The sequence below is a fragment of the Camellia sinensis genome, chromosome 10 (genome assembly GCF_055761805.1).
Source record: "Camellia sinensis isolate YWXY chromosome 10, ASM5576180v1, whole genome shotgun sequence".
NCBI classification, from domain to species: domain Eukaryota; kingdom Viridiplantae; phylum Streptophyta; class Magnoliopsida; order Ericales; family Theaceae; genus Camellia; species Camellia sinensis.
In genome coordinates, this window is record NC_138970.1 from 135,261,354 (window position 1) to 135,333,442 (window position 72,089).

Genomic DNA, 72,089 nt, shown 5'->3' on the forward strand with positions numbered 1-72,089 from the left:
TATTTGGTATTATTGTAACATTGATGCTATAATTGATGTTTGTTTTTGTAACTTGGATTTTTTTTTCAAAAATGGTATTTTTCCCAAAATTTTCTTAAAATTTCTAATAACGCCTATGGATTATGGAAATTGGAGTTGAAAAATAATATCTAACATGATGAAGGGGCAAAAGCCCTAATTTTACGAAAATCCTAATTTTTGGAATTTAGGAAGGATGGATTAAATGGAATTCATACTTTCATGGATTCTTTTGTTTTGATATAGCACGAAGGCTCATGGATGTATTATGTGGAAGTTTCGAGCATATGTGTTTTGGGACCACGTGTCTATTTTGTTGTAACAAGGCCTTGCCTAGCTTATTTGTAAGCCATTAGGGCATTTTTAATTTGTATCCTCTAATTTCTTCAACTATGAAAGTGGTGATGTAACTAATACCAGAACATGAAAGTTGTAATGTCTAAAGTGTAGTTCAATGGGAAAGAGGTCTTATGGGATTAATGTTATTATTGGTTATGGTAGGATTTTGGATTAATTATGTTATGAATAATGCTTTAATTTAAATAATTTAAGAATCAAAGTGAGAATATGGTCAAATATAGAAGGGGTAAAATATAATTTACCTAAAAAAAAACAAAAAAAGATTAACAATAAAACAAATAATTGGGATAGAAGATTTCATGGCAGTTAATAGTTACCAACCTAATTAATGGTCTCAAAGCAATTGTTGCATGTAACTATTTAAAGGAAGCCTATTTTTTTAGCTAATGGTCTAAATGACATCCAAAAAACTCACAAACTCCAACCTCCATTCCACCATACTAAAAAAACTAAACCATCAATCTTCAATTTATCCAAATTCATTTTGAATTTCCATCCATCAGAGTTCAAACCCAACTCAATTCTTTTAATTAATTTGTAGGAGAGAGAGAGAGAGAGAGGAAAAATTGGTTCTTCATTAGCTAAGACAATGTCATCAGACGACGATATAACAAAAATAGAGGCTGGTGTTCAGCAGGGCTCTTCGCCGACAGCTAATAAACATCCTAGTTTTTGTTCTTCAACTGAGGTGGTTTTCATCACGCAAAAGGTAACAAAAATTTGAAACATTATGCATAGGCTCTCTCTATCGTTTGAGTCAAAATGCCTCCATCTTGCAACATTTAAATAATGGTGTCAAGAGAGGAATCAGTATGGGTCAGGTCTTATAGTATGGAGCTATACGTATTAGAAATGAAATGATGTGGTCGTGATTTTTGTGGAATCATCAATTACAAAAAAAAAAAGAAGAAGTCTTTATAGTAGTTTGCACAACCGATACACCATTAAGGCCATTAAAGCCGCTGTTTAAGAATCATTTTTTTAAAAGGCTACAAAATTTGAGTTATTTGTCTAAACACTTGGCCACAATAAATGAAAAAAGAAAAAAAAAGACTCTAAAATTTAATGGAAAAAGAGTTTTGCCAAAGATACAATAAAAAGAAAACAAATTTTTGTCCAAAGGCCATAAAAAACCATGCATTGTCCAAAGGCTTTCTAAATGAACCTGAAAACTTCTTTGGCCTGCCACCCTTTCGTTTTTTTTTAATCATTATACCCTAAAGTACAATTACCAACAAAGACCAAAGAGTAAAATTTTTGACCTCTACTTTATCATCATCTATTGTTACCCCTTCTTTTCCTCTCTCTAGCTCCATATGCCCTTGCACCGCACCCTTGTTCTTCCTCATCCCCTCATCCAGTAAGTCCTATTACCTCCAACAAACCAACAACCATAATGAATCCCAACCTTCTACACTAACATCCCTCATGTCATTACCACATTGCTATGACCAACCTAGCCCTTCTTTATAAATAGAGAGATCAATTAGGGTTTCATTCAACAAAGAAGAAGCGCACACATTTGTACTCCATTTGGCAAAGAAAAATCGAACCTAGGTCACTAGTTCGACACTAATTGTCCGATGGAGAAGAATAAGAAAAATTAGGGGGACGCTAGGTCATGCTTAGAAGAGGGATAAGGGGTTGGATAATGATAGGCTTGGGGTTTTCGTTGAAGGTGAGGAGGGGCCGGTGGTGGTGTCAAAGGATAGGGGGACTAAGGGTGGTGGCCAAAGCAAGAGAGTGATGAGGAAGGGTGATTAGCGCAAGGGGTGTAGGTAGGGTTAAGGTTAGGGTTGGAGAGGGTGGTAGGTAATTTTGGTATTAAATGGGTTGTTCAAAGAATATTTGTAAAATTTGAAATTAGTTTGTGGTGCTACAAAGAAATGAGAGGATACAATGTCCAAGAAAATTATGTGGGAGCATTTAGAAGCTCCCATTGTTGAAAGGTCCTTGGTTGTAAAGGCTTAAAAAACATTTCTTGTTCAAAGGTCCACTAAAAAAAAAATTTATCCAAACATTCATTTGGAGAAAGAAAAAAAAAGAAAAAAGAAAAAAGAAAAAAGAAAAAGAAATATAATTGTTCAAAAGCCCCTAATAAAAATGCTATGAATAAACTTGGTTTTTAATTACAATGATGGAAGGAAAAAAAAAAGTTTACATTGCAGAGTTGCAATGTAAAAGATAAGACAAAATAAAAATTAATAATTAAATGTAAAAATTGGCATCTTATTGACATTTTGCTTTAGGCCTCACCAAAAGTTGAGCCACCTTTGGTGAATCGGGTTGTGAATAGCTTATAAATAAATATATATCACGAACGTGCTGATGCGTGAATTTTTTTCATTCCAATCTTCTTAATTACACACATGTTGAGCATTGATCACACCAATATACTGGAATGTAAGCCAAAACTCAAAACACTTCACTTGATATGTCATGTATCATCCAATATTTAAAACCTTCCATAGGACAATTGGTTATTTGTTTTTCTTTTCCCCCCCCCCCCCTTAACATTTGTTCTTGATTGAAAAAAAAAAAGAAAGAAAAACGATTACATAGTGAGAAATACAATGCTAATCATTATGTGTTTGTTTATATGATTTTTAGGTTATGGCCGAGGCCATGGGAACTTATTTCTTGGTATTTGCCGGATGCAGCGCAGTTGTTGTAAATAAAATTTATGGTTCCGTGACATTCCCAGGGGTATGTGTAGTATGGGGTCTAATAATCATGGTCATGGTGTACTCCGTTGGCCACATCTCTGGTGCCCATTTGAATCCTGCTGTTACCATCACTTTTGCAATCTTCAGACAATTCCCTTACAAACAGGTAGGTTATTAGATTGATTTGTCTCATATATGATATAATTTTGCTTTCATTTTGTGTAAAAGATGACCATAATGTATAGCTAGAGTTAAGTGTTTCTCAACCCATGTGATATAACTAAAATAAGTTTCGTCAAAAGAAGTTTATTTGTAGCCAATTTGTTACAATAAGACTGTCCTAGTAAGTTTAGGTGAATTCCATCCTACGAAATTTTAATCTAGAATACACCATAAGAATGATGTGACAGTATCAATTTTATAAATAAAAATAATTTTTTATGAGTGCTTTCCTTTAAATATTGAACTACATCATTCTATCCAAAATTTTTGTATGAGATTTTTTTATTTATATATAATTACTCATAAGTTGTGTTGATGTTTAATAAAACTAAAAAGTGAAATCAAAAATTAAATACTAATTAAAAACTTAATGCTAAATATGTTTGATTAAATTGAAGTACTAAACTAAAACAAGTTGTCTAATATGTACAAGATGAAATTTAAAACTTACTACTTTCAATGCGTATCTTTCAATTTTTATATTGTTATGGTGAGGTGGTAATGGTGGTGGGAGAGGTGGCGACAATGGTGATGGTGGTGGAGGTAAAGGTTTAGTGGGTGTGGTGATGGTGAAGGGATAATGTAGTAGGTAAAATGTGATTGCAATAGTGAAATAATAGTAGTGGTTATGGCAATGGTGGTGATGGTTGTGGAGGTGAATAGTTGTAGTAGCAGTTGTAGCAGTGGAAGAGAAATGGTGGTAATGGTAATGGCAACTATGGTGGTGGTAGTAAATTGATAGTAGTGCATATGGAAATGATGACAATGGCTGTGACACCCCAAAAATCAAGAATATCAGGGAATATATTAACAAATAAATACATTTTTTTCTTTTTCTTTTCTAAGATTATAAGTGTAGAAAACGTCACTAATGAGTCATTTGGTCAATAACCAAGTAAGATCCTAGGAAAGATCTGAAGAGTCAAAATAACTTCAATTCTAAGTCCAATCTCCTTCGATAGCAAAGTTACCTCTTTGACAAATCTTAACAAGGTATTAACACAAGGTTTACATGAGTTAACGGAATATAAAGTTAGGTTACAAAAGATATATATAGATATATAATAATTACAAGAGGTATGTCTTAATTACATCAAGAGTTTTAGCATTTACAATCCAAATATGGTTACAAAAGGGACTTAACAAAGCTAGTATCTAATTCTTCTAAGGTAGCCATATGTTCTCAAATGCTTTAGTTTTGCCTTTGACCAACTAATAGTCTTCAATACCTAGCACAAAACGCGGACTAGTAAACGCACAGACACCCCGTCTCTTTTTTCTAGTCCAATACACAATCGCAATTACAAAATGAAGCATGATATTCAAGTCAATAAACAAAGGGATCATAAAATTAGGTGTTAGTAAACTAGAAATTCCCCAAAGAGATTTCATCCTCCTAACCACAAGAATTTGACTCGAATTATTCGGTGTGTCTCCTCTTTTGCTGTTTTGTAGACCTTATCCCGGATGCCTACAATGGTTACATACCATGTGACACCAAAAAAGGATCTTAAAAGAGACGGTAAAAACGAGGGCCTTGTCTATAACCTCCTCCAACCTTATTATACCAAAACAACCTAGGGTCCGAATACAATTGATCCTTTCAAGGGTTCAAAAATAGCCACTTGCGCAAGACTTTACTTTCAATAGGAAACACATCCTGTCAACCAATTCTTGAAGTTGTCATAAGTATTATCTCATTAAATTACTCAAGTGATTGAAAACCATTTACTACCCTAATTAAGTTTCCAATTGAGTTACATGTTTTAAGTTTAGGTTAGCACAAGCTATTGAGACAAAAAATTATATACAAGTTATTAAGACAATTAATTCTACACAAGTATGAGCATCATCAAGCTCTATTGTAAGGAAATATAGCCGCAATATGTAATTACCGTATTAAAGCTCAAACAAGTGATAAGAAACATATCCAAGAAATTAAGAACAAGAAATCATCAACAAAAATAAATTTTTAGATTCTGTTTACTTTAAAGATCACAATGAAAGAGGTATTTTCAATTTCTCTCTCTCTCTTTCTCTATCTCTCTCTCTCTCTCGCTCTCTCCTGAACTCGACCTTCCTAGGATTCGTAGAGAATTTTATCTAGTTTCCAGATCATTCTTTGGAAGCGTGATAACTTTCCTAGATTTTTAATTATATAAGAAATACTCCAACGCTATCCAGATTCATCAACTATTATAAAAATTGAATTTTCTCTGAAACCACTCACTCTCTTTCAATAAAACCATTTTTTTTTTATTGAAAGCTAATACTATAAGAAAGGTTTTGATGTAAGAATGAGGACAAGGGGGTTTTTATACATTTTTCTAGAATTTTTGAAAGTGGACTGAAAATATTGGTCATATGTGAAAACTTAAAATAGAAAGAGTAGTAGAAAAAATGGAGCAACCATGGATAATTTTCCACTTCTCTTATAATGAAAATATGCTAAACACTATTTTAATAACTCAGATTTTTAGTTTGAATGTGTGTCTTTAAAATAATGTAAGATTTAGATTGAAAGTTGTGGGTTTGCTTCATTTGAGAGAGAATACATGCAAGGTGGCAATCAAGGTTCAACTTCTCTGATTCAAATACAAGAACACCATGCATACACATATTAAACTAATGCTCTAAGAGCATCTCCAACCCACTAGGTATATAATGTTTGTTAGTCAAAATGCCTAATATAACTCATTTTTTTCAACTCCAATGCACTAGGCATATGATTAGACATTTTAGCTCAACTCACATTCACTAGCTACATGTAGCTAGCCTTCAAGGCTAGGCAAAATGTATTTAATCATTGGGATCATTTCCCACCATCTTTGTTGCTGATGTGGCATTTTATAAAATTAATAATATTTAGATGAATAGCTAAAATAAAGAGCATGGTTGGAGTAAAAATATGAAATAGTTGATAGGCAAAATAAAATATATACTTTATAGTAATGTTTAGATATGAAAAATGCCTATTACCGTTGGAGATGCTCTAAGCCTCTAATATCATATATTTGAAAGAGAAAATAAAAGAATGGACTGTGTTCCGGCTTATTTGTTTGCCTAGGAATGAGGTTGTTCAAGTGTGCTATATTTTTCTTCCTTTCTCACACAAGCTCACACCTTCTTCCTTCTTTCCCCTCCCCAGTCGAAATGTGCATGTGTTTTGTGTTTGAGTGAGTAAAAATGTTAAGGGAAGTGGTCTATTTATAAAAAAAAATTGTGTTAAATTGTCTAAAATGTCCTTTGTTGGAATAGAATGGAATATGTTTGGATTTAGTCGAATGGTAATGGAATGGAGGTTGATTAGGATGCCCAATTATGTTCTAAACATGATTTAGTTATATATTAGTCAAGATAGAACTAGATTGATGCCAAGTACACAACAAGGTTCCATGAATTTTGCTCAAAGTCAAATATTCCTCCTTATTTCAAACTTATTTGCCTTCAAAAGTACACTATATATATATATATATATATGCATATATAGGTGGCTGGCCATTTGATAGGGATTTTGAGGGATTTTTTCAATTTATTTTGTGTACAAATTCATCTTAAAATAGTTTAGATATTTATGAAAAATATTATTATAATGAGGTGTACTTTAATATATATATAAAGTAAAGAATTTGAGGAAAATGTGCAATTTTAATAAAGTGTGAGGGCATGGTATGAATTTATAAATTAAAATACCTATTTGAAGTATATAATTAATTAAAATAGTGATAGGAAAAATAATTCAATTTGTGTTACGTTGCTTTGAATTGATAGGTGAATAATCGAACAAAAACAGTAAAAATCAGAAAGTAGGATTTAGAGTGATTAATCTATAGAGATTTGAATAATTAATATTAGATTTTTAGAAATGATTACTAAGCTACTTGGATCAATTAGGGTTTGTACAAGTTCGTCTACGATGCGTTTTAGTTCTAGGGTTAAATTTATGAGTAAACAAGGAACTAAGAGTTTTATTATAACAATGCAAAAATAAGGACCTTAGCAGGATTTACAAAAGTTAAGGATCTCACAATGGCAATGAAAGTGGTGGTAGTGGTGGTGGTGTTTGAGAAGGGTGGTCATGGTGGTAGCTATAGTAGTGGTGTAGTGGGGGTAACAGTAGTGGTGGGGGCGATAAATATCCAATTCAACATTTGTGGGCATTTATAAATTTAGTTAACATTAAGCAAGTTTCCTATTGCTTAATTTTTATTTTTTAATTTTTAACTTACATTTTAAGAATTATTTAAATTTTTAAATGATATTAATTGTGGTTATTAGGATAGTTCATGTGTTGGACTGGTTTGGATTTCATATACATCCGCCACTCAAACCGACCACTTTGGATTGGAGAATCCATCATCCGATTCTGTCCGACTAACTGCTTGAAATTAGCCACTTCAGGCCAGAGATTTAGCGGTCGAGTTTCGGTTGAAACTATAACAGATCTCCTCTTCAAGAACACACCTCCATTAAACAAATTTGAGTGGGATGAGGAAAAGAATGGTTTTAGGGAGAGAGAGAGAGAGAGAGAGAGAGAGAGAGAGATCAAAAATGAAGAGTGAGGAGATGAGGGCCACTAGCGAGAGAAGATCAAGGAACCACCATAGAAGATGATCAATGTTGAGAACGAGTCACAATTGGTGCAAGAGATCAGGAAGACGTCCCATTTATCTAAGAGAGAGAGGGCACAGAAGCCATAACATCCTTATTTAATAAGAATGCAAAGAGACATATGAGAGAGAGAGAGAGACCATATAAGAGTCATAATGACTTATTGGGACTATGAGAAGTAAGGTGTAATCTTTTAACACCCTATCATATGCTGCCAAGTGTACATGGAGGGCTTAAATAGAGAAGAGGATAAGTTTGAGAAGATAAAATGTATTTTTGACTACCAATTTTGAACTACCACGTATACTTCACGTTATAAATTCGAATGGTTCGGGTGTAGTGAATATTTTGCGTCCGGATCCTCTAGAGTGATCCTCTAGAGTGGTCCCTTAGGGTGCAACACGTGTCCCATTAATGCATCCAACAGCTGAGATGATCCCTCACCAAAACGGCGTCGTTTTGGTGAGCCAGACCAAAAAAAAAAAAAATTGCAGAGCTGCAGATCGAGTCGAGAGGGAGGAGGAAGAAAAAGAAAATGGATTTGAAAGGAGGAGGAAGAATAAAATGTAAGAAAACTGGAAGAAGAAAATGGATTTCAGAGAAATTGAAAGAAAATAGATTTGAGGAAGACGCAAATGGTCTAAATCTATTTCGGAGAAGAGGTAGAGAGTTCCCTCTGCGTACAATCGCTTCATCAAGTGAGTAATCATCAAGCACTACCTTCAATAAAACACACACACACACACACTCTCTCTCTCTCTCTCTCTACTGAATCAAAGTTGTATCAATCTACAGGGATGAAATTCAATGCATTAAAGCAAGAAATCTAGATATTAGCCACAGAGACGCCTTTAGTGCTGCTGCAAAGAATCTATACAAATTACAAATTTGCAACACTTATTTTGCCAATTAGGGTTTCATTTTTATTTTTATTTTTATTTTTTGGGTTTTGTTTATTTAAGAGAAATTGGAAGAAAATGGAATTGAGAGAAATTGAAAGAAAATAGATTTGAGGAAGAAAGAAAAATAGATTTTCTTCTTCCTCCTCCTCCCTCTCGACTCGATCTGCAACTTTGCAATTTTTTTTTTTTTTTTGGTCTGGCTCACAGAAGAAAATGGAAGTTCATCCATGGTGATGAACTTCTTGAGCGACCAAACCAAACCCATTAACCCAACACAGCAAAAAACTTTTCTTTCTTCCTCAAATCCATTTTCTTCTTCCAGTTTTCTTACATTTTCTTCTTCCTCCTCCTTTCAAATCCATTTTCTTCTTCTTCTTCCTCCCTTTCGACTCGATCTGCAGCTCTGCAATTTTTTTTTTTTTTGGTCTGGCTCACCAAAACGACGCCGTTTTGGTGAAGGATCATCTCAGCCATTGGATGCATTAATGGGACACGTGTTGCACCCTAAGGGACCACTCTAGAGGATCACTTCAGAGGATCACTCTAGAGGATCCGGACGCGAATATTTTTCCTAGGAAGACCGTATGACATTTGAAATTGACCGTGACTCATCAGCTCGAGTCAGTCCGGTTGGTTTATTTGGATCTTACAGGTTTGTGAACAACCGTAGTAGTTATCAAATATGCTTAATTGATTTTTACTTAATACATTCAGTTTTAAGTGTTAAATTAGATTATCAAACATGTTGTGTGATATCTGTCTGATATCCGTACTCAATTTAGACACTTGAATCCTATATATATATATTTTTTAAAAATATTTTATTTTGTTTTGTTTTTATGATATTTGAAGAAAAAACTCACATTTGTACATGATGTGTCCCTATACCGATATCTAACTTTTAGATACAGATCTTAATGTCTTAAATTCAAGGTTTATAAAGGTTAGACTTGAACACACACTTGCCCTCAATACTCATACTTTAATTCATGTAACATAGCTCATAAGTTTATTGTGGAAAAATTTGTCATGGTAACCGTAAAACTTATATTGCTGAACAAATTAATTTCAATGGAAGAGGTGCAACAATAGTGACAAAATATTTTGTTGTGATTAGGACTATTTCTGAAGCAAAGCATTATTTCCACACAACATAGAAAAATTGATGTGATGAAAACTCTCCTTAGAAAAGGGGAAAAAAAAAAAAAATCCACATTTTATCACAATAATGCTATTGTGAGAAAAATTTTGTTACCAGCTTGTTACAATAAGTTTGTTTTACTATCTTTATTATGACGAAAGCCCGATTTTCCATAGAAAAATGGATTTGTAAAAACAAAATTTTCATTACTATTGTAATAAATTTGTGGTGATTAGACCCACCTTTGTCACAATAGAATTGATCCAAACAATTAGTTTGTCAAACACATTGATAGAAAACTATCCAAAAAAGTATAAATTTAGCATGGAAAGAAAAATATTACCTTAACTATACATGCAGGTGCCTCTGTATATTCTTGGGCAGATGCTAGGATCAATTCTTGCTAGCGGCACGCTATATCTTATGTTCGATGTAGATGAGGATGCATATTTTGGAACAGTGCCAGTCGGAACCAAAGGTCAATCACTTATGATGGAGTTCATCACCTCCTTCATGTTGATGTTTGTCATATCTGGTGTTGCCACAGATAACAGATCAGTAAGTATTAATTTTTTTTAACGGATCAATTTTTTTGGGTCATTGAGGTGTCATTGCAATTCAATTACCCTAATTTTCCTTTGCTTTTCTTTTCCCTCAACTAATAAAATGAAATAAAAATAAGAGAATGAGTGCACAAAAACTTTTGCAATTGCTATTTAAATTCATTTGATCAATAACCACTAGGATTACAAAAAAATAAGAAAACAAGAGAAATATTTATTCGATATGTTCCTTCGTATAATGGAGAAGATCTATTATATAGGCAAGGGTGGAGTAGCCACGTGTGGACCGCATAGGCACGAGGGATTTGAAAAAAGCCTCCTGAAATGGCAAAATTCAAACAGTGAACCTACGAAGGTTGAGATAATTTACTACGACAAAGGCGAGTACGATGCTCATAGTGATAGAAAAAAGATAAAAAGATAAAAAAATGAATTATACAGTAGATGCCAAACAAGGCTTAAGAGCCAGTTTACTGTCTCGTCATCAGACGAGTAAGGGAATAGAGAGGTCTGAAGTTGACTTCTTCCATCGTGGGAGGACCAGACTAAATAGAGAGGTTGTTGAACATGATTTCTTCCATCGGCTGAAGATGATGATCAACAGAGAGGCCATGTCACACTTGAGATTTACAAAATCCGAATCCACGAGAATAACACAGATATATGACATAAATAAAAGGTATAAACTGTAAATCAGTTCTCCGTGTATGTATTTCATTCAATCAATGATAATATAATCCTTAATTACATATATCTTATATTTATTATTTACGTGGTATCAATACAAATAAAAAATAAATCCATATCTATTACAAAAGAAATTTCCCCGTGGACTTACAACATATAGAGGGTTCAACCCTTACATATAATAGTTCTTTGCTAACAAAATATAAAGGTCCTGGGCCAACAAATACAAAAGCTCAATAGCTCACTCTCACATTCTACGTCGACTCATAGCCATGGTACACCATCATCACTTGAAAAAGGATAAACAATAAGGGATGATCATAATGTTTAGTAGAGAATACTTCTACTCTAGTAATATGAACTCATCCATGCACATGATCATGATGCGATATAATATACATGAGATTAATCTCACTTTCCAATTCCCATTTCAAAACGACAATCTCAATTTCTAATATTAAATGTGGGCTGAAAAACTTATGTGATTCGTGATTCGAAATAGATTTAATTGCAACAATCCCCAAACAATCAAAACTAACAATCTAAATCATCTAACACGTACGAAAGTGATTTAGATTGTTGTTCCGCAATCTATAAATTGACATAACAATTTTTACGTGAAAAAAATCACAGTTGAAGCACTTCTAATTGTGATAAAAAATCACGAGCGAAACGCCACTAATCAATCCACTATGAAGAATGAAAATATACAAGATTATCAAACAATTTACCTAACACTTTGTAAAATTGTCTTCAATAACTTGTGCCTCTTTCACCAACGCCTTCATCTCGGAATTGATTAGTCTGATGTTGAACCCACAACACCCAACGAGCTGCTTCAAACTCCTTCAAAGCCTTCACGCTCGAATCTTCGAAATCCATCGAACAAGAACTCTTTGATATGAATGATCAAACAATCCTTTGTTGTAAACAATTTAGATCATTAGATAAACTCACCAAGACATCAACGGAAACAAGCAAAGAAACTCTAGAGAGAAACCCTAACCCTCAAGAATATGATCTGAAAGATGTAACACTAAAATTTGACTTCTGCACAGCTTTATAGAGAATAGGGTCGTGAAGGCCGCTCAAGCCATGGAATGGTCGCTCAAGCCGTGTGTCACATACACATGAAATCCATCAACGACTTTGCTCGAGCCACCAACAACTTCGCTCGAGCGAACATTGAACCGTCCCGGTATTTTTGCAGACATGTTAAACTTCTGGGAGCTGGGATTCTTTGCTCAAGCAACCACTCCATCGCTCAAGCGGTCCATGATAAAGCAAAACACAGATTACAATTGGAAAAAGTGTTTGTTCGTGAAATTGACAACATAAGGGACCTAACAATTTCCCCTTTTGTCAATTCCCTGACAAAACACGTCAAACATTTAAATCCTAACAAACTCACGCACTAGATAGGAAAAAAAAAAAAAAACCTCAACCATTCTGCACATCACCTTTTAACCATAGTGAGTAAACCATCTGCAAAGAAAACAATTTCATACGAACACTAGACATATATAAAAGAACAATTAGCATGATTGGCAGTGATAAATAAAACAAGTAGACCATCCAAAAACCAAAAGCAATATAATCCAAAATCCAAAAGTAATATAATCCCAACCATCCAAAATCCAAAAACAATATAATCCCGACCAGACCATCCAAAAATCAAAATAAAATCCAAAATACTCTCCCTTTTTGTCTGGGAGAGACAAATGATACAGTCATGTGGCCAGAAATAAGAATTACCAACATACTAGGAGAAAAAAATAATAAAAAATATATGTCCATCAAGTAAAAAATAAGAACTGTCCAAAATAGAGAAACAAGGATAAACAGTAAACCATCATGGATACAGTAGAGATGGAGGAGGCTGCTGCTATATCTGAAGTATGTAAAGTATCTATGCAAGCTGGAGAGATGACTGGTCCACAACATGCTCTATGCAACCAAAAGAAGCCTCCAAAGCAGTGAGATGAGCATAGGTGGATGTCTCTAAGTCAGTGAGATGTGCATCATATACAACCATCCGAGCGTCCAAGCGATTAAAATGTGCAAACAGGGCCTACTCTACCTAGCGAAGCTATCCCCAAATAGTACGAGCCTGAGGATGCTGCGGCTCTCCCTCACCAGCAACTGCAACATCTAGCATAGCTTCTTCATCCATTTGGTCCTCACTTGCACCATAACCACCCACCTTTGACGAAGCCCCCTTGACATGAGCCTGACTTTGGGACACTGTCTTTTTAGTGATAGTTTTGATTGAACATGCAAACTCATCATCAAAAGAAGTAGGAACAAAAATAGACGAGAGAATCCGATTGAGAAGACACCTATATAGAAGACCTAATGATATTTTCCCTTCAAAAACCGAAATCATCTTTTTAACAATCATTTCAAGAAAATCAATAGAAAGATGACGGTCTATATAGTAGAGCACATATCCTTGGTCTTGTGAGATATTGCAACTATAGGTTGTGACATGAATGTTGGCACACACAATGATGTTCAGAAGACGAAAACAAGGAAGGAGTTCGTTTTACTTAATAAGTGCCCCGGCAATCCAAGTCTGAGGTGTGCCACAAATTTCAGAAGCCACCATGTCAAAGTCAGCATTTCGGGAAGCAAGGAATGTAAAGTGACAATCATGCACAGAGGGAATATCAAGGCAAGACCGAATGAACTCCCTGTCAACATGGAGTTCCTTGGAACAAACCCAAGTTTTGAAAGAAGTAGAGACTGGATCAACTGAGTGAATGTTACAATAGAATTCCCGGACCTAACTTAGGTTTTGTTGGCCTGAGAAGAGTAGGATGTGGTCACCTCCTAATACATCAAAGATAGAGCGAATGGGAATGGACTCGATGGTGGAGGGTTGGACATTTTGCTCTAGATGAACGGTTCTAGACTCGTAGCAATCCCAAAACAAGGTAGCTTTTTCTTTAGATTGAAATTTATTAGTGTTAAAGGAGGGTTGAGATGTAGTAGCCTTTCGACGTTTAGATGATTTGGCCATAACTAAACCCCAACAACCCAAGTAAAACCACCAACAACCCCCCAAAGATAGCCCACCAAGAGACAAACCAGACATCCCCATACATGATACAATTAAACCAACACCCAAAGTTCAAACAAGAAGGACAAAGCCCCATTAGTAAGCAGTAGAGAATAATAAAATCCAGGGTCAACCACCAATAGGAAAATAGAAATAAACTAATCATGATTAATGATGTGCAAGGTCAATATCCAAAGTGACTTAGTCACGTAATTTAATCAAAGTACACTATAAAACCTTAGGAAAATAAATATAAAAAAAAAAAAACAAATAATGAACCTAGATGGCAAAACAATAACCAGAAAGAAAAAAAAAAAAAAAAAAACTATAGGGAAACACTAGCATGAGAAACCCTAGGCATGGAACAATCAGTAACTGTGGAAAGAAAAGGGAAAGGGAAAAAACAAAATAAAAGGGAAGGGGACTTACCAAATAGCAATGAAGATCACAAATCCAAGGGCTAAATCAAGTGAAATCAAGAGGCAAGCGATCGAGCACAGTGATGGCAGGAGTTTGCCCTAGGAGAGAGAAGAGCTCTAAAGGATTTGGGGGGAAATGGATTGAAAAGGACGGGTTCAACTATTTAAACTTGTGCAGACTGCTTGAGCGACCATTTTGTCACCCAACCGAAGACATTAAAACGCAGGTTCAACGCTCAAGCTAAGACTCCATTGCTCGAGCCTAAAAAACATGCTCTCAGTAGTTTGTGCCACCTGCAAAAATACTGAATTGAGGTATTTATCGCTTGAGCGCAAGAACCTTCGCTCGAGCGGTGTACAAAATTCTAGAAGGTATGCAAGAGTCTAAAATTCAACTTGTTGAGCATTCAAAATCACTCATACAACCAAGTATCACCTGAAACAAGGATGGATTAGTACAATGGCAATGATGGGACACTAAGATGAGATAATCCATATATCATGAAGCTCACAATCTTACAAACTACACAATATGAACATAATATCATGAGCAAGTCAGGTAAGCATATATCAATGAACATAGGTAGCATATGAATGCACATCTCATTGGCAAACATGAGAGCTCGCATATTGTGTGTGTGTGTGTGTGCAATCCTTGAGTGGCACAATTGCTAAAGTTAATCTTAGTAGTGATCGGATGACTAGACCTTAGGCAAGAGAATCTACACACGATTGAGGAAAGTCAAACCACTAGGAGACAAGGGGTATTTGTTGAGTAAAGGCGGAGGCTTCCCCTTAATCAAAGAGTCAATTTTTATTTATTATTTATTTTTTTATTTGACTTTTCTTTCTTTCTTTTGCGCATTCATTGGCGGCTTTCACGCTCAAGAGTATGGCAACCAAACAAGAGAAGCTTGGAGAAAAATAAGGAAGGCTTGGTTAGTGCCTTTGAGGTAGCCTTTTCCTTATGCCTTGACTACAAAGAATTGAGGGGAAAGCCGTGGAGATGCAAAAATATGGTAGGTGGTTAAGAGACTCAACATCACCCATGATATGCTAATATAGGTCAATTCCTCTAGTAATGTATAAGACACAAATGCTACTAGTCCATAGAGAAATTTGATCACTTATGCGGAAACCCCTGCAACAGTTTAACTCAAGGATGTGTACAAAATGAGATCATGAAAGCAATGAGCATGTATATTCAAAATGATCCAGAGACAATGACACATAAAACCTTGCAAGCAGCATGAGAGGTGTTCAAATAAGTCTACGTGCAAAGGTGACAAGTATCAATGATAATTAGATTATAACATCCAAGCACACAGAATGCCAATAACACATAATCACTCATGCAACAAGTCATACTCTAGTTTATGAGCACTACTCCCAAGATCTTTCTAAGGAACTCCAACCTAAGAAGATCAAGGGGTTTTGTAAAAATATCAGCTCTTTGACGCTTAGTGGATATATGTTTAAGAACAACAAGGCCCTCCCCAACTAACTCTCTAATGAAATGTTGATGAATGTCAATATGATTAGTGCGAGAGTGTTGGACTGGATTTTTGGAGATGTTGATGGCATTAGTGTTATCACAGAACAAAGTGAGTGTGTCTTGGTATATACCATAATCATGAAGAATTTGCTTCATCCAGATCATTTGAGCACAACAACTCCCTACAAGCTATATACTTAGTCTCAGCAGTCGAAAGAGATATGGCATTTTGCTTTCCTCTATGCTATGTAACCAAATTATTCCCAGGGTAAAAACTCCCTCCAGATGTGCTTTTGCGATAATTAACACACCTTGCCCAATCGGCATTAGAAAAGCCAGTGATATCGTGTCGGACATGAACCAAATCCTATACCCTAAAGTCCCACTAACATACTTGATAATTCGTTTGATAGCTAGAAGATGAGACTCTTTAAGACAAGCTTGATAACGGGCACAAACACCTACCCTAAATGCAATGTCAGGCCAACTGGTTGTGAGGTGCAGAAGACTCCCTATCATACTCCTATAAAGGGTAGGATCAACATCAATGCTAGAGGAGTCTTTAGAGAGGTGAAGACTCATGTTCATGGGGGTTCGTGCATGTATGGCCGACTCTAGACCGAACTTGGATACAAGGTTTTTTGCATACTTAGTATGGAAAGCAAACATACTCGACGACAACTACTTAATTTGAAGCCCCAAGAAAAATGATAATTTCCCCATCATGCTCATTTCAAACTCATGTGTCATGTAATCCGAGAAATATTTCACAAGAGATTTAGATGTGGATCCAAACACAATATCATCAACATAAATTTGAGCAACTAAGATATGAGACTTAGTATGTTTCACAAATAAGGTCTTGTCCACACTACTCCTTTGAAAGTCATTGTCAAGAAAAAAGGTTGTAAGCCTATTATAACATGCCCAAGGGGTTTGTTTCAACCCATATAAAGCCTTGTTTAACTTTTAGACATGATTTAGAAATTTAGGGTCTTCAAACCCCTTTGGTTGCTCAACATAAGCCTCTTCCTTCAGGTACCCATTCAGTAAAGCACTTTTCACATCCATTTGAAACAATTTAAATTCAAGAAAGCATGCAACAAGAAGTAAAATACAAATAGATTCAAGATGTGCAACATGGCCAAACGTCTCATCATAGACAATGCCTTCTACTTGTGTATAACCTTGAGCAACCAACCTAGCTTTCTTCCTAACCACTGTACCATTCTCACCAGATTTATTTTTAAATATCCATTTGGTACCTATTGCATTCATATCTCTAGGTTTAAGAACAAGAGTCCAAACTTTGTTATGTTCACATTAACGTAATTCTTCATGCATTGTATTAACCGAACTATCATCTAGTAAGGCTTCTTTAACATTCTTAGGTTTAATTAAAGAAACATAACACATATCAGTTACCTCCTCCCAAATTTTTTTTTCGGGTTTTCTTCGGTCTGAGACACTCCCAATCACTTGCTGTATCGAATGATTCAATTTCACCCTTGCCAATGGTTTTAAGATAAGACTGGTAATGACCTGAGTAGCAGTGGTGGTGTCTCTTTGTGCACTTTTTGGACTAGGGCTTGCCATGGGAGTTAGTGTTTGTTTACCTTCTTGATCTTTGCCTTGAGCTTCTCCTCGACTTTGTGGTGCCATATCTAGATTTTGAGGATCACCATCTTCTTCCTTATGTAAAGATGCTATTAGAGAACCTGTGTCTTCTACAACCACATTGATAAATTCTATTATAGATAAAGGATGAAGATTATAGACACGAAAGGCTCTACTTGTGGTTAGATACCCTAGAAAAATACTTTCACCACTACGGGAGTCAAATTTTCCCAAAGGCTCTCTATCTTTGAAAATATAACATTTACTCCCAAAAGTTTAGAAGTATTTTACATTAGGTTTTAACCCTTTCCACAATTCATATAGAGTGTGTAATGTGCCAGGCCTTAGATGCACACGATTGACCACATAAACAATGGTATTTAAGGCTTTAGCCCAAAATGTGGGAGAAACTTTCTTACTAAGGAGCATGACCCTAGCCATCTCTTGAACAACTCTATTTTTTCTCTCAATAACTCCACTTTGATGTGGGGTAATGGGTGTAGAGAATTCATGCTTAATGCCATGCATGTCACAAAAATCTGAAAAAGAGCTATTTTCAAATTCACGATTATGATCAGTTCAGATTCTTATGATATGCATGATAAAAACACCCTGTTCATTTTGGATTTTAAGGACTAAGGATTTGACAGCATCAAACGTATCAAATTTTTCTCTTAAAAAATTTACCCATGTAAAATGAGTATAATCATCAATAGTTAAAAAAAATATATCTTTTACCTCAAATACTTTCAATACGAGTGGGTCTCATAAGATCCATATGAACAAGCTCATGAGAACGCCTGGTTGTTAAGCTATTCACTTGTGAGGGGCTCGAGTTTGCTTCCCTAATTGACATGGCATGCACACTTGGTTCAAATACTTACCCATTTTAGGCACTCCTCTCACTATCTCTCTGTTGGCTATCTTAGTAAGGTCTTTGAAATTCATGTGACCTAATTGTTGATGCCATAGCTCAAGATTACTTATGATGTCTGAGTGACAAGTGAGATCATTAGTAGTAACAATCCCATAGTAGTTATCATATGTTCGAACTTCATGTATGAAAATATTTCCTTTTTTTTTAATCCAAAATGTCATATTTTTGTTTTGAAAATAATACCTCATGATGTGAATCACACATTTGACTAATGCTAAAAAGATTAGCTTTAAGGTCATCAACGAGCAAAACATTTTCCAGATTAGGAAGACCGGGGACACTTATAGAGCCCTTATCAATGACTCTAGAGGTGCCACCATCTCCGAAGGTAACAATTCATCCTTCATATTTTTCAAGGGGTGTGAAGTAGGATTTGTCACCTGACATGTGATGAGAGCACCTACTGTCAAGATACCACATGTGCGAGTCACGTGTTTTCAGTGCAGTGTGAACAACGAAACAAGTCAGGTCACTCTTTCTTACCCATATCTTTTTGGTCTTCAAAGAAGAGGAATTGGCATTCTTGGTAAATGTGTCAGCGTTGTGAACACCATTATAAATCCTAGTATGCTGCCTTGACATGTAAGGTTGTATCCTAACCTATGAAGTATTAGAATTTCTAACTTTTTGGGGGACTCTGCCAAATAACTCAAAATAATAAGGCCAAATTTAGCCATACCTACCACAATGATAACAAATAAAAATAGGTTTTACCTTCCTTTCTTTGGTCATACCATCTTTAGGTTGATGGAGAGGCTTGTTATCCAGTTGGATCTTCAACTTTCCCTTGGGTTGAGTTCTTTTTCCATGAGCGGTAGGAGCTTTTTCTTTTTGCTGTGTTGCATCACTATAGGCTATTCCACTTTTGTCACTGCCCATTTATTAAGATCCAATGATGTCTTCAAGTGTCTTTGATCCTTTGTTCTACATATCAATTGTGGCTCTAGCATTTTGGAGTTCTTCCTCTTTCTCACTGACCAGCTCTTCCAAGGTAACTTGAGACATTTCGAGGGGTTCAATCTTTTCTTCATATGTGGCATAGATTTTCAAAAGTTCATTCCTCTCGGTCTCATAGGTCAGAAGCTTTGCACAGAGAGCTTGTTTATCACTTGAAATCTTGATCACAACCATTTTAGCTGTAGAAATCTCCTTATTTAACTTGACATTCTCACTTCCACATGCTTTAAGTTTGATAGTGAGTTTGTCATTCAACTTGGATAAGTTTAGAGATTCACTGTATAGTTTTTCATAAGCTTGTTGAAGTTCTTCACCATCTATCTCATCACTATTCTCTAAGATTTCATTATCTTTTTTTTGCTTTTCTTTATCCTCGAGAGCATCCAATTGAGTGACTAAGGCATTGATGTGGGTATTACTGGATGGTTGTGAAGATGACTATGTTCTTTCATGGAATTGCATAAGAATAGTCCATGCATCTTTGGCATTCTTGCAATAAGAGATCTGATCTTGTTCTCCTTCAGAAAGTTCTTTTTGGATGGTGTTCAGAACTCTTTCACTGCTCTCCATGTTAGCCCTTTCAACATCACTCCATTTTTCAGTCGGCTTGGCAACCTTTTGATTGGTGTCCAGATCGATCACAAATGGTTCTTCAACATTCTCCTCAATTGTGTGCCAACCTTCAGGATCCCAAGCTCTGAAATAAACTCTCATTCTACACTTCCAGTACAGATAATTACTCCCATCAAAGGTAGGAGCACTATGCAGACTAGGCCCATGAGAAAACTCAACCGGCTTGGGAGTTGATTGAGTGAAGCTAGAGTAGAATGCCATGTAGGTACTATCTCCGTCTTCACCAGATTCGGCTTCTTTAGCTTCTTGCTCTGACCTGCTTTCATCATCCCAAGTTATTGTGTAGACTTTCTTTTGGTTCTTTTTCGAAGGACATTCAAGAGCAATATGCCCAAACCCTTGGCATTCATAGCATTTGACTCCCTTTGTCCTTTCAGTCTTTTTTTTAGTCTTCAGAGTAACTTTGGATTGAACAGTTTTAGGTTTATCATTACCCTTCTCTTTAGATCTAGTGTACTTCAAATTAGGCTTATTTTTCTTTAAAATGTTTTTAAATTGTTTAGTAAACATAGTCGTCATTTCGAACTCTAGATCAATTTCTACCTCAGGATTCTTAGTAGTCTCATGAGCACTAGTAAAGGACACACTATCTTTTTGTTTCTTCTTTGAAACTAGATGGGTTTCATAAGTCTGTAGGTTTCTACTCAACTGATCAAGTTTGAGGTTCTCAACATCTTGAGTCTCCTCTATAGCTGTCACTTTTGATTGGAACGTATCGGGTAAGGACCTCAAAAATTTTCCAACCAGTTTAGATTTAGGGATTTTTTTCACCGAGTGTGAAAAAAGAATTCATGATGTCACTAAGTTTTGCATAAAAATCATCAAACGTCTCATCCAGGAGGTGAGACGTTGGAGTTTTGACCTTTTCATAGCAGTAGTACGCTCGTGAATAGTTTCAAGAATGTCCCAAGCCTCTTTTGCTACCTCACACGTACAAATACGACGAAACTCTTCAGGTATGGTCGAGCAAAAGAGAGAATTTAGCGCTTTACTGTTCCAACTCGAATTCAAATAATCAATTGTATCTCATTTATCAATTGGTTTGGGAATATTAATACCATCGATAGTAACCATAGGTTCACTCCACGTATAAATAATAGAGTGCCAAACTTTTTTAAAAATGCCCTCATACGGGCTTTCCAATAAGAATAATTTGTCTCATCAAGTAAAGAAGGTCTATGGGTTGAGTTACCTTTGCGAATTGAATCCATTAACACAAATCACACAAAATCACACTCCTATAGTTCTTTTTTTATTTTTTATTTTTTTTAAAAGAGTGACTTGCTTTGGTACCAATTGAAAAACCTACGTGATTCGTAATTCAAAACAAATTTAATTGCAACAATCCCCAAACAATCAAAACTAACAATATAAATCATCTAGCACGTACGAAAATGATTTAAATTGTTGTTCTGCAATCAATAAATCAACATAAACAATTTTTATATGGAAAAAATCACAGTTAGAGGACCTCTAATTGTGATAAAAAATCACGGGTGAAATGCCACTGATCAATCTACTATGAAGAATGAAAATGCACAAGATTACCAAACAATTTACCCAACACTCAGTAAAATTTTCTTCAACAATTTGTGCCTCTTTTACCAACACTTTTATCTCAAAATTGATTAGTTTGATGTTGAATCCATAACATCCATGTCGAATCTGAGCTACTTCAAACTCCTTCAAAGCCTTCACAGTCGAATGTTCTAAATCCACCGACAAGAACTCTTTAATATGAATGATCAAACAATCCTTTGATGTAAGCAATTTATATCATGACATAAACTCATTAAGACATCAAAGGAAACAAGAAAAAAACCTCCAAAGAGAAACCCTAACCCTCAAGAATATGATTTAGAATATGTAACCTTAAAATCTGACTTCTACGCCGCTTTACAGATAATAGGGTTGCGCAGACCGCTCAAGTCACGGAATGGTCGCTCAAGCAATGTGTTACATATGCGTGAAATCCATCAGCGACTTCGCTCGCGCCACTAACAACTCGAGCCAACATTGAACCCTGCTAGTATTTTTGCAGACGAGTTAAACTTATGGGAGCTGGGATTCTTCGCTTGAGTGAACACTCCATCGCTTGAGTAGTCCATGATAAAACAGAACACACGTTACAACTGGAAAAAGTGTTTGTTCGCGGAATTGACAACATGGACCTAGCAAGGACAAAAAGTGAATTCAAAACACAACTAATTCAATTATTATTTGCAGTGAATCCCTAGGTTGTGTATCTGTCAATGGTCTATCACAAGAATCACTTAATTACCTCCACTTTATTGATTACTAGCCCGGAAAAAATTGATACCTACTCAGCGTAGGTTTTCATCTTTCACCGTGGAGTTTCAACCCAACTTAATCAATTTCTAACTGTACAGTGACCCCATATTCATCATTTACATTACAAAGGTTTACATTCTCAATTTCAAACATAATGTCCCAATTTCAATCTCAATATTCAATCAACAACATTTCAGTTCTCTATGGTTCAAGTACATGATCAATTTCTCAATCGCTACAAGATTTCCAAAGTTTCCAAGACTTAACCAACGGTTTCATCTCCATGGTATGAGAAAAATCATAGTGTGATACTCAACAATGTAAACAACTACTCAATAATTAATCATACTCAAATCACCAATTAAGGTTTTATCAACAATTTGGGGTTTTCAATTTAACATAATATATAATGAAATAGAAAAAAAATAATGATTTTGAGGGAGGACACATTTATTCTATGTCACCATTCAAAGACCCTAAAACCATGAATATATGAGAGAATCAACATTTTTTATTTACCCAAATACCACATATGCAACACATAAACCCATATTAGCCCAAAGAAAATAAAAATCCTATATCAATTAGAGAAAAGGAGAAGCCTTAAATGTTCAAAGTTGGATTGAAAATTGGAACTGGTAGATGTGTAGTACTTAACGAGCTCCATTGCCTTTATTCTTGGCCCAAGAAAGAAATCATACTCTAACTACCTCCAATCTCAAGTTTAATGGTGTATTAATAGTGGACACATAGAGAGAGAGAGAGAGAGAGAGTAGAGAGGAAATATATATATATATATATATATGTACCAGCACGAAATAATTCTTCTCGTATGATCCTGTTGATTAAGTTTGCGCTCCTCCAAACGTCGTCGCTTTACTTCTTGAAAACACAAACGTGAGCTAGCCAGCGGGTGTGTGCTGGAAACCCCTCTAATGCCTAAGTCAGCAAATAGACAATAGACAAAAGCTTTGTGTATTCTAGAGAAAGAATTGGGATACCTTTACATGAGTTCTATTGTGAGCTTTTATAGTTTTTGCTTGGCACAATCCTAGTAGGACTCTTATTCCTCAATATAGAGTCCTCCTAGGAATCACACTCTTGAAAGATAATGCTTATCCTTCAACACTCTCCTTACTGCTTAAACCAAGTGAGATGGTTTTACCACGGTTGAATAACAGTATGATTGAGCTAACACTAGGCCCTTTAACATACTCAATCTGGTGCTTTCATATGCAATGCCTAGCTCGGTCCCTATTCTCTTATACCCCGGTTTGTCTGTTTAGACCGAGCTAACCGCAGTAGCCCCAACCGAGCTAACAAGGGTGAGGTCCAATTTGTGAAGCCCAAACACCTCGACCCATAGCTCGGCCCAAACTTCTCCTGGCCCAAGCTCGTTAGTGTTTAGACCGACCTACAGTAGCTCATACCTCGGTCCGACGTGGGGCCCAACTTCTAAAGAAGCCTCTTCCTTAGCTCGGCCCAATTTATTTATAAATTACCCTCTCAATTGCCCCTTAATTCCATTTGCACAACATGATTTGGGATTACTTGTTACTCATCGAGCAAAAAGTTAGCCCTCAACCGAGCTAAAAAGTTAGCCCTTAACCGAGCTAAATTGTTACCGGGCTACCAATTTGTCCGGTCAAAAAACGTCTTTTCAGTCGCTACACATCTGAATCATTTACGATTCTCTTGGACACGTGACGAGCCCTTATTGGTTGAATACAGCTGCCATAGCCGCCTTCGTACCTCGCAAAATTTGAATAGTCCCGTCCAAATTCACACTTTATACAAAAAAACCCTATTCTTCTAAATCAAACACCCCACTATTCATCTTCTCCTTCTCTTCGTGTTTCTGAGCTTCCATTTTCACGCTCAAAACACCTACAAAGCTTGTGTTCCTGCTGGAGCCCGTTCAATCTTGACTTTCGTCCCTCCACATCGAAGCTGTACGTAACTCAATCCTTTTGTTTTCTTCGTTTATGCTTTGTGAATATATATAGTATAGAAACACATTCACATGTTTTTCGAAACACATTACTATAGTTTTCACACGAATGGGCAAGAACCTCTTTAGACCATAATCACACTCACTGGGTTCACAAACAATCTGTAATGGGGCGCTTTTGATCCAGAATCACACCATGACCGGGATAGGAACTTGTTTACCATAGGTGTATATTAGACCGAACTGGAAACCATACCCAATGACCGAACTAGGACTGGAGCCAGACCTTTTAACCGGGCTAGAGGTCCTGAGTAAGCCATTCTGTTCGACCGAACTGAAAATACCACGTTCCCCGAATGTGGCCGAGCTAGGTTTTTCCATTTTCTTTTTTGTTTATAAATTGACTCTTCACTTAGTCCGGTCCAGTTATCTGGGCATAACACTTCTTATCTTCACTTTGCAGACTCTGACTAGGTTGGCCAGGCATACCTTTGCATGCTCAACCGAGATACTCAACGTCATTTCAACACCGAGCTAGAACTTCAGGCTAAATTATACATAATTTTAAGTTATAAATGGGCAAATACCGATTCTTAGTAAACTCACCAGGGGCCATTGCCGAATTCCGCAAGGACTACAACATCCCTGATGACATCCACCTTTCACTAGCCGAGCTAGATACAACCCCATGGGGAAAATCGGGCTTCGTTCCCTTCACCGTCATATCCATTGTAGAGGCCACACTCTGATTCCTTGTTCAGCCACTATTATGCGAATTCCTAAGGCAGAATAGAATATGCCCAACCCAACTTAGCACCAATTCTTACAGAATAATAAACGGCATCGCCGATCTAAATCGCCGGCTTGGCCTCAACCTCGGTTTAGCCGAGCTATTTCACCAATATTCACTTGGCCAGAATGAAGACGGCTGGGTATACTATTTAAGAATAAGAAGACGCAGAGAGAAAATAATTAAAAACACACCGGACAAAGATGTAGATGACGACGACTTTTTCTGGGTTTCTGGCAATTTTGAAGACCAAGAAGCCCAGATACCGGGCTACCGTATTAACTGGAATAAGGGAACAGCCGGTATGAAAACCTCGGCTTAGTTTGTTCATTTTTTGCTCTTGTTGTTTACAAGTTTTACACCGCGATAACCGTTGTCTTTCTCCTTATGCAGATTTGAACCAGTTAAAGTTACAATACCAATACCCCAATTAAGACGCACTCCGCGCCATGCTTCGGTACCGCGATCGAGGTTGGGCGAGCTACTCAATTTTGAACCAATGTACAGATATAGTGGAAGGAGGAAGACTAGGGTAACTGACTTCCTTCTAGAGCCTTCACTAGAACCAGATCCAACTCTTTTCCAAATCAACCTTATTCCCCTAACCGAAGAACAAGAGATGGCAAAGCACCGAGCTGTGTGAGCCCTAATCACCAAGACAACTTCAATTCCAGACAGCAGGGTTCAAACCGAGACAACTCCAGCTGGTCAAACAGTTGATGCAGTGGTGGCCCTCCCAACAGCCCAGGCCTCGTCATCCTGATTGAGGAAATGCGCTCGCACTCCCTCAACCGAGCCACAACACCTTGTGGATGATGACGACACCTTGCTTCCCCAATCTACGCAACCGAGCCCTGAGCCTGTGCGTTCTGACCGAGCTAGCCCATCGGCGTAGTCACCGAAAATAACTTTCAAGAACCGGGCCGTAACAAACACAGGCTCGGGGGTTGCAGAAAAAGACTACTCTCTTGCCTTCAACCTCGCCAAGAGCGTGTGCCTGCCAACCAATATGGAGCATCATGAACATCTGACCGAGCTGAAGGCCATCCGCCCAGCAACAAAGTCGATGGTTCTGGTAATTTCTCATTTTGCTTGTCTTTCCAGTTCACACATCTGTTTGCACGGTTTTAATCATAATTGTTATCCCTCCTTTTGCAGGCCTTGCAGAAGAATCACGTTGCTCATAAGCGCGTGTTGGAGCTGCGAAAAATAACTCGGTTGGCTGTGGCAGAGGCCAACGCTAGGACGACCGAACTAGAAGAAACGAAACAAAAAACCACTGAGCTACAGGCTGAAGTCACCCGTCTTACCGGCCTGGTCAGCACGGAGAAGGCGAAAAAGCAAAAGTCTTTGGCCGGGCTCAAAGACCGTTACTTGCGCGAGCTGGAAAAGCTTGAGAAAAAGAAAGATCCCGAAATCGCCGAGCTGAAAAAGAGCGCAGATGACGCTGAGGACCGCAGTTATAAAGAAGGCGAGGCCTCGTATGTCAAGCAGTGCGAAGCTGCGAAAAATATCTTCTTTAAATCCGGCTGGAAAGCAACTATTCCGCAGCTCGGCCTAGGCCCAGAGACCGACGTCTTTGAAAACCCTCATCCTCATTTTATCCCAAGTTATATGGCAGACTATGCCAACGCCATCCAGCAAAAGTTTCTCCAAGAGGGGGGAGGAGGAAGAAGGATTGCCTGAACTTGACAATGCTCCGACTATCAACAAAGATCGTGGTCAAACCGGACAGATAACCCAGGTGGAGCCACTGGTACCAAGCACGGTTGACGACGCGCCTCTGACTGACATACCTCCTGAAACCGGGCTACAGAGTGGTGAAACTTAGGTTGTTCTGGATGCAGATTTGGATGACCTCTTTGTTTGATCATTTTTCATCAATTTTTTTTTTGTAAGAATTTGTTGCCGGGCTAAGACACTTCCTTTTGTAGTATACACTTTTCCTCTCGAATGAAATCCATTGTTTTGTTATTCTTTTTGTTCAGTTTGGATACTATTACTTGTAATTGCCTTACTACATTTTGCTCGGTTGCCATTCCTCAATTTTTACGGCCGAGATACCCATCATACCTGCCCACCTTCTCCAGCCGAGGTCCTTATCTCAGTTGAAGACAACTAATCGTTGGTTATTCCTGCCAACCTCTTCAGCTTGGATCCTTGTTACGGTTGAAGAGAGCAAAATGTTGGTTATTCCTGCCAACCTCTTCAGCCTGGATCCTTATCTCGGCTGAAGAGAAATAAGTGTTGGTTATTCCTGCCAACCTTTTCAGCCTAAATCCTGATCTCGGTTGAAGAGAGAGAACTGTTGGTTATTCCTGCCAACCTCTTCAGCCTAGATCCTGATCTCGGCTGAAGAGAAATAAGTGTTGGTTATTCCGGCCAACGTTCTTCAGTCTAGATCCTGATCTGGGTTGAAGAGAGCTCAATGTTTGGTTATTCCTGCCAAACTTTCCGATTGCCCCTTGCTGGTAGTGACTGAGAACAACTTTTACAATAGAAAGACTTTATACTGAGAAAGTAAACTACTTGTATTTATTTGGAAAAAGGAAAAATTACATTTATTCTAAGGAAAAAAGCCAAAAATAAAATAACTTGAGATTGGCAGTATTCCATGGCCTGGGAACAGCCTTGCTGTCTCTATCTTCCAAGTGATATGCCCATTTTCCTGCTAAACCAACCACTTTGTATGGTCCTTCTCAGTTAGGTCCTAGCTTGCCATCTCCGGGTACCAAAGTGTTGCCCATTACTTTGCGTAAAATCCAATCCCCAACCTTGAATTGCCTCGGATGAACTGCTTTGTTGTACTTTCTAGATAACTCCTGCTGATATGAGGCAATGTGAACCAATGCTCTTTCCCTTCTTTCTTCTGAGAGGTCAAGTTCTAAGGTTATAGCTTCTCCATTTAAGTCTGGGTAAAAGTTTTCATTTCTTATGGTAGGGAGACCTACTTCCAGTGGGATTACAACCTTCATGCCATAGGCCAAAGAAAAAGGCGTTTCACCAGTTGACCGCCGGGGTGTGGTGCGATAAGCCCATAAAACATGAGGAATCTCCTCAGCCCACTTGCCTTTTGCTTTTTCTAACCTTTTCTTCAAACCATCCAGGACAACTTTGTTTGATGCTTCTGCCTGGCCATTTGCTTGAGGGTATGCTGGTGTAGAGTTGTAGAATTCTATCTTGTACTCCTCACAAAAGCCTCTGAAGATTTTTCCATCGAACTAAGTGCCATTGTCAGATATCAGTGCTTTGGGTATGCCAAATCTGGTTATGATATTTTTCCAAACAAACTTCTTCACATCTTTCTCTTTTATTGATGCGAGCGGTTTGGCCTCCACCCACTTTGTGAAGTAGTCAGTTGCAGCGAGAAAGAACTTTCTGTTGCCGGGTGCTGTTGGAAGTGGTCCCATTATGTCCAAGCCCCACATTGCAAAGGGCCATGGGCTAGTTAATGGTAGAAGTTCTCTGGCTGGTTGGTGTATCTGGTGTGCGAACTTCTGACATTTCTCGCACTTCTTGACGTACTTCTCAGAGTCTGCTTGCATGTATGGCCACCAATATCCTTGTGAGATTGCTATGTAAGCTAGTGATCTTCCCCTTTGGTGGCTTCTGCATACACCTTCGTGTATCTCGAACAAAAATGCCTCAACCTTGCTAGGATGGACACATTTCAAGTAAAGTCCAGTGAAGGATTTTTTGTATAACGCTAATGATGGAGAAAGCTAAAATCGCTGTGATTTTACTCTTATTTGTTGGCCTCTTTCTTATTTTCGGGTAGGATCCCGTCTTTTAAGAACACAATAATGGGATCCATCCATGAGGGGCCTAGTTCGGTGCAACATACCTCAGTTACTTCGGGTTATTCTATACTTGGTCTGGGTAGGAAGTCGATCAATAATGGATGTGGGATAGATGTATTTGCCATTGAGGCAAAGCCTGCTAGTTCGTCTGCTCTAATGTTTCCTTCTCGGCCGATTTGCTCTATCCGTACTACTTCGAACTTCATGATCTCCTTTCTGACTAACTCTTGGTACTTAGCCATCCTCTCATCTTTTTCCTCATAGTCGCCTGAAATCTAGTTTACTACCAGCGAGGAATCACTATAAAACCATTAGCTTGGTGGCCTTCATGAAGAGTGCTGCTTTTATGCTTGCTAAAAGTGCTTCATACTCCGCCTCATTGTTGGATGCTGGGAAGCCAAGGTTGATTGCTTGCTTCATTATTAGGCCATCTAGTGAGATGAGGACTATACCAAGTCCTGCACCATGCCTATTGGATGCTTCATCCACCAAGAGCTTCCACATCTCTCCAACAAATAGTTTCCAACAAGTAGAGGGGTCAGATGATGTCTTGGGGTCATGAGTGTTGCTGATATTTTCTTACAAGTCCATGCCTACTGTCGGGGTTTGCTCTTCACTGTCTGACTACCTTAAGTCTTTACTTGTTGATAAGTCCCTGCTGGATATAGCATGGTTTGCCCCTTCCTTCCTGTCTTCAATCCTGTATGGCTTGGGAAGTAGCTAGGCAACTTGTTTGGGGGCTGCGCAGTTTCTGTGGTACTTTCCATCCCCACTTCGGTTGTATCAGTCAAGTCAACTGGGCAGATATGATGACTTTCTGGTGTGAACTCAGCCACAAAGTCTGCCAAAGCTTAAGCTTTTATTGCGATTCTAGGTTAAAACTTGATATCAAATTGTCCCAGCTCTACTGCCCATTTTCAGAATTCGTCCCGAGAAGTCCGCCCTCTTAAACAAGGCTTTTAATGGGAAAGCTATTAGGACAATTATGGTGTGGGCATGAAAGTAATGCGACAGCTTCCGTGAGGCCATCATCAAAGCCAAGGCCAACTTTTCCAATGGTAGGTACCTTGTTTCAGCATCCAGCAAGGTTTTGCTAGCATAAAATATGGGCAGGTGTTAGATTCCTTCCGCTTTGACCAACACTGCGCTGACTGCATGCTGTGAGACTGCCAAGTACAAAAAGAGTTCTTCTCCAGGTATTGGGGTTACTAGTAATAGAGGAGAGGTCATGTACTCCTTCAAGCTCTCTAGGGCGCGGTCACATTCTTCATCCCACTCAAACTTGGCCTTCTATGCTTGGAAGAATGGTTGACATCTGTCTGATGACCGACTTATGAACCAATTGAGTGCGGCTGCTAGGCCAGTGAGATGCTGTACCTCTTTAACTATGTCGGGCCTCTCCAGATCCTGGATTGCTTTGATTTGAGAGGGGTCTACCTCTATACCTCGGTTGGTCACCAGGAAGCCTAGGAATTTGCCTGATCCCACGCCGAATGCGCACTTGGATGCGTTCAGGCGTAACTTGTTCTTTTTCAAGATTTGGAACATGTCATCTAGGTCCCTGAGGTGGTCCTTTTCATCCTTACTTTTGACCACCATGTCATCTATCTAGGCTTCTATTGTTCTGCCTAACAATGGCGCGGACATTTTGGTGATCATCCGTTGGAATGTTACCCCTGCGTTCTTTAGGCCAAAGGGCATGACCTTGTAGCAGTATAATCCCCTAGGTGTTGTAAATGAAGTGACCTCTTGGTCTGGTTCGTACATAGCGATCTGCTGGTAACCTCTATACGCATCAAGGAAGCTAAGTCGATTATGCCCTGCTGTTAAGTCCACCAGTTGGTTTATCCGTGGTAAGGGAAAGCTGTCCTTCGGGCATGCCTTGTTGACTGTTTTGTAGTCCACGCAAACATGCCACTTTCCATTCTTCTTTGGTACTACCACAATATTGGAGATCCACCTAAGATAGTGCACTTCTCTGATGGCTCCTGTTTCCAGCAAGTTTCCTACTTCTTCCGCCACTATCTCCGCATGGTGAAGCATCGATCTGCGAGTGTGTTGTATGATTGGTCCGGCATTTGGTGGACATTAAGTTGGTGGCAAATGAACTTAGGGTCTATGCCAGGCATGTCATATGGTGTCCAGGCGAACACTTCGATATTTGAGATTAAGAATTCCATTATCTCAGTTCTCTCAGTGCTGGACAACGACGAGCCTAGCAAAAAGAATTTTTCTGGGTCCTTTTCATCTACCCTTACCTCAACCAAGTCCTCTACTGCCTTCTGCTCTGCTACTTTGCCCACATCCGCAAACTGTTCATTGTTTTCTGGCTCTTCTACCATTTGTACATACCCTTTTGCAGCTCGACTGCCATTTACCGTGACGAAGCACTGTTTTGACATAATTTGGTCTCCTAAGACTTCTTTAATTACTCTGGCTTCGTTGGGGAACCGCAATGCTTGATGGTAGGTTAACGCTACTGAGCGCATGGCATGCAGCCATGTCCTTCCCAAGATGATGTTGTAGGTGGAAGGGACCTTCAGTACCCAGAATTCCACCTGTTTTGTTACGGTTCCTGCTCTTACTGGGAGGATTATCTTGCCTACTGGCCATTCTGGCATTGAGCTGAAACTAACAAGGGGAGATGTTGCAGGTGCTAGGTCTTTGTCCTCTAATTTCAGTTGTTTGAAGGTTTCGTAGTACATTATCTCGCATGAGCTTCCTTGGTCAATCAAAATCCGCTTGATATCGAAATTCTTGACTCGCAAAGTCACCACCAGTGCGATTGTGAGGGAAATGCAACCTTGCTAGATCTTTTTCTGGGAAGGATATGACATTTGTAGCCTCTGTTCTGCCCCTTTTGATGGTAGGTTGCGCGCTTCGTAACTCTCTTAAGTGCTCATCCTTTTTGATCATCCCCCTGAGTTCGCATACTCGTTCCGGTTCGATGATCCCATGAATCACATTGATTACGCCTTGGGGTGGACCGTCGACCAGTATCCTGTTTGGTCTGTTGAGGTCCTGGGGGGCTGGCTGTGTTCCCTCTTCTATGTACTGGTCCAGGTGACCAGCAGCTACCAATTCTTCCAGATGTTGCCTCAAGGGTGTGCAATTTTTAGTTTGGTGCCCCTTCTCATCATAGAAGGTGCAACGGGACCTCTCGTCATAGCCGCTTTGTGCTTCTTCTAACTTAGTTGGCCACCGAATAAAGGTTCATTATGTATCTCGCTGAGAATTCGGTAGATGGGTTTATTGAACACGGTGGTGATGGCGCTGCGGACTCTTAAGTTCCTTTTTTCTGGGTCTTCTCTATTGGCTCGCTTGCCTCGCCCATTCCTTCATGGCTGTTCCACCGTGTTGACTTTCATTGTAGCCTTTTTGTCTGGCATTGCTGCTGTGCCAGATTTTATTTTAGCGTGGGCTCTGTCTTCCTCTACACGGATATGTTGATGCACCCTCTCTATTGGGGCTTCCATCGTGAGGGGTGGCGTCTTAGTGATTAAGTCTCTCAATTTATTTTCGACTAGTAAACCCCGTTTGTATTGCGCGATGGCGAGATTTGTAGTGCAATCACCAATCTGGTTGAAGGTCTCCCAATAGCGACTATTGTAAGACCTCAATGTTTCCTTTTCGCCCATGTCAATGGAGAGTAGTTGATCGATCTCCATCGGTGTCTTGGTGTTCGTTCTGAATCTAGTCACGAACGCCTCTGCTAGTTGTGCCCATGAAGCAATGCTGCCTTCTGGTAGCCTTTCGAACCAGGTTAGACCTAGATCACTAAGGCTAGGTGGGAACAAGATGCACATTAGGGCCTCGTTTCACCAGTATACTGCCATAACCTGGTGAAAGTGGCTTAAGTGCATGTATGGGTCCGTCTTCCTCTCATAAGCAGTGAATTTGGACTGGTAGAAGCTTGAAGGTAGTGGCGTGTTCTCTATTGCCGGAACGAACGGTGAGCTCTATAACCTTGCTAGTACCTTATCAGCTGGTTCGTAAGCAAGGCGCAACATTGGCATCCCTACCTCGACACTCCCGTGTATCCTAGGGGCCAATCGCTGTAGGGCTGAAACTCTGCGAGGGTCGCGAGCCCTAGTGTCTTCCTTCCATCGGGCCCTCTCCTCCAGCACTGTTCGTAGGTCCGTAGATCTAGGCAACTCCGAGTGCCTTGATGTCATCTGATGCGTGTGCAAAGGCCGATAAGTGCTTCCCGACGTATATGACTTCTCAATCCTCGTTCTCTCAGACCTGGAGTAATAAGTCCTGGAAGTCCTTGATTGAGTATCGCCTATTTTAAGGCTCTTGCTTTCTGCTTGTGATGGCGTGGTATGCCTGTTACGACCATCCGAGTGGCGAGGGGGTGTGTTGCCTTTGCGCCCCTCTCCTGTCGCCACCTCTTTTCCTTTTATCTGGCGCTTCATTGTCTCTATGTCTGCCGCCATCTTCCTTATTAGTTTGTCTTGTTCCTTCACGCGGTCCTCCAGAACTTGAGGGTCCAGCCTCCGCCTCTGTCTTTCAGGACTTTGAGAGCGATAGGGGCTAGTGCCCCGTCTCTCCCTTGTGTCCCTCCGGGAGTTCCTTTGCTGGGGTTCTAAATCCGCCATGGATGGGATAGAAGGTAAACCTTCGCGCCTCTCACCCTCTTCTGGGGTTTGTCCGTCGATAGCAGATTGCGGCAAATCCTCATTTGTGCGCCATTGGTTTCAGCTGGAGAGGAAAACTAGATCAAGAGGTTTTGTTCTTTCTGGTCTTTCCACAGACGACGCCAATTGTACGAGCACGAAATAATTCTTATCGTATGATCCTGTTGATTAAGTTTGCGCTCCTCCAAACGTCGTCGCTCTACTTCTTGAAAACACAAACGTGAGCTAGCCGGCGGGTGTGTGCCGGAAACCCCTCCGATGCCTAAATCAGCAAATAGACAATAGACAAAAGCTCTGTGTATTCTAGAGTAAGAATTGAGATACCTCTACATAAGTTATGTTGTGAGTTTTTATAGTTTTTGCCTGGCACAATCCTAGTAGGACTCTTATTCCTCAATATAGTGTCCTCCTAGGAATCACATTCCTGAAAGATAATGCTTATCCTTCAACACCCTCCTCACTGCTTAAACCAAGTGAGATGGTTTTACTACGGTTGAATAACAGTATGACTAAGCTAATACTAGGCCCTTTAACATACTCAATCTGGTGCTTTCATATGCAATGCCTAGCTCGGTCCCTATTCTCTTATACCCCGGTTTGGCTGTTTAGACCAAGCTAACCGCAGCAGCCCCAACCGAGCTAACAAGGTTGAGGTCCAATTTGTGAAGCGCAAACACCTCGACCCATAGCTCGGCCCAAACTTCTCCTGGCCCAAGCTCGTTAGTGTTTAGACCGAGCTACAACAGCTCATATCTCGGTCCGACGTGCGGCCCAACTTCTAAAGAAGCCTTTTCCTTAGCTCGGCCGAATTTATTTATAAATTACCCTCTTAATATATATATATATATATATATATAAAGAGAAAGTGCAAATGGGACATGAATGAGGGAAAGAGGAATCTGTAGAGAAAGAAAGAGAAGGAAAGAAAAGAGGTGATCTAGGCATTGCCACGTTACAGCTCAACCTAGACACACCGTATGTGCCCATCAACTCACTTTTTGCTACACTAATCCACACGTGTGGACTACTACTGCTGCACATGAGAGCACCGTGGTAGGGTGTCCCTCTTTCAAGAATGGTTCTAAGCTTGAATTTTGAATTTTTAAGTTCAAATATCAATTACAAAATTATTCAAACAATAAATAAGATTCAGCACAATGCTAGCCATCTCGAGAATGAAAATCAACAATAAACACACACCCAAAAAGGATCCAAAAAAAAAAAAAAAATGAATAGTACATGACAATTACCAAATAAAATACAAGTTAAAAACCTGAGTCGCTATGGGCCACCAAATAGGATTTCTTAGGCCACCAAATAGGATTTCTTCCTCCAATTGAAGACCTAACAAAACATTAAGGTTCAAATATGACTTCTTTCACTAATTAGAGACGAGGATGGACATAAAGGATTGAACTAGTCTTCTTCCACCGATAAGGGAATCTAAAAATGCATTAGAGCGAGACCATGTGAAAAGAGGCTAGAAAAATAGATGGATCTGACTGGCTGTGATAAGATGCAAGTGATAGTGACGGTTAAGACTATGAAAATTGGTAGGCTATTGGTGAATCATAAAAAGAGAGTGATTACCTAAACTAGGAGTCATGATTTGAAGTTTCGATGGGTTGTGGTACAAAGGGGTCAACCAGTGAAGTGGAAGCTTAATTGATAATTCAGGATATATGTATCAGTGGCTCTGATACCATGTAGATTATAAGAAAATATGATAAAGATATATTTGATATGTTCCTTTGTATAATGGAGAAGATCTATTATATAGACAAGGGTAGAGTGGCCACCAAAATACGAAAATATGAAAATGATCTAAAATAGAGCTAATTACATAAACTAGAGCTAATCACATCTATTCATAATATAGATGGTTCAATATTCCCAACATATGTTAACAAGGATGAAACTAGATAATTTTCTAGATATATCTATTATATGTTTTAAGTTTTTTATTTTCAAATATTTGTAACATTTTCACCTAATTTAGCATTTTTATGTGAACTAGAAACCGAGCCTATTTGGTTGTCTTTTAGTTATCATTTTTTGTTTTTTGTATTTTCAAAAAATAAAAAAAAAAATTCAAAAACATATAATGTTTTTATTTTTGTGTGCCAAAAGTTTTTGTAAACAATTTTTTGGTGTTTCTTAAAAGTGAGTTATTTTCCAAAAAATAGTTTCAAAAACAATTTTCCAAACAAGTTTTATGTGTTTTCTAATACAGAAGGAAAAATTTCAGACAAAAGTTTATGTTTTTATCATATAAGCTTATATTTGCTTCAGTTTCTCATAATTGAGGAATGCAACATATTCTTTTAGACAATATTGGTCCATATGCAAGAAAGCATTTGATTTTGTTTCTTGTAGATTGGAGAATTAGCTGGAATTGCCATTGGAATGACAATACTTCTCAATGTTTTCATAGCTGGGTAATTAATTACAACCTTACCACGATTCTCTAAACTTGTCAAATGCATTTGTAAATACTTACGCTCCGCTTGTTTTGACATAAAAATATTTTAAAAAACAAAACACTTTCAGTATTTTCTAGTATTTGATATTATGAAAAACAAATGTTAATCGAAAAGATTTTTCATAATTAGCGGAAAACAAGTTTATTTAGATGGAAAATATTTTTCACATTTCAAAACATTTTTTGATGTAAAATTTTGCCAATGCCACTGCACCTACCATGCCCACCATCACCACTCCTCATCACCACTACCATCACCTCTAATACAACTACTTGCATGATATAGTTTCAAGATTGCAAACATAGGAAACGCAGGTTTTCTACATAAATTTTTTCAATTTGTTTTCATAGGAAAACGTTTTCAACCAAAACAAACGGAGCATTAATTTTCTTTTTATTTTCTTATAATATGATTTTGTGTTGGTTGCAGCCCAGTATCCGGGGGGTCAATGAATCCTGCAAGAAGCATAGGACCAGCTCTTATCATGCAAAAATACACTGGACTATGGATATATGTAGTTGGACCTCTCTTGGGAACCATTGTAGGAGGTTTTGCATATAATTTGATTCGATTGACAGACAAACCACTCCGCGAGATAACAAAGAGTGGATCTTTCCTCGGCAACATCGCCAAAAAATAATCATTAGGCTTTTTTTATCATCACTTTCATCAATCACTTCCCTTAGCCCGGTGCTTACAAACATTTGATGCTGCATGTGGCTTATATTGAATGGGAAAATGTAAAAATTAAAAAAGAAAAGAGAAGAAGAAGAAGAAGAAGAAGAAGAAGATAAACACCGACAGAAAAATATTAATAGTTGTTTAAGTTGACCATATGAACTAAATATTGTGGACGTCATGTATAAGGTGCCTTTTCACACTATTGTTATACTAACTTGTTTTCCCACACCGATAGAGTTACCATTTAATTTTAAGAGGAATTAAGAAATCTTCAACAATGAAAACTGAGCAGAAGACCTAATTCATCATAACCAAAGAATTCAAGGTTTGGGAACTAAGGTACAAAAGGAGAAGGTCATTGAATGATGCACCCATTTTGCCTAATCTGAAAATTGGCTTCTACTAATATTCTATTTTATGATTTTAATGATTAATTATTTCATATAAAATCTATTATTAACTCTAAAACCTTTACTAATCCTAAAACTAGGTGGTTTGAATAAAATAAACACCATTTATTTTAGATACGATGAATAAAGCCATGTTTTCCATTAAAATGATATTTTTCAATAAAAAGAGAGTTTTATTTTATCGTGGCCATAAACATAAACTAAGATAAAACAATATTTATAACAACACTCAAAACATCCAATTTTGCGTGGAAAAGCTCTTAACTTGATTTATTAAAAAACAATGCAACCAAGAACATGTGTATGAAGAACAATGAACTTACTCGAATTCCCTCGCAAGTGTCTTACATGCATTGCATAAAATAAATATGAACCATAATATACAACAAATCATTCAAACATTAGCCTAAGCCCAATTTGAGGCTACTAATATGATGTAAATGCACAAAGAGCAACTAACAAATAAAAAATATACTGAATATTCACTACAACATATAAGAGTTTTAGAGACAAATTTTTTTGGTCTATAAAAGTGAAAATTTTATTGCAAAAGACATTTAGGGACCAATTTCTATCGTCGTGAAGATAGCTACTAAAAGGTCATCCCAAAAAGTCAAAAATAAGGCCTTTAGTGACAAAATTTTGAAAATGTCACCAATAAATACACTTTTAGGGACAAACAAATTTGGTCTCAAAAAGATAATAATTCATCACTAATGTCCAATTTTCGTTGCTAAAAATATAATAATGACACTTTTCGCAACAAAAATATTTGGTCCCTAAAAAATAATTTTGTCCCTAAAGTTTAGTTTCTAAAACCTTAATACATGATGATCAAACCGGGCTACATGCATGAATATTACATGATTAATCTAGCCTAAATATGTTGTTTAAATAAAATAAACAAAATAGGCAAAAATAGGCAAAAAATACTTAACAAAATAGATAAACTACAAGATGATCATGCCATGCTAACAATCCTACATGATTACATACTAAAAATACGCTAAAAGTGGTACTAAAATAATTAAAATAAAGAGTGTTTACCTGCTGGTTTGAGAAAATTGAAGAACTCGAGAAGAAACGTTGTGTTTTCCTTGCTTGCAAGCCTCCCTCAGGCTTAGGTACTGATTAAGTCCAAGTTATTCAAGCCTTAGATGATATTTAGTTATTAAAAGTTGTTGCGGGTGTGTTAATTTTCGAAGCTAGAGTTTAAGGCGAGAAGATGCAATGGTTTTTCACTCAAAAAGCTCACAAATTTCCTCAAAAGTTTGACCTTTGCAATAGGGGGTAGGGGCAATATTTATAGGCCTAGAGGACTTGGGAAACAAACTAAAAGGGGCATACTTGGGTTGAGCATCGCTTCCTCTATGCGCCTCCCTACAAAATCGCACTTATAACCTTGCTGGAAATAGAATTTTGTATGTCCGAGGAAGGTGCAACCATACCTAGCTTGTGTGACTGCGCGAGGAAGTTGCAGACGCACAACGCACGTACGGGTGCACATGCCACTAGAAGGTCCAAGTGTCAACTTGCATGCCTAGGTGCGAGGTTTCATGCCTTTGGCTTACTTGTGGCCCAAGTTCGGATTGCATCTTAATCGATGTTTTTGATATAACAATTCACAAATTTCAGAAAATATAATCAATTAAAGTGCAATCGGGCTTCCCTTTCTCCCTCATGACCAAGGAGTTGAGTTTTGGTTGAAAATAGGTTCAAGAGTAAAGTGGTCATTTTTACAAAAAATATGATTTTTGGCTAAAATAGGATAATACAGCAACTTTAAACAACCTCAAATACTTCTAAGAATGAAGTAAATACCATTTCATAATTGAGAAGCTTACAAGCCCCCAAAATCTTTTTTTTTTTTTTTTTTTTTATCAGCAAAGAAAAAAAACTTTATTGATGAAAAGAAAGACAAATACAACAATAAAGGAAAAGAGGATAGGTGCAAAAAGTATCATAGCAAGCCAAATCAATCCCAACCAAGTTGGCACCGATAAGACCGCCCAATCATTTACTAGCACACCATCAAAGTTGGTGAGGAGCCAACCAGAAAACACCCCAAACAAATCAAGAATAGAAAACAAAATACAACACCAAAAGAGTCAACCTCACAAAACCCATCTTCACCACTACTACACCTCCGAGCTGAATAGCAGCAAGCATGCTTAACCACCAACTCCCAAATCCTCACAAAACAAAAATTCACCATTATCACAAACACAAAATATCAGTTCAACAATTAGCATATTAGTACGAGACCATTGTTGACAGCAACAACTCCATATTTAACTCCCCCGAGCACCATTTCATCACCCTGAGCCCCATTTAGCATACCTGAGCACCACCAAATGCCATACTAGTAGCTGAAAACATTAAACAATGAAGGGAGTTACAACCTAATTCAGCAACACCACCCCAGAAAATAAGCTTTCACTTCCAGCATCAGCAAAGTAAATAACAACCAAATCTGAGTAGGAGCACCACAACAACCCACCTTGACACAATAACAGCAGAGCCTCCTCTGAACTTAAGACATATGTCTCACCCATTTTATATTTGACACTATCTCTTGGATGGAGAAGCAACACCCCGAATCATAAATTTTGAACCACATGGCCACTCTAATTTTAATAAGGTCAGACAAAGCATCAGCATCAGGATTAACATTATTAAAAACACAATCATTCTTATATATCCACAAGGACCAAGCGACCGAAATAAAAACAACCCACCAAACCTCCTTTACCTTTTTCTTGAGCCTCCATCCCAACCACCAGTACATCAAGCCTTCGAAAGAACCTGGTGACACCCATTGGATTTCCCACCATGCCATGATGTTAGACCACACACGCCACACAAAGTTACAAGACAAAAGAAGATGATTGCAAGTCTCCTCCTCAGCTTTACACAGCACGCAACATAAAATCCTCGAACCTCTCAAAACTCCCACTCTACTTAGAAAATCAGATGTTTTCAACCTACCCCGCCAAGCAAGCCAAGAAATGAATTTGGCCTTAGGAGGAGCAAAATTATTCCAGACCAGCTCAGAATTACCTAAGGCAGGCCCAACTTTGTTTTGGCACCAATTATACACAAAGCCAACTTTAAAGGTTCCTGACTGCTCAGCCTTCCACCGAATTAAATCCCTTTGATTAACATCAAGGCTGGGACCTACACCTAGCAAACTTTGCAACCTAATCATCTCTTCTTCTTCCCATCCGAAAAGGGGCCTTCTGAAATTGAAACACCAATAATTATTACTAATTCTGCGATATATCAGATCCTTCAAACTCATCTCCTTGTCTACATTCAGTTGATATAACCTTGGAAATTGGGCTTTTAGACTTAATGATCCCAACCAAGTAACTTCCCAAAAATTTACCCTACATCCATCACCAATCCTAATCTCCCCATTTTCCAAAAAAATTTAAACAAATATGGGTTTAAAAATGGCACATCAAGAACATCTTTCCAAATAGAAGAAACTGAACCCAAATCCTGCACTGGAGGAAACCATCAGCCTCCTGATATCCCATATTTAGCACAAATCACAGATTTCCAAATCAAAATGGGGAGTTTACAAATACATTAAAAATTGTAATTTAATCTTTAGTTTTATTTTTATTTTTATTTTTTTACATTTTTTTCTGTTGTATATATGTTTGAATAAAACTTTTAGATACAGACATTCCCGATTTTAGAAGCAATTTATGGAAGATGTATGTAAATGTGAACTTCTAAAGCTGGGTGGTATGCATTTCCTTGTTTTTTTATTTTTATTTTATCGTGTCAATAACAAACATAACAAATATAAAATAGTGCAACATAAATCATGCATTTTACCAATCAAACTATGGCAATAATTCTCAACTCAATCCTCTTACCAATATTCATATTTGAGGCATCCATATTCACTATGCAAATCTTGAATTTCATATTTATTTACTTATTTAGATCTGGATGAAGTTTTAAGTCACTTTGGTTCTTTTGTAACCATTTTTAGAGTCAAAATCAGTTCAAAATAATTCCAAAATCAAATTCTATGCCTTGAAAATCAAACTCTTTCCTTATAATCAAGCCCCCCCCCCCCTTTTTTTCTTTTTCTATATTTAAGTTTGTTATTAGGTGAATTCTATGCCTTGAAAATCAAACTCTATTTGATTTTGGTTCAAATTCTATGATAATTGTTGTTATCAGGTGAACTGATTTGATTTTCAAAATCAATTCAAATCAAAATAAGTTATCTAAAGAACTTCGTTTGTTTTGAAGTTGTTATCAGTTTGATTTTCGCAACCAGATCATTATTCTTTTTCCCCAATTTTTGGCAATTTTCTTCAAACTCTCTTGAAAGAGAATATATAGTGCAATGTGGATTATTCACCGAGTTGTGCAGCAAGATCGCTTATCTCCACCTCCCATTTCCTGTGATCCCTCTTCATAAGCATTTATTGTTTGCTTCAATTTTTTTCAACGCTTTCTATTTTTTTCCCTCCCAACATTTTCTGGTATTCTTTTCAAAGCATTGTACTACTATCTTCTATCCGTACTTCTTTATTCACTCTCTTATTAAGTTTGATTAGTTTTGGTTTTCAAAACACTTCTAGAAAACATATTTATTATATCCATGTTCTACAATTCTTTGTTTCTTCCAAAATTGGATCATTCTCCTTCTGAACCCTCTCATATGTTATGCCTTGAGGTTTCAAAGTAGGCATGTTGTAATATAAAAAGGCAAGTCTCACATTGGTTGTGGAGAGAAACTTTCACTAGTTTATTAATAAGTGACCCACTTGGATTATTGTCACTAGAACAAGGCAATAGAGAGAATCCCATGTGCCCCAATGCTCGTGAGCAGTGGTACTATTAGAGGCACACTTGACTTGGATTCATATAGTTGGAGTCGAGGCATTCTCAACTAGACTTTTGTTTATCCCTTGTTGATGGTTGATGGCCTACAACCTTATTTTATATGGCTAAGTGCCTTATCTGTAAGGACTATGCCCTATTTTGTTGATGTAGTCCATGGGGAATTTATTAATGTTGGATGATTAGTGCATACGCCCCCAAATAGAATTAGATGATCAGACTAAGAAAGATTTTTAAGACCAAATGGATAAGGTATTACAGGAGATACTCGTAGGAGAGAACCTTGTCATAGGTGGAGATTTCAACGACCATGTATGAATAAATAAACTAGGTTGTGAGAGGGTGCATGGTAGGTATGGTTTTGGTGATAGAAATAAGGTTGGATTTTAGATTTTGTGTTGGCTTTTGACCTGGTCGTGGCCAATACTATGTATAAGAAGAGAGATGAGCATTTGATTACCTTTAAGAGCAGGTCAATTAGGAGCCAAATAGATTAATTTCTAGTGAGAAAAGTAGATCGTCTAAATGCAACGACTGTAAGGTGATTCCTGAAGAGAGCTTGACATCTATGTTAGATTTATGCTTTAAAGGGAAACACCAAGCTAGGAAGGATAGTGGGCGTTGTAGGACGAGATGGTGGAACCTAAAAGGAGATAAACTAGAAATATTTAAGAATATAATCGATGAAGAAGGTACTTGGGACTTGAAAGATGATGCTAACACTATGTGGAACTTGATGGCTAATTGTATGGGGAGAATCTGAAGGGAAGTCCTTGGAGAGTTGAAAGGGAAGGGACCCAACTCTAAGAAAAACTTGGTGGTGGATGGATGAGGTTCAAGTGGTAGTAAAGATGAAAAAAAAAAGTGTTTAAAAGGTGACAAAACGATACAACTCAAGAAAATCATAAGAGCTATAGATTGGCTAATAAGGAGGTCAAAAAAGTAGTAAGAGAGGCTAAGTTGAAAGCCTATGATAATCTATACAATAGACTAGATAGTAAGGAAGGGGAGCAAAAAATATACAAACTTGCTAAAATGAGAAAGAGGAAAACAAGAGATTTTAATCAAGTTAAGTGCATCAACAGTGAGGACTCTAAAGTGTTGGTGAAGGATGAAGAGATTAATGAGGATGTAGAAGAACTATTTTGAGAAGTTATTAAATGAGGAACATGGAAGAAGGTAAAAAATCGAGGAAGTTGCCAGTAATAAGAAATACCAAGATTACAGGTTCTATTGCAGGATTAAGAACTTTAAAGTGAAGATTGTACTTACAAAGATGAAATCGAACAAGGCTTTAGGGCCCGATGATATCCTTATTGAAGCTTGGAAATGTTTGAGTAAGAAAGGAGTTGCTTGGTTGACTAGGTTATTTAGTAAAATTTTGTTAGCTAGGAAAATGCCAGAGAAGTGGAGGAAGAGTATTTTAGTGCCAATCTATAAGAATAAAGAAGATGTCCAAAATTGCAACAACTATAGAGGAATCAAGTTAATGTGTCATATAATGAAAGTGTGAGAGAGTGATGGAATGTTGATTGCAAGACATAACAGAGGTATTAGATAATCAATTTGGATTTGTGCTTGGTAGGTCAACAATGGAAGTGAGATCTTTTGAGGAGAGTAATAGAAAAATATAGAGAGAAGAAAAAAGATATTTATATGGTTTTTATCGATCTTAAGAAAGCATATGATAGAGTGCCTCGGGATATAATTTGGTGGGTGTTAGAGAAGAAAAGGGTAACAAAAGGCTACATTGATGTGATTAGGGACATGTATGAAGGTGTGGTGACCACTATTAGATCGGCGGCTGGAGAGACGAGTGAATTTCCAATTACTTTGGGGTTACACCAATGATCAACTTTAAGTCCTTATCGTTTTGTTTTAGTTATGGATGAGTTGATAAGAAATATTCAGGATGATGTGTCATGGTGTATGCTTTCTGCAGTTGATATCGTGTTAATGGATGAGACTAGAGAAGGAGTTAGCACTAAGTTGGAGACTTGAAGAGAAACACTTGAATCTAAAGGATTTAGGATAAGTAGAACTAAGACAAAGTACATGGTGTGTAAATTTAGTAATAGTCACAATGGAAACAAAAGAGAAGTGAATATTGAGAACCAGGAACTACTTAAGAGTGAACATTTTTGTTTTTTAGGATCGACTGTCACAACGATTTGGGATATTGAAGCAAATGTGGTCCATAGACTTAAAGCTGGGTGGTTTAAGTGGAGGAGTGTGTCTGAGATACTGTACGATAAACGAGTACCCATTAGATTACAAGGAAAGTTCTATAGAATGGCTATTAGACCATCGATGTTGTATGGGACAAAATGTTAGGCAACTAAAAAACAACATATAGATAAGATGAGTATTGCTGAGATGAGAATGCTATGGTGGATGTGTAGCAAGACTAGAAAATACAAAGTTAGGAACGAGTATATTCATGAATGGATAAGAGTAGCACCGATAGAAGATAAGCTGAGAGAGAATAGATTGAGATGGTTTGGTAATATACAATAAAGATCAACAGAGGCAGTAGTGAAAAGGCGCGATATAATGACGGTAGATGGAAGTGTTTGGGGAAAGGGAAGACCTAGATTGATGTGGGCTAGTGTAGTAAATAGAGATATGAATCTCCTTAATTTAAGTAACCAAATGGCCTTAGATAGAGTCAAGTAGAGAAGAAGGATTTATGTAGCTGATCCTATTTAATGGGACTTGAGGCTTGGTTTGGTTTGGTTTGGTTTGGCTTGGAGGATTATCATTCATGTAGATATTGAATATAAAATGTATGTTAGATTGTTGGAGCACAAAATCTATGTAATACAACGACGTGGCAAAAAAAAAAAAAAGGGCAAAAAAGAAATTTTGCCTGTGAATGATTGATATGTAAATTGATATGATTTTTAACACAAAATTACCCTAAATATTTCCAAACATAAAAAATAAAACAAGGGCGAAATTGACTTTTTATGGAGGACAATATGGAAAATCGAACTTGTATCAAGGCTCATCAATTCACTGTATTCTCATTTTTTAGGATAATAATGAAAACTAAGACGTGAGGAAAACGAAGAGGCGTTATGCCTCATGCGTTACATCTAGAGAGCATATCTTTTCATTTCTTTTTGTCTCCTTTGTTTCTCTTGCACCACATTATCTATGAAAGCACCAAAACTCCTTTCCTATGAAACTCTTTCCCTAAATCTACAAAAAGTCCTATTCCTCATTTCTCCTCTCTGAAAACCCATTTAAAACCTCACCACTGAAAACCCCTTTGTCACAAGAGCAAAGACAATTATGCCCCTTCACCAATGCCCTCGTTCCATTCTCTTCAAACAATATATTTTGGACGTTGTGTGTCTCATTGTAGACACCCATTTTTTATCACTCTTAAGACTTGGGCACCACTGATTGCTTACTTGATGGTGCAGGCTATCTTATTGCAAAGGTTCGATTTCTTCGGCAAGGAGAACGTCAAATCCCAACCTCACACCCCATTTTTGGACCAAAACGATTTTGACCAAAATGATTTTAGACCTTAAAACCCTTTATTTCAAAACATTTTTGAAAAAAGTTTCTATGATGTTCTGAGGCTCGCATTTCGTTAAATGTTGCGCTTTTCGGTAAACCGAGCAAGGACAAAGTGGAAATGAATGAAAAAGATGTAAACTCTTTGGAAAAAATCTTTCAAACATCTTTTTTAGAGGTTTTGGAGTTGAAGAAAATTGGGGGAAAGGGAAGAAACCAAGTTGGGGGAGAAGATGGGCATGAATCGTTAAGAGAAAGTCGAGCAGCCCTCGCTAAATCAGGCATATCCTTTTGTACACTTGGATTTTAGATATGAGGCCACTACCAATGGAAATTGGACTTCCGGGGATTCATTTTACACTCAAGAATCTTCTCAAGCCGAGGCCAGATGAGGGAGATATGGCTGGTTGAAGTTGGGCATCAATCCAGTTATGACCGAAACTGAGCAGTCTTCACTAAAATGAGCATAACTTCTTGCACACTTGGAATTTTGATGTAAGGCTTCCACCATTGGAAAGAAGACTTCTAGGGATTCAATTTAGTCTCAAGAATGACTTGCAAAGGAGTCCAGATGAAGGAGATATGTCTGCTTAAAGTAAGGGCCAGAAACCAGTTTTTGCTTTCCAGCCACTAGTGAAGCTTGTCAGCCATGTGTCGGCCATAAATGGAGTTTTCCGGCCATAGGTCGGCCATGAGTGATCCTTGTCGGCCACCAATGGTGGCCGGTCAGCCACAAGTGTCCAGAAAACTCATATTTTGTAGATATTTTTATCCAGTTGTATCACACTGCTCCAACTGTCTCTAATTTAGATATTTTCGACCAAGGCTCTTGTATTTCTATATATAGAGGGCCTTCTCTATTGTTTTTAAGGTTGGAAATATTTGAGAGCCTCTCTCTCTATAATCCACTCTCTCTACAATTCTCTCTCTCTAGATTTCTCTCTCTCTTGAACCTTCGTGCATACAAGTAGAGATACACTTCTAGTTTGCTTGTCAACCCTTAACCAAAGTTGCTTACCTTTGGGCTGAGATTACTTAGAGCCTTGTTTGAGCTCTAGAAGGAGGATTGAGCTTGGTTTGCTGCCTATTTTGCGCCTAAGTGGTGCTTTGCTTCAAAGGTATAACACTTACCTTATTTAAGCTTGCTTTGAACACTTGTTTTGCTATCTTCTTCTACTGTTTTTGGCCTAGTTTTCAACTGAAAAAACTCTATTTTTGAGACCTAAAAGTGGTAGTTTGAGGCTATTTTGAGTTAAGGGCTTGTCCACCCTTGTTGTCTCTTTGCTTGTTAAGCTTTTGTGCCATCTTGTCATCACTTTCAATCAAAATTTTTGGGCATTTAAACTACTGAAATTTAGAGTTATTTTAGTGGTGGAAAATATGTTTTGAAGTCCAAAATTAGAGGGGTTAGCCTCCCCTTCTTGTGTCTTGCTTACATGCCTAGATAGCTTCACATGTAAGCATGTTTTTCTAGCTTAACTTAGCTTAATCTCAGCATGTTTTTGCCTCTATTTTGACCTGTTTTGGCTCTGTTTTGGGCTGGTTAATTCAATTGAGGCTTGTATTATATGGTTGTAGTGCAATTTCCTTCACTAGTTTGTTGTTTCAATGCTTTGATCATCTTTCTCTTGAGTTAATAGCATATTTTAGTGTTGTTTTGCACTCTATTCCAGCACTTAACATATCTGTAACCTCCATCATTTCTTTACCTTTTCATTTGCTTTGAGGGTTGTTTAGCCTTAGAGTTGTGTTTAAGCATGAGATTGAGGTTCGTGCTTGATGATTTTAATCCTCTTTTGAGGGTTTCTACTAACCAACGGCATGACCTCTCTCTTGCCTTAAATCATCCATTGGTTGACACCTCTTCCGTTAGAGGACACTCACTTTTGGACTAATCAATTAAAGAATGGATTGGTAAGCTAAAATGGGCAAACCAAAATGGGTAAACCAAAATGAACAAGTAAAAGATGCAAGATAAGACATCTTTTGTGTTGCATTGCATGTGTTTAGATCGGACGTTAATTCGAACACGAGGTAAATGGGGCATTTCATACTCAAAAGTGATGAAATGTGCCATTTTTCTTGGTTACCATTACCCTTGATCATGCATGATAGGGAGGTAGTTTTATTGAGTCGTGTTCTGTACTCATTAAGCTTGTACAAGCTTGGTTTTTTGGCCATCATGCATGAAAATTGCTTGGTTGATGGTTTGAGAGCCAAGAGTTACACTCCTTTAAGCTTGTGTGATGCTAAGGAGGGTAGCAGTACATACACTCCTTGAGAATACATTGCTTTGACTCTGTTTGCTTTCTGTTGCAGCAAAAAAGAGAAGTTCAGGGAATGAGTGGCCGACCGGCCACCAGTAGTGGCTGACCGGCCACATGTAGTAGCCGACCAGCCAGAAATGAAATTTTACATAAGTGTGTTCCTGAGTTGGAGCAGAGGTGTTCTGGAAGTTGGTAGCGCTGTTAGTATTCAAGAATGTGCAAACAGAGGCTGCAAAGGCAAGGCGGTGGCGTTTTCGGGAGGAAAATTCGAGCATGCATGCATCCCTCATCCCTCGAGGCCATTTAATTGCTTAATTAGTTAGTGTAATTAGTTATTCAATTCCGATTTGTAATATTTAATTAGCTTAGAATAGTTAGTTAAATTCGTTTCAATTGTTATAATTAATTAGCTTAGAATAAGTTAGTTAATTCATTTCAATTGTTGTAATAATTAGTGTAGCTAGTTGCTTAACTTATTCATTCAGACCCTCCTTCGCAAGGGCATAATGTTGTAATAAGCTGCATGTGTGTGTGTATGTTTTCCAACCCCACGTCTTTCTCCCTTTTATTTAATCGCTTTCGATGATTAGATTAGGGACATGTTTTGATTAGCATACCTTATGCTCGCATGTTTGCATCATTCATTTGTCTTGCATGCACCTAGGCTCGGCGCATCATTCAAACTGCATTGTCAATTCAATACTTCTTTGAATACATGTTTCAAAGCATGCTATCAAAGTGTTGCAAATACCATGATTAGGTAGCCGAGCATATTAATTGCATTATTGTATGTGTTGCATTAGGCATTTTGTATAGTTAGGATCATGCATATTTCTAATTAGTTTTTGTTTTGGCTTGGAGTACTCGATAAGTTTTATGCTTTAGCATACTTACATGAGTATGAGTGCTGTCATGTTTCGCATGCTTGCCATGCGGCTATGTGCTTACTTGTTAAACTGCATGAATGCCTGTGGATGAAGGCTTTGTTGCTTGAATTGGAACAATTCAACGAGTGTGAGTTTTAGGCCCACTTTGCGAAGTGGCAAAAACATGTTTTAGGCCCACTTGAGGTGGCAAATCCGCATTTTTAAACCCACTTGAGGGTGGCAACTTCAAACCATTTTTTAAAACAAACATGACTTGGTTTGTTCCAATTCTTGCAATTTTAGTCTATACTTGCTTTGTGTGCGTCACATAGTAAATTTAAGTTAATAACCAGAATAAGAAACACATAATGTTTATAAAATGACATATCATGATTAGTAGAGGTCGATCTTTGATCGGGGGAGCGGGGATGCTCATTTCATGACCTTCCCCCTTCGTACCTAAGTTCCCGAGCCAATGCAACTTTGGTGATAACGGACACGTGGCCTTTGGCACGAGTCACGATTTTCGAAATTTTTTCCAAAAAATAAAATATTTAGGTGGCGACTCTGTAATCTGGCAAAGTAGTCCAGTTTTGGCATTATTTGATCTAAAATCAATTTTCCAAAATGATTTGCCGAATTGGACTCTTTGGTGTTTATCAGTTTCACATTGCACTTGTGAGACTAGATTCAAAACCACAGGTAGAGTCCGAACTGTGAGGCCTTCTTTTCAAACCCTTTCTGAAAGGCGGGGACGTGAGAAAAAGGCGAGCCCACACTCATGTATGAAACTCGTCTCCTCTTCCCCTTGCACCACCATGTTTACAAAATCATCTTTTCCCCTTTTTCTCTCTATGCAAACTCCCTTAAAACCCCACTGCCAAAAATCCCTTTGTCATAAAACCCACAAGTATATCAAATGGAATAAAATCCACAAGTAAATCAAATAAGCTTTACATTACATATAAGGCAAAAGATTTATGTCAAATATAAGCTAAATAATGCAAACACTATAAGGAAGTGTCTTATATCTTTTATGCATCATTGCTTTGGTGGTGTTTTGCAAAACTAGTATCACTTGATGACACCATTGCATGTTCATTATTTCCTTTATTTATAAAAATAAATGCTTTTTTGGTAGTGTGTGAATCAACCTTTGGTTCTAGAATTGAAAATAGATTTGAAAATCTGAATGCCATGCCAATGGTTGTGTAGGGATGGCATCAGACTTAATGTTTTGATGTCATTCACTCACTTGTCATTTCATTTATGGAATGATTTGTAAAGGAACGACTGAAATTATATTAAAAGAGAATGATTACTTTTACATGACTCAAATTTTCATTTTGTATTTATTTAATAAAGTGTCGATTAGGTCATTATCATTTTGATCTAAAATTTATGTTATATTCCCTTATTCTCATTTTGCAATTTCTTTTTTTGGTACAAATATTCCTTTGTTTGTTTGCTCCACAAAAGTGATTGATTTGAGTTGAGGCCTTTTAACTTGTAGGGTGTTTTTCGTTGTTGGTGTATGGAGCATGATAGGTCATTTTTCCCAGCAAAATAAAGAACTAAACTATACCTCAATTCTGTAGAATAATAGTAAGTTCAAGTATCGATCTGTAAAAGTTAAAAATGAGAATATTTTATGAGTTTAATTAAATTAACAAATAAAAAACAATTTAAGTGGTATGAATCAAATAGAAGACTCCTATGGTTTTGAATCCACCCTAACCTTGTAATCAATGAGTTGTATCAGTCTAATTTATTATTCAATTCAAATATGATCCGTTAGTGACTGAAAATTTCAGTAGTATCATCTAGGGGTTATTTGCAGTTTTTTTTTTTTTTTGATCAGCAAAGAGAAAGGAAACTTTATTGATGAGATGAGCAAACACGAGCATCAATATACATCAATAAATGAGGGTAGTGCAAAAAGCATCATAACTGACGCTCCACAATCCCAACTAGGTTGGTACCAAGGAGGAAGCACAATCAACAGTTAGCATTAAAGCCACAGATTGGCGAGATACCAATGCAAACAGAGAAAGAAAACGAAAAACAAAAATAAAGACCACCCAACCACACAGCAAGGGAAACCTTCGAAATCTGCCAACTCCTCCCCTAACAAACCCCTCCAGCAACTTATAACCAATACACCAACAAACTCCTAGCAACACTAAGTAATTAACACCCAAGGTAGCCACAAACAGCACCAAGAATGGGGTTATCTGCAGTTTATCGATTAGCTTAGACTATCTAATACTAATCATGACACGACTCATCTCTCCTAGCATAGGCTATATTAACCAAGCAAAAACAAATCAAGGAAAACCGTTGTACAAGCATGCAATTAGGATCACATAAACTAAGAACATATGTCGGGTAGGAAGATTCAAAATAAATAATAAAATAAAAAAGCCTTAACCTTATACAACTATTGAATTGATAATAAAAACCCTAAGCTAAATACCAAACATTGTTACTTAACTAAAGTTTCATCCAAACTCTAAGAGGAGAGTTCCTTAGTCGCACATGTTTTTGTAGCCTCCGCATTTTCTCTCTAAAATCATGAACCACCCTAATCATGAATAGGGTTATGTATTTACAGACATAAGAGCCTTCTAAATAATACCCAAGAGGTAGGATTCCCCAAAATAAAAGAAAAATTCAGATAGAATTATTTCTAGCAATTTAGGCTCAGTTTGTGGGCATGTTTTGACCTAGTAAAATTCAAATTGAAAAATTCTTATTTCACACAAAATTATAGCCCTCTTAAGTTTGTTTTCTAATTCCTCTTGAAGCACCTCAATTCAATATTGGACAAGACAGATACCTTCAATATATTGAAGGCTGTGCAGAGTGACTCCTATAGTGGGATTGCAACAATCCTAACTTTTCTTTCTTCAAAGTTCATTGGTTGGGTTTTTGTTGCTTGATTCAATTATTTACATATTCCGTGCCTTTAAAATTGGGTTAGACCTTGTTTCTCAAGTTTCAAATACTTCAACTTAAGGTCAATTTCATGTCACAAGTCTAAGTGACCTACACATATACAAACTCATTATAACAGCTAAGTAACAATAACTAATAATTGTATTTTAGGGGCTCTAAATGTGTATTATGGTTCTTGGACCTTAAAATCAAATGGTAGCTATTTTTTAGCTTTTGATTAGTAGTCATTTATCCCGTGGTAATCAATTTTGTGGCCTTTGAAATTTGGCTACGTGACTATCATTTGTTGGTTTGATCCTTTCTCGGTACATGGGTAATAATAAGATGGGAAAATTATGTAAATAATCTTTATAGTTTACACGATGTGTCAATTTGGTCTTTATAGTTTCAATTTGCTCAATTTTGCCTCTTAATTTAACGGATTGTGTCATTTTAGTCCAATAAATAACGACTATTAAGTTAATTTAATAGAAAGTCAAACAATGTGTCAATTTGGTCCCTGTATTTTCTACAATGTGTTAATTTAGTCCCTGTCAAAATCGAGAATGAAACTACAGGGACCAAATTGACACATCATGTAAAGTACATGGATCAAATTGATACATTGTTTGACCTTGCGTTAAATTAACTTAACAACCGTTATTTATTGGATTAAAATGACACAATCTGTTAAATTAAGGGACAAAATCGAGCAAATTGAAACTATAGGGACTAAATTGACATATTGTGTAAACTACAAGGACTATTTATATAATTTACCCTAATAAGATTTTTCAGGTCATGACGCTTACAGAGGGGTGTCAGCGGGAAAGGCAGCTAGTGGTAGCAGGGAGTTAGGAGGGGGTGATTGGCCCTTTTAGGATTATGGCCAGGTTTAAGTTTTGAAGAAGAAGATAATTGGGATTAGAGCTGCAAATGAACCGAGCTATTTATAAACAAGTTTGACTTGATTCGTTAAGGGCTCAGCTCGGCTCGTTTACTAAACGAGCGGAGCTCGAGCTTGGATATTATGCTCGTTTAGTAAACAAGCCGAGCTCGAACTTGCATAAACTTGGCTCGTTAAGCTCGACTTCTCTCTCTCTTTTTATTTTTGAATGAGATTAAAAGAAAGAATTTCACCAAAACTGAAGTTGTTGGAAATCCCTTTCCATGATGTTGCATGCAGTGACTTCCTAAATGCTACTAAATCGATTTCTCCCAAAGTCTACCATTTAAGTGAACTTTCTTTCTTTTTTTCTTTTTTTCTTTTCTTTTTTTTTTTTTTATCGCCCATCGTATGGAAGATTCTATTTGCACAACACAATCTCTCAGTCCATACAGTGCATATCACACATAATTTTGATTTTTTGATTTTATTATTTTTAATTCACACCCCTTAATTCCCATAATACATTCGGTTGCGTTTGGTAGAGTTTTGTAACTATAATTTGAGAGTAGGAGTTGTATTTTGAGTTTGTGAGTTGTTGAATTATGATTTGAGTGTAGAAAATTTGTTTGGTTATGGCTTTTGAATAGAGTGTTGAATTGAATATTGAATTGTATGCGGAATTGAGTTTTGAAAATTTGATGTGACATGTGAAATAAGAAAATTTGTTTGGTGATGAGTTTTCAAAATAGTTTTTAAAACTTAATTCAACCTATAATTGATAATCAAACACACAATTCATAACTCGATATCCGAATTTTTGATCAACAGTCATAACCAAACTATTTTTAAAATATTCAAATAAAAAAATGATTTTTTTTTCCCAATTAGTTGTTTTTAAGTAATTTTTTTGAATAATTTTTTTTTTCAAATAATTTTTTTTGAAATAACTTCTATGTCAATTATTTTATGTCAATTAATTTTTCTGTTAATTCATTTTTTAGGCCTGTACAAACATTTTGTGCAATACGTTTTTAATATTTTTCAAAAATTTTGTTTAAGTCAACACGTTTGGAGATTACATATTGATAAAAATTAACAAAAATCAGTTTGTTTAATTTTTGTAAATACAAACCAAAACATAAACGTTACCAAACATTATCAACATTTTTTCATTTGTTAAATTTTATTAATTTAATAAAAAAAAATCCTTCATGTTGTATCTTTTTGTAGGTTCATTATTGTCCCTCACTCCTAACTCTCACCCACCCGTGAAGCTCGTATTATTGGGGGCCATTGAGTGATATTTGTCTACAAAATGACCAATTCACCCCTCTTTCATAGAATGCCAAGTTGCTATGTAAGTATAAAATGAAAAGGGCAATAGTGTAATTTCACTCATTCAATAGACCCACTCTCTTGGGAGCATTTATTTACACACACCACTCTCTCTCTATACACATCTTTCACACACAACTTCCCAACACACTCTCTCATTAAGTGTGTAGAAAGAGAGGATATGGTGTGTGCATATAGAAGCTCCCCACTCTCTCCTCTAGGTGTCAGTTGGTCACTGTTCGATAAAGGAAAAGAAAAAAAGAAAAAAACGAGCCACAGATTGTCAGTGATCAGTATACGAAAGAAATGAAAAGTAAATAAGAAGTGCTATAAGTCAGTATTGGATGAAAAAAAAAAAAAACACCTTCTGGACCTGAGTCTTTATATAAGTCAGTATCTCTGCATTTGTTTAACTACACCACCTCATTCCAACAACTTCAGCAACTTCTTCACCCTACAATATTGACTACATTCAGCATAGATATCCGTGTAGAAGAAGAGAGAAGAGCTTTCATAAGAGGTTAGTTTGAACCACAGTTTCATATTCTTGATAGCTTTAGAGCTTAGTTGCAGAAAGGCAAAAAATCCACCATACGGGACAACCGGCCATTCATCCCGCCGGTCAACTGGTTTCAGTCAGCTACCACCAGTTTGCTTGCCTTTTGCGCTCAGTTTCATTATCTGTTGGTTGCCTTTTAGCAGAGGCTCAGTTTGCTTATCTGTTCCCTTTTTTTTTTTTCCACACCAATATCATACATTTTTGATACATTTTTCTTAACTTTTGCAGTCATCATGCCGAGAACAAAAAGAGCGAGACCTGAACGTGGCGAAACCTCTAACCCTACACAACGTTAACAACAGCAACAACATCATCGCTATCCAACTGTTGATTTTCTCACATACAATCACAACCAAGCTTATTCAAATTTTGCTAATCGACCAATTGTTACGGGGAGAAAGGTAAATCTACCTTCTCAATATGATCCACTGTTGCTTGGCAGGCTTGATACGATGGGATGGTTACCTTTAACTAATTTACCACATAAGGTATATCCTCGTCTTGTATATTTATTTTACTTTCACTTGAGATCTACTTAGGGACAAGTGGAACAGTGTAGTCTGACCTCTCATGTGAAAGGGAAAGTAATCACACTAAACCCCCACACTTTCGCACAAATTATTGGAGTTCAAACAGGAGGTTTGCAATGCCATTTTCAAACTGAGGCTTAGTTAGCTAACATTGTTGGTGATCTAACTGAGGTTTGCACCACAATTTGTGAGAACCGATTTACCGGCACTAATTTGCAAGCAAAACATTTAAAGCCCCACATTCGTATTCTTCATTGATGGATAGTTGAAAATGTCACTCCCAAAAAAAGACATTTTGATGTTGTTCCATGTTTTAATAGTTATTTGTTATATTGTTTTGAAATTGGACAAACATTAGATTTATGCTACATATTACTGAAAGAAATGATGGTTGCAAATCTTGGTACTCTCAATGGTCGGTCACTACCTTTTGGAGCTTTGTTAACCAAAATTTTCAAAGCGCATCATGTCAACCTTGAAGGTGAAGTAGATGTGAAAATCACTTCACCAATTTCTGAGTACACACCAATCCGAGCTGGTGGTGCTGAAAACTTACTGGGCTTTGTTAATTTTGAAAATCAACAATACATGATGAGGAAGAACCCAATGACAATGCCATGCCACCAAAATGAACAACCCTAATACTGGATTGATTATTTAGCGTTGAAACAAGAACGATACAATCAGTGCCTACAATGGGAACAACAAATGGCTAATCAGGTCAATACATTGAGTACTCGGTTCGATGAATTTGCCGCCGCTCAAAACTCACTAATTCAACAATTTTGTGAGTTTCATGTAGACTCTGGGAGACGTGATGAAGTGACAAGTAACCGCATTGATTAGATTGGCCATTGAGTCACTCAGGTGTACCATCACTACTTCCCTCCACCTCCACCATCACCTAACAATGATGCTTAACTTGTTTCAATGAGTGTTTAAATGGTTCACACATGCTGTGGTTATTTTGTTTTCTTATTTTGTTATGGTTATGTTGTTTTCTCATTTTGTTGTGGTTATTTTGTTTTCTTATTTTGTTATAATATTTTGTATTACCATTATGAATAGTATTTTTTTTTTCCTCTGTAAAATTAACCAGTGACAATGTTATAACAATTTGTGAGTTATATTATGAAGTGAAGATGCCATATGCAATTTTTTAGAAAGTGCATATTATACATGTAAACATTAATATAAAAATAAAAATTAATAACAAAACCATTATTTTAATAAAATGAAAAAAAAATTAATAAAAACTGATTTCGTATAAAAATTAATATCAAAAATTGTTTTTAATAACAAAACCATTATTTGAATGAAATGAAAAAAAAATTAAAAATTATTTCATCTAAAAATTAATATAAAAATTAAAATTAATAACAAAACAATTATTTTAATAAAATGAAAAAAATTACTAAAAACTTATTTGTTATAAAAATTAATAGCACAATTGAAGTTGATAACAAAACCATTATTTTAATAAAATGAAAAAAAAAATTTGTATGAAAATTAATATAAAATTCTATAGAATAATTAAAGTTGATAACAAAACCACTGTTTCAATAAAATGAAAAAAAAATTAATAAAAACAAATTCGTACAAAAATTAATAAAAAGAAATTAAAATTAATAACAAAACCATTATTTCAATAAAATAAAAAAAAATTAAAATTAATAAAAAAACCATTATTTTAATAAAATTAAAAAAATAAATTAATAAAAAATTTTCTCCTAAAATGAAATAAAAAAAATTAAAATTAATAAAAAAATGATTATTTCAATAAAATGAAAAAAATAAATTAATAAAAAAACGCCGTCTACAAATTAATAAAAAAAATTAAAATTAATAACAAAACCATTATTTTAATAAAATGAAAAAAAAAAATTAATAAAAAAATTTCATCTAAAATGAAATAAAAAAAATCAAAATTAATAACAAAACCATTATTTCAATAAAATGAAAAAAATAAATTAATAAAAAAATGTCTTCTACAATTTAATAAAAAAAAATTAAAATTAATAAGAAAACCATTATTTCAAGAAAATGAAAAAAATAAATTAATAAAAAAATTTCATCTACAAATTAATAAAATAAATTAAAATTAATAACAAAACCATTATTTCAATAAAATGAAAAAAATAAATTAATAAAAAATGTCAGCTACAAATTAATAAAAAAAATTAAAATTAATAACAGAACCACTATTTTAATAAAATGAAAAAAAATAAATTAATAAAAAAAATTCGTCTAAAATGAAGTAAAAAAAATAAAATTAATAACAAAACCATTATTTTAATAAAATGAAAAAAATTAATAAAAACTTATTTGCTATAAAAATTAATAGCACAGTTAAAGTTGATATCATTTTTAAGGTAATTTTTATGGTTACAACTTTTAAAATTATTAGTTTGAAAGATTTAAAATGTAATATATTTGCTTGGTGTAAATTTTCATGATTTGGAGGGGAAAAATTGATATTTTTTTATTATTAAATAAGTCGTGACATTGGTTTTTTTTTTTTTGCAAATATTCAAGACACTTTCAAAAGTTGTAATTAAGGCAAAAGAGATTTGATTTTTGTGTTCATATTTAAGAGTTTCAAATAAACAAAAAAAAAAAAATTACAAATTTTTACTTGAGAAAATTTCACCTTTAAATTTTTTTGGGGTGGCCAAATAAGCTAAAAAACTAAAATAAATTATAATCTAAAATTGCAACCAATCACCATTACTTAAGAAACCCTAGTCCCTCTCTCTCTCTCTCTCTCTCTCTCTCTCTCTAAAGTATACTTTTTAAGGGAAGAGGGTCTCTCTCTCTAAAGTATACTTTTTAAGGGAAGAGGGGAAATGCTTTTAACCTTTTTCTTCCCTTCATGGACGGTGGTTTATTTTTCTTCTTGTGTGAAGCCTTTCTTTATCTCTTTTGTGATCAATCTTTTACTCTGAAATATTTTATCAGATTACTTATGTCATGACCCGCTTCCTGTATTGAAGGATTAAGTATCGTAATGGCCAGTAACCACTGCAGGAAAACTAATTTTTAGTAGCGTTCTATAAGCCTCAAAAACGCTGTCATAAGTTATAGTGATGTTTAATATTTTCGTCGTTGACATAGCCACCGTAATAGCTTTATAATGTTTTTAAAATGTCCTTAAAAAAATTAGGCGGCGTTTTAAAAAATGTAACAAAAACTTTGACACTAGCTATCTTTCCGTCACATGACATCTTGATGACGTCCTTTAGTGGCGTTTTTTTTCAAAAACGCCACTTTTTTTTCTTTTTTTTTTTGGTGGGATTATGAAATCTAGCATAAAAAAGCTAAATAATTTACTAAAATACACCAAATAATTTAACTAAAATATAGCATAACACAACTAAAGAATTTAACCAAAATATAACATAATACAAGGCCAAAGAATTTAACTAAGAAGAAAGCTTGAGAATTTAACTACTTGTATACAAGAGCAATAGTATGTACAATCTGTGATTTGGCAAAAAAAATCACTACAAATTCAATCTCAAACCACTCTTGAAGCTGCTCTCATAAAAAATTTAAAGAACCAAGAAATCAAAGAAAATAACAAGGTATGAGGCTCTTGGAACAGTTTTTCAGCTCTTCCTCCAGGATGCTCATACCACAATGACATCCTATTGCAATTTCAGTGTCTCGTTGCCCATCCATGGATTGCTGGAGCTCCATTCTTCTTATTTGTTTCCTACAGTTCCAATTAAAAATAAGTAACAAAATCAAAATACACAATTTCAATTTGAAAACATAAAGAAACTATATACCTTTACTCAAACAACTGAGATGTTTTTCTGCTAGTTATGTGATTTAATGTCTTCTTCAACTAAACTGGCTTTTTTTTTTTTTAATGAAAACATGGAAAGTAAATACCTAGATATGCAATCAATTTCATGAATATTCGAAATACCTCTGCAAAAAACAAAGTGAAATGCCAAAAAGAAGGAAACGAAAAAGAGTAATGAAGTATAAGCTAAATGGAAAAAAGAAATTTGTACGACCCTGCGGCTTCCAACACGAGTCGGTTCCAAGAAGACCTACAATTTCTCTTTTTTTTTTTCAAAATAAAGTTGTTAGCATCCATTTCCAACCAGAACAGTGTTCAAGAGCAAAGGATTGAACAAAAGAGTCTCTGTTAGTACTTACACAGAAACTGTAGATTCAGTAACTGTCCCAAAAAGTCCACTGAAAAGAATCCCAATTCCCTGTATGATGAAGTTCCGTGTCAATATATTGCAACATGGGTTACGAGTTAATTATTTTTCTTTTTACCGAATACCAAATACCAAAATATTTTTTATTTTTTATTTTACCAAATTTCAAAATTTGTGTAGTTTGCAGACTTGCCAACCAATACCACGGCTAAGAACATGAGCAAGAGGTGGCGTGGCACTTGCTAGACGAGATGCAGCCTTAAATGCTCTAGTTGACTGTCAATATGAATATTTGTGTTAATCACTGATAAAAATATGCTTGATTGATTTTTTTGTGTGTAAACAATTACCTCAATCAGGGAGACTAATACAACAGCCATCATCCCAAAAGCATGACCTGCGTTAAAAGTAGGTGCGCCCCATTGTAGTGGGTATGGGATTTTTATCCTGCATAGTAATAAAATTCAAAGAACAACAAAACATTAAAATTTTCAAATGCAACAAATGTTGCTACCAACCACTTCTCCACCACTAGTGCACAGAAGAAGAAAAAGTTAATCTTGCTTTAAATAGTTGCAAATTTGGGGTAAACAATATATATTTATATGTATGTATACTCAACTTACTATTTAGAAGGGGAGAAAGAAGAACAACTAACCTGACAATTACCATCACCTTGAACACTGTGCTCAACTAAGTCATACAATTGTAATCTGTAAAATAACATGTGAAGTCAAGTTTACTGCATGTGGTACATGTAGTAAACAACATATTGCAAAAAAAGGAAAAGCATCATGTTATATATATATATATATCCAAAACTAAAGGGAATATAGCAGAACATCTTAGCAACCATGAAAAGAGCATAGTACCACTGCGTTGATACAGTGACTTCTAATATAAGAATTTCATATGCCAACAAATAGATTAAATGATGGAAGGGTCCATCCTCTATCTTCCTCATTTGCATGATGTTTATTAAACATCATTAAATAGAGAATGCTAATACATAATAAGCTAGGAGAAAAAATAGGAGTTGGTTGGAGCAAGGTATTAACAAGTCAGAGTTCTGAAATACTAATCTCCAAAAACTTCAGAGACATTGCAAAAGTGTTCAAGTTAATGACAAATTTTGGCATCATCTTTATTGAACTGACAAAAAGTTTTTGAAGTTATGATGAATGATCCAATATCTTTATTCTTTTAAATCATTTTCCACTAGTGTATGCAACAATTTTGATATTAGAAGAATAGCATGATTCCAACAATTTTTTTTTTTTTTTTTATTTAATTTTTTTTTTGTGGGTCTGAAAGTCTAAAGAATATATTCATTGGAATAAAAAAAACAAAGCATAAAATTAGAGAAGCATAATATATCTTAATATACGAAATTACAAAGCCAAGTCACTATGCCGCTGACAAGTGTGCTAAGTGATGGTGGAAAAAGGTTCTTTGGCTCAGTTCCATCTCAAGCCATACTAGAGCTTCCCCAAATTCTGCAGAACCAAACAAGTTGAACCCAAAACCCACCTATGCTTGGAAAGCTTTATTATGCATAACACATTCGTGCATTCACAAACAAAGATGGGGCATGGGAGCTTTATTCTAGTAATTTTTGAGTCTTTAATATATATATATATATTTGTACATACAAGCAACAACTAGAACCTAAGCAACAAATTTTTTTAACATATATAAGATGCATAACAATCTCCAACCTGAGTAGTGCAGAGATATTGTTGGTGGAAAGTTAGTGTATTTAAGCAATGAAGACAAAATCAACCTTTAAGAACTATCCTCCCAGTCATTCTTTGAATATTATCATGTCAGGATATTGACTACAAGTATAGAACATGATGTACAAATATCATATACAGTCCAAAGAAGTCTTTGAAATGATACTTCAAAGAAATTAGAATTTATTGCCAACCCTTTATGTTTTAAGAACCGCACTTAAATGAACTCAGGGGTATGCAAGGAGAAAAGCAAGATAAAAGGGCATACCACAACTATAATACAAACAACTACAGAATCCTTTTAGAAAGGTCAATATCGTATCATATTTCTCCACTTGTCCCTCAAATCAACCTAAACAAAATAACCTCAGATATTTAGTATAAAGAAAAAGAATGCTAAACCAAACAAAGACACTTACAAATGATCATAACACTTCTCACCTCGGTTCTCTCTTCAAATATGTCACGATATGAATTTAAGATGAGCTTCCAGTTCCCTATACCATACCTTCAGAAGAAAGATACAGAAATGTGTAAGAAAATTTAATCACTGAAAAGATTATTATTTATTTCTTAATTTTCTCGGGGGAAATGAAAACTGCCCTTAAAGAAAACAAAAACAGAACATTCTTCCCCAATGGTTAACTCATATATGCTACAATGCAATCCATCATGTTACTATTATACCATTAAGGTCATAAAATTAAACATGCTTCTAAAGAAACTGAATGAGAGGTTGAATTAGATAGCTGTTGTGAATAAAATTCAATACAATAGAAAAAAAAAAAAAAAAAAAGGTGAATTTCTCATCATTTGATTGTTGGACATTTCCACAAATTTGTGGATAATTCAACAAAACATCAGTAAATTTGATACTAGAATTGCATGACAAACAATAAAAACCCATTCCCTATTTCCAAAGTGTAGTTCTCGTGATTTGATTGTTGAGAATCTATGCTCAATTATAATTCAAATACATAAATTCAAGTACATACACACACTCACAAACATACAGAGAGAATCTAAAAAGACAATACGAACATTGTCGTGGCTTTCTCTCTTGAGTTCCCATCAATACGAAGCATAGTTCTAGCCCCACTGTAAAACTGGTGAACAAAATCTGGTTGCTGCTGAAGTACCTGGTAATATTGCCTAACAAAGTATGTCCCAACCTGAAATCCAAAGACCCATTGTTTTTAGAGAGAGAAAGGACCTGAGCAGCAGTGACGGGCAAGTGAAACGGAGTAGCCATGACGAGTCTCGAAGGGCTCTAAAACCCTAGAACTCCAATCAAACCCTAGATCGACAATGCGGCGGCGACTCTATAGTGATAATAGAATGGATACATCCTTCACCAACACCTTAGAGTCCTCACTTTTGATGCACTTAACTTGATTAAAATCTCTTGTTTTTTTCTCTCTCATCTTAGCAAATTTATATATTATTTTCTCTTCCTCCTTACTATCTAGTCTAGTGTATAGGTTATCATAGGCTTTTAACTTAGCCTCTGATACTACTTTTTTGACCTCCTTATTAGTCAATTAGTAGCTTTTAAGATTTTCCTCAGTTTTATGATTCTGCTACTTTTTATAACGCTCTTTTTTCGTCTTTACTACCGCTTGAGCCTCCTCAATCCACCACAAAGTTTCCTTAGAGTTAGGTTCCTTTCCTTTCAACTGTCCAAGGACTTCCCTTGAGATTCTCCTCATACAATTGGCCATTGAGTTAGCTTCATCTTCTAAGTCCCAATATATCCATTCTATTATTAAATACTTCTAATTTATCCTTTTAGGTCCCATTATCTCGTTCTACGATGCCTACTATCCTTTTTAGCTTGGTATTATCCTTTAAAGCATAAATCTAGGCCAAGGTCTTATGTTAAGACATTAGGCTCTTTCCAGGAATCACCTTACAGTCGCTGCATTTTAGACGGCCTACTTTTCTTACTAGAAAGTCATCTATTTGACTCCTAATTGACCAATTCTTAAAAGTTATCAAATGCTCCTCTTTCTTCTTATACATAGCATTGGCCACCACCAGGTCAACAGTTAACACAAAATCTAAAATACTCTCTCTAGCCTCATTTCTATCACCAAAATCATACCCACCATGCACCCTCTCATAACCTAATTTATCGATTCTAACGTGGTCATTGAAATCTCCATCTATAACTAGGTTCTCTCTTACAAGTGTCTCCTGCAATACCTCATCCATTTGGTCCCAAAAATCTTTCTTAGTCTGATCATCTAATCTTACTTGGGGGGCATATAAACTAACAACGTTCACTATATCCTCTCCAATAACTAGCTTAACTAACATCATCTTATCACATTTCTTAATGACTGCAACTACATTTTCTACATGACCCTTGGCAACTATTATTCTTACCCCATTCATGTATCTATCTTTACCACTATAATATAGTTTAAAATTGGTATCCTCTATTTCCTTAACTTTCTCACCCGTCCACTTAGTGTCTAGTAAGCAAGCTATACTAACTCTCTTCCTAATCATGACATCTACCAATTTCATCGTCTTACTAGTTAAAGTTTCTACATCCCATGTGGCTATACCCTAAACCTATCGTCTTGGACTAGCTTCATTATCCGTGCTCGTCCAGAAAAACGCAACAACCTTTGCTCATTTTTCACCACACATAGGCATCGATACGGTGCCCCTTTCGCACTTTTCAAAACACCCTAAGGTAGGAGCAACGCATCACTTAAGGGAAACACTCTAGCATTTAATCGATTCAAAGTAAGATTCATTTTTTTCAATGTTTCAAAATACACATCTGTTTTATATAAAATTCTTATCTTTTATAATCAGTCGATGAAATCTATCCAACAAGATCTCAATTAAATATAAAATTATTTAAAATATAAAAGTAAAAATTTCATACTTTTTTTAGATTTGAAATTGAGAAATTTTGTCACTTCTAAAATTTCACACTTTTAATAAATATTTTGTCATGGGACTCCTATATAATGTGAACATTTTAGCAATTGTGAAAATTATAAATGTGAATATTCATATTTTTTATAATTCAGTTTTTTATTCACATTTATAACTTTCAAATTTACCAAACATTTAAACTACTTTATTCAAACTTATATTGATTTACACCATTATATACATATATGCGTGTGTTTAGAGAAAATGAGTCCAAATGAATAAGAAGTGTGAAAGTTCATAATTTTTATTCAAATGATTTTTCTATTTCCAAAAGAGAAAAAGAAAAAAAAATTGTACATGTTTGAACTTTTTATTAGATATTTAATTTTCAGATAAAAAGGGTTAAATATTCACATCTTTAATTTGGGTTAAATATTCACATCTTTAATTGAATGGATTAAAGATGTAAATGTGTTTTAAAATGTGAAGTTTTACATTTATAGTTTTTCTTTCACAGATTCACACTTATAACTTTACGCTTCTAAAAAAATTATATTTTCATATTTATGGAAATTGTGAAAACTAAACCATTTATTGATTTCAAATAAACTTGTATGCTTCTTGTTTCAAATAATTTTTAAAAATTTGGAATCAATTCATCCTTTTTGCAAACAAAAACAATAGTCTGTTTGGTAGGACTTATAAATAAATTTTTAATTTATTGATTAAAAAAATTAAGCAATGATGTTTGGTTTCAATTTTAGATTATATACATATATATATATATATATATATAAAAAAAAATTATTTATTGAAAAGTATGAGATTTAATACATTACATATCCAATAATAAGTTGTAACAATTCAAAAATTTAAGTTGTTCCTTAAATTTTATATTAATATTATTTAATTATAAATGATTTCAAAAAATAATTTTAACTTTATATTATTATTCAATATTATTTTATGAGTATTATGATATTTTTATTATATTTTTTTTTATATTTTTTCTAAACCAAAAAACACTGAAATATAATATTTTTTTGTAAAAAAGGATGCATGCCCCCCAATTCTCTTACTGCCCACACCTTCTCTCCCCTATTTATAGAGATGTCACCCCGTGCATCCACATCAGGTCCCAAACTCTCTAATTCTGTCTCTCTACTCTCTAGTTTTCTTTTATATATAAAACTTTGAGTTTAGTTTGAAGTATTTAGTGGGTCACAGTAAATGAACGGTAAAAAGTTAGAATTAATCTTAAGGTAAGTTATATTATACCTTGAGTCACAATAATATATTTTACGTATGTTTTGAGTTACCATAATTTATTTTAGGTAATTTGTGTTTTATAAATTATATTAATATTTCAATTACGTTGATTATTTTCTGAACTCTATTTGCTTAAATTGAAACCCATAGATATGTTTGTTTAAATTTTAATAATTAGTTGACAATGATTTCATAAGCAATTATGTTTTGTAAGTACCATCACGGGAGTCCAATGCGCTGGAGGAGTCCCATGCACTGGGGACTTAAATAATCATTGGACTCTATTTGGCCACTTTGCAGTTCTCTGTTTGTCATAGATCTATTGACCTCTGTTTTGTGCAGAGCAAAGTGCTGTGCAGAGCTAAGTGCTATACTGTTGTGGGAACCACATCTAGAATCCGTATGATTCACCTCTTGAATCCGTACCTCTGTATTGTCATGAATCCATTGAGCTCTGTTCTGTTTGCACCATGGTTAGGGTTATATATTTTCGTATAATATCATAAAATTTCTGAAATGAATTTATGTTATAATATAAGCAACTTATTTACTCTAATAAAAAAGTATTCTATTTTGTCTATTTTAAGCCTAAAGCTTATCCATGGTAATTTTCTGACCCTTATTCTCCTAGTGTAATATTTCTGACTCTACCATGTGTTTATAGCTATTTACCAATTTTCAAGAAACAATGCAATTCAGAAATAACTTTTGAAAAGTCTTAGAAGTGAGGATGTGGAATAGACAGACAGAGCACTTTTATAGCATTTATAATTTTATTCTTCCTATGTAAATATTGGCCTTTTGGTCAATAAGTTTTTGTTATAAAAATAAAAGCTCTAATGATTATTTTAGTACCCTCACTTAAATATTTTTCCGCTCACATTTAGCAATTTGTTTAAGAATTAGCCGGAGGTAATTTCAGTTCACTACAACAAAAGTTGTTTATAACCACGTTTGTTAGACAACGTTTATTGAAAAACGCTATAGAAGACATAAAGTGAAATTGAAAGACATGTGTTACCCTCTTTTATACACACGCATTCCACTTTATAACGGTGCTTCGTCTCTTTCAGTCTCCATTTTGTTTGCTCTCTTCATTTCCCTCTCTTCTCGTTTTCTCTCACTGTCCAAGATCTAGGGTTTTTTTCTGTCTCTCCTCATTCTTCTCAAGCTAAACTGCCTCAACAAAGTACTTAATCAAATCTAATTCTAAATCCATCGATTCTTGAATCGATTTGGTTGAAATTTCTTAACAATCTTTTTGTTTTTCTTGATTCTGATTCAGATAATTTTGTAGAGGAAGATAGACCAGTTGAGTGTAGAAGGATCGAGATCATCGGGATCGAGATAGGGATCGGGACCGAAATCGGTCAAGTCGGAGCAAGAGAAGGAGAGGAGATAGGTTGATTCACGGGAGTAATAGAGAAGATGATAGTGAGGACAATTCAGAGGAGAGCGTGAATGATGAGGATGACGATGACGATGATGATGACGATGGAGTCGCAGCCGCATTGGCGATCTAGGGTTTGATTGGAGTTCTAGGGTTTTAGAGCCCTTCGAGACTCGTCATGGCTACTCTGTTTCACTTGCCCGTCATTGTTGCTCAGGTCCTCTCTCTCTCTAAAAACAATGGGTCTTTGGATTTCAGGTTGGGACATACTTTGTTAGAAAATATTACCAGGTACTTCAGCAGCAACTAGATTTTGGTCACCAGTTTTACAGTGGGGCTGGCACTGTGCTTCATATTGATGGGAACTGTAACGCCCTCAAAATAATAACATTAAAACCCATCAACTTAGACATGCATTGGTGTAAAAGATAAATATTCTTCTATTCATCAGAGTAGTTCTTTACAAAAGTATTACATGTTAACAACAAAAGCAAATGCCCTACGGGCTTACAGCTTTCCAAGTTAACACTTGGTTACAAAAAGGAGAGTGCTAACTCAATACATATTAAGCCCTTGGCTTGAATTTCCATGTAATACATCAAAAGAAAGCAAATAACAAAACAGTCTGTCTGCCTTTAGCCTCCCAAGCTATGTCCTTGGAGGTGGCATGCTACCTGTACCTGAAAATAATGTACCATAAAGGGTGAGCCACAGCCCAGTAGAAATACACTAAACCAGCCATGAACAATGGCTAAAAGATTAGCAGTTGATAGATGGTCAACACAGATACATCCACATATATCACATTTCGATTTCATGACATTAAGTTCATGTTACATTTCATTTCCCATGTCTTTTCCAACAATGAGTTTGAAAACAAGGCTCAACACCTAGCCAAATAACTTAATGAGATTTAGACTCATCTTTAAAACACTTTCAAAATTTCTGAGGGATATACATTTTAATGCTGTATCAATAACACATAAACCATTTCCACACTTTTCGAAAGATACACATTTCGGTGCTGTATCAACATAACATAGAATCACTTCTATACTTTACAATTGATAACAATATACATTTTAGTGCTATATCAAATCAATTCAAACACTTCCATAATCAACACTTGATACACATTGTAGTGTTGTATCAATGTCACACAAAATCCGGTTTAGAGATCCATCCCCTATCTTCCCCTAAACCGTGGAGTACATCCCCTATCTCCTCCCACACACACAATGTATATAAACATAGATCATATACACAAACAATCAATACATAAAGTCAATGTATTATTCCAACCGCTATATTCAATAGCATACTCAATCGGTTAGTTTTAGTTTGCCTAATCATCATGCATTGTCTACAACAATCAAGACTATCCTCCACCGATAGCCCAAAGCAGTTATTTCTATACTGAAAATAAATGCACCAAATGGATATATAATCAACATTTCAACTAGGTGAGCGATGAACGAATCAAACTACACCCTTTAATCCCATACACATCCAATTCCAACATTCTCAATTTAATTCTTCTTTTCTTCAAATTAATTATACCAATTAATTTATCAATGTAATTAGGGCATTTCCCATAATTAACATCACAACCCTAAGGTTCCATTTTCACCAATAAACCAATATTGATCTCAATTCTCTATGCCAAACATGCATATGAGTTTATATAAACAAACCCCAACTTTTGTAAAATTACACAAAGGCCCGAACTTTCTCAAAATTACCCAACAACCCCTAACTCATCAAAATACTAAAACTCAAAGACAAAACTCATGAGAAGGAGTAGGATATCCCTACCTCGAAGTTAGAGCTCAAACGGGGAAGTTGAAGAAAACCAAAATGCTCCAAACTCAAGGATCTACGGATCAAAATGGAGCCCTCGACGATCCACACACTTTTTACAAAGGCCGGAGGATAGTGAGACACTCTAACTAGATCAAACCCTAGAGAGAAGGGAGTTTCTAGAGAGAGGAGCTCTCAAAATGTCTTTTTAGAAAGTAAGAGAGAGAGAGAGAATGCAAAAAGTGATTTTAAAATGCCCAGCTGCCAACTGATATACGACATTCCCGCTCGAGCGGAGAACACAATGCTTGAGCGTCAAGAACAAAAAACTAGGTACGCTCGAGCGCCAAGACAGAAGAATAAAGTACATCCACTCGAGCGCGAAAATCAGTCCGCTCGAGCGTAGATTTCCCTCTCCCAGAACTTACACAAAAAAGTACTACCCGCTCGAGCGCGACCGCTCGAGCGTAAGGAAACCCACTCGAGCGTAGAAATCACTCTTGCAGAAGTTTTGCAGGGACACGAAATACTGGGAGTGTGCAATCTCCGCTCGAGCGCAACAAGGCCCGCTTGAGCGGAACGACCAAAAACTTGGCAACAAGATTTTAGACCAAGGTTCAACCCACGTGTTCAAAACAAGCCCAACACATCCTAAAACTCAAACAAATGGAATTAAAGGACGACAACAAGACAGATACAACTACCAACTCCACGGAACCGAGTCCGGAATACAACAGAACAGTAAAGGGACAACCGGGATCGCTATAACCTCCCCCCCTTAAAGAATTTTGTCCCCGAAATTAAACACAAGTTTTTCAAAAATAGGTTTTCTCCATTCTCAACAATATTACAACATAATACTAAACAATCCGACCCATTACCGGTCAAACCCATCTCTTTCAAGAGGCATTTTACAACATTTTCCACAACATGCATTATAGTTATGCATTCCCTGCAATTCCAAAAATTTCAATACTACATTCCCCAATTCTATATCATATTCAGTATTCATGATATATTTCCATTTTTACAATACATCCAACATATGCAATGTCACATTAAACTTCCATTTTGAGGCAAGTTTCAAAATACTTTCATTAAATCAAAACATTCACAATGTTTTACAACTTAAGACATATATAATGCTCTTAAAGTTCAACGATATTACAAAATTACCAATGCATGGTTACACATCAACAAACAAGTCCGGATATTTCTCGCGGACTTCCAACTCACGTTCCCAAGTGGCTTCCTCCACTCCATGATGTTTCCACAAAACCTTTACCAAAGGAATGGTCTTGCCACGCAGGACTTGATCCCGCCTATCCAAGACCCGAACTGGTCACTCCTCATACGAGGCATCCTCATCTACCTCTAAGTCGTTCCAATCTAACACATGGGATGGATCCGGCTTATATTTCCTAAGCATACTCACATGAAACACGTTATGCACTCCGGACAACTGCGGTGGTAAAGCTAAACGATAAGCGACCTCCCCAATCTTCTCAAGGATCTCAAAGGGACCGATAAACCAAGGGGATAACTTTCCACTCTTCCCAAACCTCATCAAACCTCGCGTAGGTGATACTTTCAAGAAGACATGATCACCTACCTCAAACGTCAAAGGCCTCCTCCTACGGTCAGCATAACTCTTTTGGCGACTCTGGGCTGTAACAAGCCTCCTACGGATAAGCTCAACTTTCTCCGTTGTCTCCCTAACCAACTCCGGACCCAACAAAGGTGCATCACCCACCTCGGCCCAACACACTGGAGACCTACACGGTCGGCCATACAAGGCCTCAAACGGTGCCATACCGATGCTAGACTGAAAACTGTTGTTGTAGGCAAACTTTACCAATGGCAAGTGCCTCTTCCACGTCCCACTAAAGTCAAGGACACAACCTCGAAGCATATCCTCAAGGATCTGAATAGTACGCTCGGACTGCCCGTCAGTCTGAGGATGATAAGCCATACTAAAGGTCAACTTAGTGCCCAAGGCACTCTACAAACTCTACCACAACCTAGCAGTAAAACGAGGATTTCTATCTGAGACGATCGTTACTGGGACCCCATGCAATCTCACTATGTCCCAAATATACAAGTCGGCGAGATGATCTACCGAATCTCTCACGCGCATAGGAATGAAGTGCGCCGACTTAGTCAACCGGTCTACGACCACCCAAATGGCATCACTACCCCGCTGAGTCCTCGGAAGACCTACAACGAAGTCCATAGTGACATGCTCCCACTTCCACTCGACAATAGGCAAGGGTTGCAACAAACCTGCTGGCCTCTGATGCTCGACCTTCACTTGCTGGCAAATAAGGCACTTCGATACGAAAACAGCCACATCTCTCTTCATACCCCGCCACCAAAACTGGCGACCCAAATCCCGATACATCTTAGTGCCTCCCGGATGCACCGCAAGGTGTGAATGATGGAACTCTCAGAGTACTTCCTCTCGGCAAGACTCCGGCACAAACAAACGGTCTCGGTATCTCACACTCTGGTCGGGATACACCGTCAAACCCTTCTCAACCTTCCCACTGGAGATTTTCTCTCGGAAGGACTCTACCTCAAGGTCACCTCTCTGTGCCTCTAATACTCGGGTCACAAGTGTAGGTTGCGCAACAATAGAAAACAAGGCCGCAGCCTCAACAGATTCGCCCAGAAACAAATCAAACTCGCCAAGTGCACCCAACATCTCCTATTCCCGGATGGCTATACAAGCTACATCACTAATGGATTTCCTACTCAGGGCATCGGCCACAACATTGGCCTTTCCCGGGTGATAGTACAACTCAAAATCATAGTCCTCAATGAACTCTATCCATCTCCTCTGCCTCAAATTCAAGTCTTTCTGTGTAAACAGATACTTCAAACTCTTGTGGTCCGAGAACACCTCGAACCTCTCACCATAAAGGTAGTGCCTCCAAATCTTCAAGGCAAAGATCACTGCTGGTAACTCTAGGTCGTGTGTGGGGTAATTCTTCTCGTGTATTTTCAACTGACGTGAGCCATAAGCTACCACTTTCCCCTCTTGCATTAACACACAACCCAAACCCTCTCGTGAGGCATCACAATAAACTGCATAACCCAACCCTCTCTCTGGAATAATCAAAACCGGAGCGGTGGTCAATCTAACTTTCAACTCCTGGAACGACTTTTCGCAAGTCTCACTCCACACAAACTTGACCCCTTTCCGCATCAATCTAGTCACTGCCTCTACCTTGGATGTATCAACTGACACCCCTTCCCCGGATACCACATGGCCTAAGAATTTGACCTCTCCCAGCCAGAACTCACACTTCCCAAACTTGGCATACAACCTATGGGTTCTAAGCAACTCAAGCACCACTCTCAAGTGTTCATCGTGCTCCTCCTCAGAAGGCGAATAGATAAGAATGTCGTCCACGAAGACGACTACAAATCGATCCAAGAATTCCCGGAAGATCCGATTCATCAAGTCCATAAAGACTGCCGATGCATTGGTGAGCCCAAACGACATCACCAGAAACTCATAATGGCCATACCACGTACGGAATGCCGTCTTCGAAATATCCTCCTCCCTGACCCTCAACTGGTGGTAACCCGATCTCAAGTCTATCTTAGAGAAACAACGGGAGCCCTTCAACTGGTCAAACAGATCATCTATACGGGGCATAGGGTACTTATTCTTAACCGTAGCCCGATTCAACTTCC

General features: G+C 36.6%; 1 protein-coding gene across 1 annotated transcript; it reads left to right on the forward strand.

Moving 5' to 3' along the window:
• The first annotated feature begins 967 nt into the window (after positions 1-967).
• On the forward strand, positions 968-36,885 carry LOC114290644 (putative aquaporin NIP-type). Its single transcript, XM_082890439.1, has 5 exons — positions 968-1,087; positions 2,989-3,210; positions 10,281-10,478; positions 36,139-36,200; positions 36,675-36,885. Exons 1-5 carry the CDS (start codon positions 968-970, stop codon positions 36,883-36,885), a joined length of 813 nt encoding a protein of 270 aa, XP_082746565.1.
• Positions 36,886-72,089: the final 35,204 nt, after the last annotated feature.

Coding starts and splice junctions, on each gene's coding strand:
- LOC114290644 (XM_082890439.1), top strand. CDS start 968: ATGTCATCAGACGACGATATAACAAAAATAGAGGCTGGTGTTCAGCAG. Junction 3,211..10,280: donor GACAATTCCCTTACAAACAG/GTAGGTTATTAG, acceptor CTATACATGCAG/GTGCCTCTGTATATTCTTGG. Junction 10,479..36,138: donor TTGCCACAGATAACAGATCA/GTAAGTATTAAT, acceptor TGTTTCTTGTAG/ATTGGAGAATTAGCTGGAAT.